General features: G+C 39.5%; 2 protein-coding genes across 2 annotated transcripts; both read right to left on the reverse strand.

Annotated features, from left to right (window-relative positions):
* Nucleotides 1–10455: 10455 nt before the first annotated feature.
* On the reverse strand, nucleotides 10456–26451 carry MS4A13 (membrane spanning 4-domains A13; the record flags this gene model as incomplete). The annotated part of the gene is made up of 6 exons (XM_080816423.1): nucleotides 10456–10515; nucleotides 14888–14983; nucleotides 19401–19520; nucleotides 20530–20586; nucleotides 23908–24048; nucleotides 26398–26451. 6 exons carry the CDS (start codon nucleotides 26449–26451, stop codon nucleotides 10456–10458), a joined length of 528 nt encoding a protein of 175 aa, XP_080672549.1.
* Nucleotides 26452–30711: 4260 nt separating this feature from the next.
* Nucleotides 30712–47173, reverse strand: LOC308350669 (membrane-spanning 4-domains subfamily A member 12-like; the record flags this gene model as incomplete). Its single annotated transcript, XM_080816180.1, has 7 exons — nucleotides 30712–30866; nucleotides 31493–31550; nucleotides 36580–36690; nucleotides 40954–41070; nucleotides 42622–42678; nucleotides 43284–43421; nucleotides 46940–47173. The coding sequence occupies 7 exons, from the start codon at nucleotides 47171–47173 to the stop codon at nucleotides 30712–30714; spliced, it is 870 nt and encodes a 289-aa protein (XP_080672306.1).
* Between the last annotated feature and the right edge of the window lie 19378 nt (nucleotides 47174–66551).

Consider the following 66551-nt stretch of genomic DNA (forward strand, 5'->3'; position numbering starts at 1 on the left):
TCTGTTCGAGCCCCTGTGTTCAGTGCCTTGGGATACACCCATAGAAGTGGAATTGCTGGAATGTATGGTAAAGTTATGTTTATAATTCCACTGCTTTCCAGAGACTACACATTTTATAGTCCCACCAGCAAGGCACAAGGGTTGCAAATTTCTACATACTCATCACATTTGTATTTTATTTATTTATTTAATAATAGCCATCCTAGTGAGTGTGAAGTGATTATCTCATTGTGGTTTGGCTTTGCATTTTCCTAATGATTAAGGATTAATTGTACCTCTTTGGAGAAAGGTTTATTCAAATCCTTTCCAATTTTTGAATGTTTTGTTGTTGAGCTGGAGTTTTTATACATTCTGGATATTAATCATTTGTCATATATATGACTAGCAAATATTTTCGCCCATTCTGTAGGTTGTTTTTTCACCTTTTTGATAGTGTTTTTTGATGCATGAAAGCTTTTAATTTTGATGAAGTTCAACTTATCTACTCTTTCTTCTGTTGCCCACGCTTTTAGTGTCATTCTCATGAAATTGTTGAAAAATCCAATGTCATGAAACTTTTCCCCAATGTTTTTTTCCTAAGAATTTTTTAGTTTTAGCTCTTAGCTTAGGTCTTTGGTCTATCTTGAGTTGATTTTTGTGTATGTATATAAGGTAAGGGTCCAATTTCATTCTTTTGCATATGAATATCCAGCTCTCCCAGCACCATTTGTTTGTTTGTTTGTTTTTGTATGATGAAAAAAAATTAGATTTAGCCAGCTGGACTCAGTTTAGATGATCCCAATTTTGCTGGCAACATCAAAGCATCATAGTCAGGGGCCAGCCGAACATAGTTCTTCTCCCCATCAGGCCTGATCAAGGTGTTGACCTTGGCCATATCAATGTCGTAGAGCTTCTTCACAGCCTGTTTGATCTGGTGCTTGTTGGCCTTGACATCCACAATGAACACAAGCGTGTTGTCTTCTGTTTTCTACATGGCTGACTCAGTCGTCAGGGGGAACTAGATGATGGTGTAATGATTGAGCATGTTTCAAGTGCTCTTTCCAGGGTATTGGGGCTGCCTTCGGAGATGCAGAGTCTTGGGTCGGGGGATCGTAGTGATGTGCGGATCTTTTTTTTTGTGACTGTGGATGGCTTTCAGCACTGCTTTCTTGGCTGTCAAAGCCTTTCCTTTGGCTTCGGCTCTGGGAGGGGTAGGGGCTTCCTTCTCAGCTTCTGGCACCATCTTCGTAAAAGGGATCCCAGCACCATTTTGTTGAAAAAATTGTCCTTTCCCCTTTGGATGGTCTTGGCACCTTTTTCAAAAATAAATTGGCCAAATATGTGAAGATTTATTTCTGGTCATCCTATTCTATTCCATCAATCTGTCCATCTTTGTGCAAGTACCACACTGTTTGAATCCCTAAGCTGAAATGGCACAAAGAAGTAATTACCATTCACTTATGTGGAACAAATTCTGAATGTTCTCAGACCTCAAAAATAATGTGTTAGGCTTTTCTGATACCTTAGCATACATCTTGCTAATGGATGCACAAGATAAATTGAGATAAAACACAGATGCTCAAAGACACAATTCAAAGTTATGGCAGCTTGATGCTGAGATGCTGAGTATAGTTCTCTAGGGAAGGAGCTTGGCAGAGCTGTGTTTGCTACTCAGGATGCACAATGCCTCTATAATGGCTCACTGTAAAACAAACACTAAACATATTATTTTCACTTTTTGTCCTTGTTAAAGCAAAAATCTTCTTTGGATTTCTTTCAGTTAGGGAAAACAGGCATTAATGTAGATCTTTTTTCTTCTTTCTTTTTGTAGGTCTTTTGTAAAAGTGAGGTGACACAACATAGACTTTTGAAAAGGGGGGGAATACATGTATAATTTTGTAATATAATTTAAAATCAGGAAGTGTGATGCCTCCACTTTGTTATTTTTTCCTCAAGATTGTTTTAGCTATTTGTGGTCTTTTGTGGTTCCCTACAAATTTTAGGATTTTTCTTTTTCTATTTCTTAGAAAAATGCCATTGGAATTTTGGTGGCTTGTATAGAATCTGTAGATCCCTTTAGGTGGTACAGATATTTAAACATTATTAATTCTTCCTTCCAGGAACATGGGGTATCTTTTCATTTATTTGTGCCTTCTTCAATTTATTTCATCCAAGTGCTCAAGTATTCAATGAACAAATCTTTCACCACCTTGGTTAAATTTCTTCCTAAGTCTTTTATTGTTTTTGATGCTATTGTAAATGGGATTCTTTTATTTCTCTTTTGGTTAGTTCATTGTTAATGTGTAAAAATGCAATGATTTTTATGTTGCTTTTGTATCCTTTGACTTTACTGAATTCATTTATTAGAAATTTTGTGGAAACTTAAGGGTTTTCTAGTTATAATACCATGTAATATGCAAACAGAGATGATTTTACTTCTTTTCTAATTTGGATGACTTTTATTTCCTTTTCTTGCCTAATTGCTCAGGCCAGGACTTGCAGTACTATGTTGAATGGAGATGGCAAGAGTGAGCATCCTTCTATTGTTTTTGATCTTTGAGGAAAAGATTTCAGCTTTTCAACATTGAGTGTGATGTTAACTGTTGGTTTGTCATACACAGCCTTTATCATGTTTGGGTACATTCTTTCTATTCCTAATTTTTGAGAGTTTTTTTTTTTTCATAAAAGATATTAAATTTGGTCAAATGCTTTTACCTCAGCTATTGAAGTGATTATATGATTTTTATCCTTCTTTATGTTAATGTGTTATCTCACATTTATTTATTCAGGTATGGTGAACCATCCTTGTATCCCAGGGATTATCCCACTTGTGCATGATGTATGATCCTTTTAATGTACTCCTGAATTCAGCTTGCTAATATTTTATTGAGGATTTTTGCATCTATGTTAATAGGCATATTCCCTGTAATTCCTTTCTTTGTAACGCACTTGTCTGGCTTCGGTATCAGGGTAATGCCAGCCTTGTAAAATAAGATTGAAAGTGTTCCTTCTCTTCAATTTTTTTGAAGAGGTTGAGAAAAATTGGTGTTAATTATTTAAATGTTTGGTAGAATTCAGTAAAACCATCTTGTCCTGGGCTTTTGTTGTTTGGGAGTTTACTAATTCAATAGCCTTGCTTGTTATTGGTCTGTTCAAATTTTCTATTACTTCATGATTTAGTCTTAGTAAGTTGTAGTTTCTAGGAATTTATCCATTTCTTCGAAGTTATCTAATTTGTTGGCATGATTGTACATAGTAGTCTCTTATGATCATATTTGTTTGGTATCATTTGTAATGTCTCTTCTTTCTTTTATAATTTTATTATCTTTTTTCCTTAGTCTAGCTAAGGGTTTGTCAATTTTATCTTTTCAAAAATCCAACTCTTGATTCTATTGATCTTCTCTATTGTCTTTCTAGTTTTCATTTCATTTATTTCCTGATTATATCTTTCCTTCTACTGACTTTGAGCTTAGCTTATTCTTCCTTTCTTAGTTTCTTGAAGTATAAAGTTAGGTTGTTTATTTGAGATTGTTCTTGTTTCTTAATGTAGGCATTGTTTCATAATGTAGGCTATAAATGTCCCTTTTAGAACTGCTTTTATTGCATCAAATAAGTTCTGATATGTTGTGTTTCCATTTCTATTGTCTCAAGATATTTTTAATTAAAAAAAATTAAATAATTTTTTAAAAAGATTTTATTTATTTATTTGACACAGAGAGAGAGATCACAAGTAGGCAGAGAGGCAGGCAGAGAGAGAGGGGGAAGCAGGCTCCCTGCTGAGCAGAAAGCCCATGCAGGGCTCGATCCCAGGACCCTGAGATCATGACCTGAGCCAAAGGCAGAGGCTTAATCCACTGAGCCACCCAGGTGCCCCCCCAAATTAAATAACTTTTAGATTTATTCTTTGACCCATTGGTTGTTCAGAAGTGTGTTATTTAATATTCAGATTTTGGTGAATCTGTCAGTTTTTCTCATATTGTTGATTTGTAGTTTCATACCACTGTCACTGGGAAAGTTGGAAAAGACTTGATATAGTTTGACTTTGGTTAAATTTGTGAAGACTTCTTTTTGTAACCTAATATATGGTCTATTTTGGAAAATGTTCCATGTGCCCTAGAGAAAAATAAACATTCTGTCGCTGTTGAATGGAATGTTCTGTATATGCCTGTTAGATTCATTTGTTCCAAAGTACAGTTCAAGTCTATTATTTTCTTACTGACTTTCTGTCGGGATGATCTGTTATCACTATTAGTATTATTGCATTGTTGTATATCCTTGCCTTTAGATCTGTTAATAATTATTTAATATATTTAGGAGCTTCAAACTCACCTTTCAGAGGAACACACATATGGGGATAAGAAGCATTTGTGACCATTTGTATAAGCTACCGGTTATCAATTCTCTGTACCCTCTCGTTTCTCTTGGCTTACATGCAGGGTCAACTTTCTCCTAACCTTCTTGAGAGTATCAATAGTATAAATTAATTTATACTCTTGCCTCTACTTTTTCATATATTATGTCATTTTTACCTCCTAAAATTTAGCCCAAGATATAAATACCAACAATTTATTATTTGCCATTTCCATTACTTATTTGACCTATTTGAATCCCAACTTGGAACCCACCTCTCCTTTGGCTTTCATGATACCACAATTCTCTAATTTTCTTTAATTTCTATGACCACTGCCTAGACTTTGTTATATCTTCTTTCTTGTAATCAATCTTAAAATTAGGTTTCTCCATGGTTCTTCCCTCAGTACTCTTTACTCTCCACTCAGTACTTTCACTCTGGCTGGTTTCATACATTCTCATATTAAAAAAAATAATTAGGTTGAATTAAATGTACAAAAAGTTGTACATATCAATTATACAGGTAGATGAATTATCCAAAGTGAAAATCCATTGAAGTAAATACTACCATCTCTTGACAAGTCCCCCTTCAGCCCTGTGATATCAAAACCCCTTTTTAAACTTTTTATTTTGGAGTAATTATAGATTCATGAAGCTTCACAGAATTATAGATTCACAAATACAGTACAGAGAGGTCCCATGTAGCTTTCACTCAGTATGCCCAGCAGTTTTTATCTTACGTAGTTACAATGCAATATCCAAACTGAAAATGTGATATTAGTACTATGTGTGTATAGAGTTCTAGGTCGATTTTATTATATATGTAGAGTCATGTAATCTCTACCACAATCAAGATACAGACCTACTCCATTACCACAAAGATTCCTCCTGATGCTACCCCTTTATAGTCACAACCATCCCCCATCTCCTCATAGTCTCTAACCCTTGGCAGTCATTAACCTGTTTTGCATCTTTACAAAATTTGGCATTTAAGAATGTTTATATAAATGGAATCATACATTGAAATTGGCTTCCCCCCCCCCCACTAGAATAATGCTCTTGAGATCCATTCGAGTTGTTTTATTTGTTAGCCCTTTATTAAGAGTTTTTGCATTTGTATTCAAGGGGGATATGGGCTGTAGGTTTTTTTGTTTGTTTGTTTGTATTTTTGTACTGCCTTTGTAATGTTTAGCCATCAGAGTGATACTGGCTTCCTAGAATGAGATGTAAAGTGTTTCCTCCACTTCTATTTTCAGGAAGAGATTGTGTAGAATTGGTGCTAATTTTCCTTAAAATATTTGGTAGAATTCTCCAGTGAAGCAATTTCTTTTGTGGCTAGTTTTAAATTATCAATTCAATTTTTAAAGTAGTTATAGGGCTAGTCAAATGATCTATTTGATATACATTAGTGAGTGGTGATTACTTGTACTCTTCAAGGGACTGGTACATTTCATGTAAGTTGTTGAATTTATGCACATAGAGTTGTTTGTAGGATCCCTTTATTGTCCTTTTGATGTCTGCAGGATCGATAGTGAAATCTTGTTTCATATATTGTTAGTAATGTGTTTCTTCTCTTTGACAGTCTTGCTAAAGTTTTATCAATCTTTTCAACAACTAGCTTTTTGTTTTACTTTATCTATTTTTGTTTTCAGTTTGATTTCTTATTTTTTCTTTTTCTTTCTTATTTTTTATTTCTTTCTGCTTGCTTTGGGTACTTTTTCAAGTTTCCTAAGGTTAGGACTTAGTACTGCATAGATATAATAAAATAAAAATAATTTAACATTTATTAATAAATTTAGATTTAATAATTTAATAAAATTAAAAATAGTAAATGTAAATATGCTGGGTGGGTGGTTTATGTTTTATCTAACATACACTCTGATGTTTTTGTCTGCTTGTTCCATCAATTATTAAGAAAAGTTGCTAACATTTGCCCAATATAATGGATGGTCTATTCAATATTTTAGTGCTTTTCTACCTTTGCTTTATATATCTTAATGATATGTCACTATTTACATACAAATCTAGAATTATAGCTTTCTGGTGGATTGACACTTTTAATGAAATTTCCTCACCTCAAGACTTTTTCTTGCTTTAATATTTACCCTAATACTAGTTTGTCTACCTCTGCTCTATTTTTTTTTTCTTTCTTGCTTTCTTTTGGATTTCTCATATTATCTCAGTTTTCTAAGTTATTAGGTTGTTATACACTCTTTTATTATTCTTTTAGTGATTAGAGATTATAGCATGCTCTGTACCTCAACTTATTAAGGGCTGTTATAAATCAGTTCTTTAAGGCAAGGACCCTACAACACTTTAGCTCCATTTATCACCTGTCTTGTGCTGTTTCAGTTCTTTTCTAAATGTTTTAGTATGCCTAGAAGTTATTGTTTATATGGCACATTCATTTATCTTTACTCAGATATTTATCCTGTTTCATTTTTTTTTCCTTCTTCAAGTTTCCATGTGGGATCCTTTCCCTTTTGTCTTCAGAACACTTCCTGAACTTTTCAGTTCAGTGTTAATGGCTTTTGGCATTTATTGTTTTTGTTAACAAATCAGCTGCCATTCTCTTTTAACACTGTTCCTTGAAAGTAAAATGTCTTTTCTCTTCAACTTTTAAGACTGTTCTCTCTGGCTGGTTTCATGCAGTTTCACTATGATGTGTGATGTATTTGCTTAGTTTAGGATTATAACCCTTCTTGAATCTATTATTTATTTTTTTAATCAACTTGGTTAAATTTCCAGGACATAATCTCTTCGAGTATTACTTGTTTTTAATCTCTACTCTCACGAAATTTCAAATATGTGGTATTAGAACTTTTCAAGACCATTTGTATCTTATTCTTTTCCTTCCACATTACATTTTCTGTCATTTTCTTAATGCTCAAGCCTGATTTTTCCTTCCACTTTGTCTTTTAGCTCACTGATTTCCTCATCAGTTATATCTAGTAGCTGTTACTTTCATATATTAGGATCTTATTTTATGTGATTTCTCATTTCCATTTGATTCATCTTTGTGATTTCCATTTCTCTGCTAAAATCTTGTCATTTAAGGTTTTATAATTCTGTTACTTGGATCTATTGTGGGCCTGTGGTTTCTCTTGGATTTCTGTTAATTTTTTTCTTTAAACCCTTGTTTTGATGAAATCCGACATTGTGTATGAAAAACTGTCTTGATGCTCAGGACAATGCTATCTTCCTCTTGAAATTTTTACTTTGGCAGAATATCACATATGGAGAAGCTCACTTTATTACAATCTGTAACCGGGCTGATTTGAGTCCAAGCATCAGTCTGTGAGAGGGAAGGCCCACTTTTTCTCACCTTTACCATTAGGATATAGCCCTTGGAGAGAACACAACAGAAATTTTAGGTGTTTATGAGCTTCTCACACTTCAGTGAGCCTGAGTTCCAATTAATTGTCTTTACAACCCAAAAGAACACAGGAAGCTCTTCTCACCCTTTTTTTTTTTTTTTAAAGACTTTATTTATTTATTTGACAGAGAGATCACAAGTAGGCAGAGAGGCAGGCAGAGAGAGAGGAGGAAGCGGGCTCCCTGCCAAGCAGAGAGCCCGATGTGGGACTTGATCCCAGGACCCCGAGATCATGACCTGAGCCGAAGGCAGAGGCTCAACCCACTGAGCCACCCAGGCGCCCCTCTTCTCACCTTTTAAAATATTTTTTGTTACATTATGTTAGTCACCAGACCATATACATCATTAGTTTTTGAGGTAATGTTCCATGATTCACTGTTTGTGTATAATACCCGGTGCTCCTGTTTGTGATTTAGGAAATGCATCTTGGAGAAAAGCTATGTCGAAAGCCTGGGTCTTCAACTCTGGAATCCTGACTCCTTAAATCCTAGCTCCCTTAAATCCTAGATCTTAGATACCCTCCAACAGATGGTGTTTTAAAATTCTGGCTTGCTTTTGTTGTGTTCTTTCCAAGAACCTAGTTCTTAATTGTTGAAAATGGAAACTCAGGGGTGCCTGGGTGGCTCAGTGGGTTAAAGCCTCTGCCTTCGGCTCAGGTCATGATCCCAGGGTTCTGGGATCGAGCCCCACATCGGGCTCTCTGCTCAGCAGGGAGCCTGCTTCCCCCCTCTCTCTCTCTGCCTGCCTCTCTGCCTACTTGTGATCTCTGTCTGTCAAATAAATAAATAAAATCTTTAAAAAAAAAAAAGAAAAGAAAATGGAAACTCATTTCCACATCTTTACCACCAAAATCAACCAACATATAGCTAATTTTTATTCAACCCCAGGTATTTTATTCAACCCCAGGTAAGTATTTCAACTGCCTAATAGATAGCTCTACTTTAATGTCTCCTAATTACCTCAAATTCAATTTATCCAAAACAGAACTTATCACAGTTCATTCAATCCTCCTGTGTCTTCTACATTTTGTATCACTGTAGGTATCACTCAATCCAGGAACTGGGGAGTTAAGATTATTTTTTTCCTTTTATAGTTATGTCTGCTCAGTCATCACAGCTAAAACTTACCCTCTTTTTCATTGCCTGTCTGACTCATTGCAACAGTGATCCATTACTCTCTCCTACACTCTAGCTGTTTTTATCAAATTTATCCTTTCTAATGCATTTCCACCTAATTAATAATTTTTCCTCAAAGTAAATCCAAGCCTATCATTCCCTACTTAAGAACTCCTCAAGGGCTTCCCATTACCTGCAGGATATGGTTCAGTACAACACAGTCATCAGTTCATCAATATTTGATTATTTGACTTAGCATCTGGCTTCTTACCTCTCCAATTTTCACTTGACCTATTCCTTCCTGTCATTGTGTTTTAATGATATATATTTATTTTAACTACTGGAATATACTATGACCTTTTCCCACATTTTGGGTTTTGCATGAGCTAATTTTATTTGAATTGTTTTCCCACCTTCCAGTCTGCTTTGTAAACTAGAATTAATCCCCCGCTGAGAGGCTGTATCCATCATAAAGCTTTATTCCCTCTCCCTCTTATTTTCTAACAAAAAGATTGTTATCTCTTCTGTGCCACTTCAATTTTCTTCATACTTCTGTTAATATATGTTTCACACTGCATAGTCTTGATTTGTTACCTGTTTGCTTCTTCCCCTAAAACAAAAACTCTTTGTGGTGAGGATGCTCATTAATCTTTGATACTCCTGACTTTAATATAGTTATTGGCACACAGAAGACACTCAATATGTGTTGAACTGATAGACCTAAGCTAACCACTGAAATTCTTAGACCCACGAAATTTTTTGTAATATTAGATAACAACTGATAAAACCAATTGAGAGACAAGGCAGAAAATTAAAAAAAAAAAAAACCCAACAGCAGCATATTTAAAGAATCTGGATGAACTCAGTGGCATGATTAATACTGCTGAGCAAGGCTCTCTCACGCTCTGTTTCCTATTAGACGAGAGGTGGAATCTGAATTCAGAACAGGTTTTTGGGAAATTCTCCTTATTATGGAAAAGCCACTTGTTTGCTTTGAAAGACAACTGAACAGATGATCGAAGCAATGGTAAGAAATAATAAGCAAGGGAAACGAAAGGGAAGCAAGACAGTAGAGACTTTCAGGGCAGAAAGGAACTTTAATGAGAAGAGTAGTCAAAGAAGAACAATAAAAGGATTATGAGTTGGATGACTTTTGATTCATACTTTGTTCAGGTAGAAGCTAGTTCATGTAGAAGAGCTCATTCTGAAATGTACTCTTCACTTGTAGAGGCATAAATTATTTAAAGTTTTCCTGGGAATTACACAGTATTGTGCTCCAAGTCTTTATTGCCTGTCCTCTAGAGACAATCACAAATCTTTTTTTATGGTCTCTTGCAAAAGCTCTATTAGGGAGAGTTGACAGCTTTAGAGTTACACAGAGTTGACAGGTACAGAGTACCTAGAAAATAAATTTCTCCTTGTAATAATATATTTAAGTAGGGAAAAGCTTTCTACTTGGAGCCTATGAAAATATGTGCAGAGAAATTTCTTGAATACCAAGAAGTAAAATCCAACTTGTTTGTATTTTCTTTTGCACAAAATCTGTGGGCTTTGTAGCAGCCTTGTTATGCAGAGATATCATTAGGGCCCACGTCAGGTATGAGCACCAGGAGAAATCTCACATTTCTAAGGTTTTTAAAAAGTGCTCTCAGCTTCCTCTGTAACAGCTGTAAGAGTATCTTCATCATGATGATGACTCTGAAAAAAAAATTAACTTCTTATAAATCTTACCATTCTTCCTAAGATCATACATGTAACAAATACTTAATTTAAAAAAATGGTACTGATGTTTACAGAATAAAATGTTGAAGTGCCATGTGTCCTCTTCATGTCCCAACTGTACTTCAAACCACTCCCTTAATTCCTACTAGACATTTGTAACTTTTTTTAAAAGTGGGCTCCACAGGGAGCCCAGCATGGGGCTTGAACTCACAACCCTGAGATCAACCTGACCTGAAATCAACAGTTGGATGCTTAACCAACTGAGCCACACAGGGACCCCAGACACTTGTGACTTTTTGGTGTACTTCCAAACTATAACAACAACAAAAAATTCTTCTTGAACATGAACAGATGCCAGCACCCCAAAAGTTACCCTGTCATGATATTTCCCAGTTATTACCCATTTCTTCCTTCCAAAAGTAACTTGTTTTTTTGATTTTTAGGTAATTAATCTTTTCTTTTCTTTCCAGTTTTACTAGCTTGCATCCCTCTGTAAACATTGTAGTTGAGCATTAGTTTTGCCTGGTTTCAAACTTCATCTGAATGGAATTTTAAAGTATGCATTCTTTGGGTCTGTCTATACTTAACATTATGTATGTGAGAGTCATCCTTATTGTTAAGTATAGGTATAGTTCATTTTAATTACTATGCAGAATTTAATAGAGTAATAAACTTCAATATACTCACCTTTCACCCATTTGCAGCGTTTCCACTTTGGGACTATTATGAATACTATTGGTATTTTCCTGGAAGTGTATATTAATACATATGCATACACATTTTGTTTGGGTGTATGCTAAAAACTAAAATTGCTTATAAGGTATGCACATCTTGACTTTCCATAAAAATGCCCCAAAAGTTTTTGAAGTTGTAATAATTTAAATTCCAAGTAGGAGAGATTTCTTTTATCCATCAGCATTATCATCAGTTTGAATTGTATTTTGAAACTTAATCATTTGGTTAGGAAATGAATATCTCAGTGTAGTTTTATTTTAATGTTATTGAAATGGTTGGATTTATGCCTAATACCTTGCTTTTAGATTCCTATAGGTCTTGTGTCTTTTATGTTCCTCCTTTGCCCATTATTACTTTCTGGATATTATCTTAATTTGTTATCTTATTATACTTTTTGAGTGTTCTTAGTTTTTAGTTCTTAGTCTAGGAATTAGAATGTGCATCTTAATTTATCACAGACTGCTTCAGGTGCATGCTACTTTAATTCCAGTAAAATATAGAAACTTCGTTCTCATGTAGCTCAATTCCTTCCACCTTCCTTTGTGCTATTACTGTCATATATAGTACACCTAGAGGTTATATACTCAACAATACAGTGCTGTAATTTTTAATTTTATAAACTTATTTCTTAAAATTTCAGAGGAAAAAGGAAACAATATACATCTATAGAACAGGGGTTGGCAAACTCTGGAATATGGACCCAATCCAGTCCACTAACTGTATACTTTATAACTGTGAACTTTGTAAAGTTCAATTGAAACAAAGCCGTGTCTATTCATTTATATATTGTTTGTAGCTGCTTTCATGCTATAAGGTAGAGCTGAGTAGTTGTGACAGATGGAATTAAGGTTGGTAATAACATGACTTTAAAATAAGGAGATAATTTTGGATTACCTGGGTGGGCCCAATGCAATTTATGCAATTGTCTTTTCAATCAGCTAAGAGAAGCACAAAAGGTATATTTATATTTTTTTATAGTCATCTGCAATAATTACCTTTAATGCCGTTCTTTATTTCTTCATGTATTTTTGAGTTCTATCGGATATCACTTCTTTTCAGACTAAAGAACTTCCTTTAGTGTTTCTTGTAAGGCAGTTCTCCTAGCCATGCATTCTCTGTCTCCTCATCTGTGTATGTCTTTATTTGCCCTCCATGTTTGAATGGTTAAAAGATACAGAATTCATGCTTGACTGTTTTCCTCCAACACTTTGACGTGCCATGTCATTGCCTTCAGGTCTTGGTTGTTGTTGATGAGAAGTCATCTGTTAATCTTACTGTGGTTCTATTGTACAAGAAATCATTTTTCTCTTGCTGCTTTTAAGATTTTCCCTCTTTTTTAGTTCAGTTTGGTTCTCTGGTGTCTAGAAGTGAGTACCTTTGTGATTATTCTAATTGGAGGTTATTGAGTTTCTTACATATGCAGAATATTTTTCATCAAGTTTAGGAAAATTCTGGCCATTATTTCTTCAAGTATTTTTCCTGTTCCCTCATTTTCTGGGATTCTCATTATGTGTATGTTCGTGTACTGGATGGTGTCCCAAAGATCTCTGAGGTGCTATTAATTCTTCTTATTTTTATTTCCTGATCTTCAGATTGGATGATCTATATCATTCTATCATGTTTACTAATTTTGTCTTCTGTCAGCACAAATCTGCTACTCAGCCCCTCTGGTGAGTTTTTCATTTCAGTAACTGTATTTCTAAAGTGGATTTCCAATTGGTCCTTTTTAATAATTAGTATCTTTTATTTATATTAATACTTATTAAAAATTAATAGCTTTATTGAGGTATAACTGTTATACAAAGAACTGCATGTATTAAATGGGTGCAATTGAACAAATTTAAACATATATAAACACTATACCATCACCAGAATCAAGGTAATAAACATTCATACTCTTGTTTGAGGAATCATTATTTTTAATGTTAATTAACATGTTAATTTTTTAACACTTTTTTCTTTAGTTCTTTAAAGTCTTTGTGAAGCCCAACATTTGTCATTCTCTTCCCCCCCAAAACTGTAGCTACTCTTTTTTTCAAGTGTATATGTAACCATTTCCTGTTCTTTGCATGTCATTATTTTTGTTGTTGTAGAAAAATGGATATTTTAGATAAGATATTGTAGAGACTCTGCATTCTGATTCTCTTATCTTTCCCCCAGAGTGGTTGTTATAACTGCCTTTTGTGACTTGCCTGTACTAATTTTGTGGAGCCTGTGCCCCTTGCCCCTTCCAGTGTGTGGCCTTTGATATATCTACTTATGTTTTTTATTTTTTTAAATTCATGTTTTTAAGACGTGTTTAATGGGGTTCTCCGCTGGTCAGCATAAGTAGACACCAATGACTAGTCAGAGGTTGTGCTTAAAAACTATGTGAAGGGCTGCACCGTGTCCCCCTAAAGTTCACATGTTAAAGTCCTAACTCCCAGTGCCTCAGAATTTGACTCTGTTTGACTCTATTTGATTTATTTTTTATAAAACAGTAATGAAGTCATAATAAAATCATTAGGGTGAGCTTTAATCTAATCCAAATATCTACTAGTCTTACATGTAAACATCATTGATTATAATTTATACACACATAAATACAGATATATATTTACTTGTTAATTGTCCTTCTCCTCCATTGAAAAGAAAACTTTCTGATGGCAGGGATGTTGTCTTGTTAATGATTGCATCCTTAGTGTCTATTACAATGCCTAGCAAATAGTAGGCCCTCCATAAATATTTGTGAAAGAATGAATGAGTGTAGATATCTAGTTTCTTTTTTCTTTTTCTTGAGAGAGAAGGAGAGAGCACAGCATGCAAGAGTGGGGTGGAGAGCAGCAGAGAAAGAGAGACATAATCTTAAGCAGGCTCCACGCGTAGTGCAGAGCTCTATGCAGGCTTCCATCTCATGATCCTGAGATCATGACCTGACTGGAAATCAAGAGTTGCCTTAACCAATTGAGCTACCCAGGCACCCTGATATCTAGTTTTATTTAAAGCTTGTATAAAATAATCATTCTCATAAACTTTTGTGGTACTGTGGATTATTATAGCGTTTAGGGATGTTATCAAACCTGTCATTACACTTCTAGGAATCAACTACCTACAGAAATACTAGTCTTACATGTAAAGATCATTGTTTATAATAAAAAAAAAACTGGAAAAAAAGCCAAAGATGCAGGAAGAAAAAAAGTCAAAATAAATACTAAGGAAAAGTATGGTGCTACTAAAAGGAATTGTTTTGTTTTATAATGAAAAGATGTTTATGATAGTTGGGAAAAATCATGTGACAAACAACATGAATATGATTACACCATTAGTAAACAAGAAAACTGTGTATAGTGTGTCTGTGTGTGTATTTGTGTCTTTTTGTTTAGATTTGGATGTGTGGGTATGATGAGGACTACAGTAAGAGAGACAATAACTTTTTACTCTATAATTTTACTTTATAGTTTCATGTATTATTTTTGTAATTTTATAAACAATAAAAATAAGAGAAATCTTTAAAGGAAATATTGTGACATATCCCATTTTCATGAGTTTTAACATGTTATATCATCTCCTTATAGAGTGTATGTGCTAGAAATCAGCAATTCTTGACTTGCCAGAGTAGATAAACACTTACCAAATCAATACAGCCAAAGATTGAGTAAGTTAATGCAATAGAAAATTCCAAGGGGTAAGATATCAGTAAAATCCGTGAAACTTCCCTTCCAAGTTTCTGAAACCAGAAAATAGGGAGAAATCTTGCATTACTATCTTTAAAAGTGTAAATATGTTCACAGAACAGCTCCTACTATGAGAGGTAAGGAAAATAGGAAAAATAAGCAAGCTGCTTAGACCATTCGACTTCCCTAGTCATCTCTACTACTTTGCCTTCCACTCCACTTTTCCTACCCTTAATTCCCCCAGCTCATTATCTTCAGCTTCCACTGGTGGTCTTCGTCACTCAGCATTCTTGTCTCAGTTCTTATAACTCTTCATTCTCATTATTCTCTTCATGACAGAGTCTCTATCTGTTGGGGTTGATGTAGAGCATGAAATCACCCCTAATACCTGGCTTACTAAAATGTAACACAGAGGCTGCTGGGAGCAAGGGAAGGTTTTGGAGAGGGGTGTAGGACTTTGGAATGCCGAGGCCTGTGTGACCACTCTGCCACTGGAATGCTGTGGGAGTTGCCTTTCTGGAAGCTTAGCCCAAACAGCCTTCCTGTGATCTAAAAGATGTATGCACTGTCCTCTAGGCTACGTTTAGTAGGACTCGAGAACACGCAGGTTAGCATATCCTATCTTTCCCGTAAACAGATCCTCCTAGTTCCAGTAAAACCCCTTGTCACACATCACATGCTTGAGAAACAGTGACAAAGACTTGTGATTATCCTGAAAGACCAATAAAGCTGGGAGCGAAGAAGCACAAATGATCTTTGTCTCTGAGCGCTGACCCCCTTGCCTCCTCTCTTTCATGGCAAAGTCTGGAGTAATCTTTCAACTGTCTGTACAGGGATTGCTGGCCATCCCCGACATCTATCCAAGCTCTCAGGTCAGTTAAGACTTGACTCTTTGTCTCCAGTGATAAGATGGCTACTAAGAGATTTTATCAAGCCATTCTCATGTATTAAAACAACTGTTACTAATTATAGACTTACTTAAATTTGTATGTGTGGTGATAAAAATCTCACATAGAAATTGCTGTAGCATGATGTGGAAGGATAAGTAAATCCTCAAACAACAACATCTCACTTGAAAATAAAGAGTGACTATGATTTTGCTGGGATAATAGAGCAGATCCCTTCTACTGCAATCAGAAAGATATTTTCAACTACATATCAGGATGAATGATACTGGTTCCAATCCTGAAAACAAATGTAGTTTTTGTGCTGGCTGTAGAAAGACAAGAATGATATTCAGACCTGGAAATAATAACATTACAATCTCTCTCCTTCAATTCTTTCTCTTCCTCCTTCTCTGTTTTTGTTGGGTTTATTTAACATCTTTTAAGCAAGAAACTATTAGGTGGTAGGGAGTATATGGTAAGAATGAAATGACAAAAAATTCCTGCTTTCTCAAAGTTTCTATTCTTTAGTAGAATAGACAGTAGAAAAGACAGAAAGATAATATAAAGTAACATATAATAAGGTCAAATATGTCAGAATGGAGAAAAACTTGCTCAGGAATTTTAGGGGGTGGAAGTTTGTCTTCATAAAAGGCAAGACATTACAAATAAGAGTAAGACCAAGAAAAACAAAGGAGGGAAGCAACATTCTAGGCAGCCTTAAATTCTCATTTACTAGTTTTTTTGTGACTTGTTCTAGAAAAAATGTAATAGCATACATTAAAAGTGTGATAAAATAATTAATGGAGACATAAAGTAGAAAAATAATAAAGCTAAAATACATATCACACGACCTATGGTTTGATAATGTGAGGGAAAAATGCATGGAAGAATGAACATGTTTTAAGAAAATGATAAAGCGAGTTTAACTCAGATAACTCAGTATAACTCAGGTATAGGGAGTGTATGATAGTAACAGGAAGATAAAGAAAGTACCATAGAGGGTTTGAAATATCAAGTTACCTTATCAGAATTATGATTTAATTTTGTTGGCAGAAACACAATAGTAGTAGCATTTTAGCTGGGAAGTACTGGTGACCTCTTTGTTGCCAAGACTGTAAAAAGTCATTTTGTCCACATTCCTTAACTTGTATGTGTTAGTGTTATTCTTAAATTCTGCCCCTGTAAATAGCAAGATATCTTCCAGAGAAGTTCAAACAGGCAAACAACGGAGAGAATGACTGAGTTAAGCCTTTGAGTGCAGCAGAAGTCAGTAAGTGCCCCTTTTCTTGCTTAAGTCGATTTGGGTTGTATTTCCTATCACTTACAACTAAGAGAGCCCTACTTAATAAAAATTAAAGTAAATAATAAACAATAATTGGTATTTGGGAAGATAGTGGAGAGAGAAGGGTGAAGGATTACATGAAGGTTTTCAGCTTTAGAGGCTGAAATAAGGGAGTTTTGCAGCACAGTACTTTTGAGGAGGCAAATATTTTCCATTTTATAGCTGTTGAATTTGAGATGGTGACAACAGAAGCATATCAAAGTGGAAACATCAAGCTGGTGCCATATGCAAACAATGAATTGTGGAACACTACATCAAAAACTAATGATGTACTGTATGGTGACTAAGATAACATAATACAAAATTATAAAAAAAAAAAGAAAATGAAGCAGCAATAAAAACAAATAAAAGAGTAACAGGCCTGGAGTCTGGAAGACAAACAGTTTAATAGGTATGTGTTAGCACTTTCTCTACTGACACATAAAGAAACTAAGGAACAGGGAAGTTAAGAAACTTGTCCACAGGGTCACAGACCATGAGTACTGAAGACGGTGTTTAGATAAAGTCAGTCTGGTTCTGGATTTAGACTATCAACTATTTTGCTATAAGAGGAGTATGTTTCAGAGGCATGCACTTTTTGGGATAGCTGAACCAACCTGGGAACACTGATAACTTGATGAGTTTATGGGTTTAGCCAAGCAGCTTGCTTATATTAGAAAAGCTGACATGTGGCAAATCTTGTAAAAGGTTGGTGCCTTAGTAAATGCAGGAATAGTATTCTGTAATGCCTCTAAGAGAAGACTGTGGGTTAGAGATGTAGGTCTAATATATAAGTTCATTCATGTAATTGATCACTGCCAACAAAACTGAAACTTGTGCATTTGAGAGACTGTGAAATTGATCATTAGTACTGAGTTCAGATAAATACAGTCTACAGTGGTTTGTAATAGTGTTTACAAAAGGTGAGTCCTGGAAATTATGTCATTATTATCTTAAACTGTTGATTATAAGCTTGTGAATAAGAGTGGTCAACTAAATAATTTGGTATAATCCTCCACTTAATAACCTAATTATTTCTCCTTATCTCTGCCACCAGAATTAAAACTGAAGATTCCCAGAATGAATTTCTAGGGAAAATGGAGAATTCCTTACAATGTATAGGGAAAATCTGATGCATACTTATTTAAATCAATCACTATACACAATCCATTTTGGGGTACTATTGTATCTCCTCTCATCCTTTCATTGTTCTCTAGGTTTTTGTTCTTCATGCTTGGATTCCCTCCACTGATGGTCCCTTTACAATACAGTGCAGGTATAGAGAGAGGAAAGTTGAGGTAGGGGAGACAGGAAAATTATGCCTTATCTACAATGAGTCTTCTCATTAGAATTATTTTTGAATTGGAACTTTCAAGTTGTTATTTTTTATTTTGTTGTTCAATAATAAAGAGGAGCTCTACTCTAATATATTCTCATTTAAAAGTCTTTTGCAGCACTAATATTCTGTAATTCTGAATTTAAAGCCAACACAATTGAAATACAGTTATTTCTCTGGTACAAAGTATGTGATTGGATATTTAATTAAATGGAAACAAGACAGATTCACACACATTTAGCATTTGACCACATAAAGCAAAATTCATGTGAGATACAAAAATAAGCTATGTATGGGGATGCCTGGGTGGCTCAGCTGGTTGAACATCCGAATCTTGATTTCAGCTCTCGTCATGATCTTAGGGTCTCGGGATAGAGCCCCACATTGGGCTCCATACTTAGCAGGGAGTCTGCTTGAGGACTCTCTCTCTCCCTCTCCCCCACTTGTGCTCTCTCTCTCTTTCTAAAATAAATAAATAAATCTCAAAAAAAAAATTGGCTGTGTATGAAAAGCTCTGTGTTAAACCAGAAATTACCAGGTGTCTACAATTCCAAATATATGCATCAGTTGCAGAATTATTTTGTTGATTTTGGGAATGATTTTAAGGTCTAGGATATGCTTTTATTTCATTAAGAGAATCATCAGTGACCCTATGCCTAATGCATATACACTTATCACTGAAGCCTTCACATTATGTACTTGCTTTATTTTAATTGGGCATGTCAGGAATTCAAACATTCTATTAATATTTACCAAAAAATTATGTTAGAATTACTTTGGAATTGAAACTTTCAATCAAGAGCTTACTATTTAAAACAAAGAATTTCTTAAAGACTAATAAAAGTCTTATTTTACCTCCAAAGGCTTTAAAACCTTGGAAGAGAATTGTTCGAAATTAAGATGTTCCTAAAGAATTGGTCACTTACTGCTTGTCCATAATTCCTATATGACACGGAATTAAAAGAAGACAACTCAATTGCTGTTAGAATTGATGCAATAACTGCAACAATTATGCAGAAGATGTTCATAATAAAAGCAAATGTAATCTGAAAAGAAGATACATGGTAAGCTTGTTATATTTTGAATAAACACTTTGGTTAAACAGTTTGTATTGCCGAAAAAAAAATCATTTAGTCAGAACGCTGATCTAGTTTCTGGAGCTTTAGAGGTCTGGAATGCTTGCCACTAGGATAAAATATTTTCCTGGTTTACATGAAACCCAACTAATCTGGAGGGAACAGTAGAATATCACATCAATAAGCATCAGTCTTCCATTTGGGCTAAAAAATGTTGTATTTTGCAATCTTCTGAGTCATTTGGAAGAAAGATTGTTAAGATAGGATTTGAACAAAAGGAGATCCACTATAAAATAGAAAAAGAAACAAAAATAAAGATGGAAAATGACTGCTTATAGAAATAAGCCAAAGAAGATTCAGTGATTTTTTAATCCAGGATTTTCCTTCTCTAGGGGAATCCATCAATATCTTTGGATATGTTTTTATCTGTATAATTGTGAGATCAGACTTATTGATTTCTTAACTCTAAGAGTCTAAGATATTTTTCTTTCCAATATTTTACCTATACCATGGATGGATCTTCTGGACAGATCCTCTACTTTAATATAAGATATAATCATGTTCTCAAACCTGATAGCTAGGAAAATGAAGTTTTACAGTAATATTATATCCATATATAAAGGCATTATTAGGTTCTATTAAATTTTGTCTACTAGTTTATACAATATACAATATTTATACAGTTTATACAATATTAAAATATTGTTTATACAATATTAAAGTTTATACAATATTAAAGTTTATACAATATTAAAATAAGGTAGAATACCAAACCAAAAAACCCTATATTAAATTTAGAACATTTACATAATGATACTAATATAGAAAGTTTGTCTACATTAAGTTATGTGTTCCTAGCTTTTCACTTAATTCTTTATTTTACAAATAAGGTAGATTCCTTCATTGTTCAGATACTCACTAAAATCTACTTAGTTTTGTGACAAGTGATTTCTAGGATACCCGAAGCATCTCCACTTACCACGCCTTGAGTTTGATGCCTTACTGCTCTTATTATGGAGACTCCTGTAATGATAAACTGGATATAAAAACACATTTATAAATATTCATTGATAATGCTCATCAACTTAAGATGTATTTTTTTTTTTTTAAGATGTATTTTTAACAACCCCCTCTTCCAGGTCTGTTATTTTTAGGATACTAAGAGTAACAAGATATAAAGAAGTTTCAGTAGAAGGGGTCAGGACAAGTTTCCATCATATAGTCATGAACTGAAAGCTAATAGCTGGGTCAGTAATCACAGAAACATAGGGGACAGTGGGCAGAATTCAGGTTGTGGTATATACCAAGGATGACTCAAAGAGTCCCGAATCAGGAGCCAAGTTTGCTTATATCTGTGCCTGCTTTCTGATCTCATCTGATTATCATTTCAAATGCTATACTTCCTAATAAAATGAAGCCACTGATTGCAATTACTGTATACATATCCAAATGTGAAAAGTGGTTCATGAGTCTATTCCAAATTGTGTTTGTACAAAATATTTCTCTTGAGACTGTGGCCATTATTAAAGTAACAACTGTAACTCATGTTTTGGTCTTTTTTTTTTTTTAAGAGTTTCCATTATTTCAGACCAGGTTACTTTGTTTATTTCCCAGAAGTGTAAAGTTATGCCATATTGTTTGGAGGTGAGCTGCATAATTCCTTTGGAACATTCCTTTTGTCTTATCTGTTTTAGTGAATTTCACAAAGATCTAAATCAAAGGATAATCTGTGGAAAAACAGCATTCATGCTATACCATTTATAGGGAGACCAAATCTTAAAGCTTACTTACTCCTCCAGGATAACTTAAATTTACACACACAGCACTTCATTCTGTAATGAAAGCTGAGATTTCTAAGGAGGTACACAGTGAGAGGAAGAGCTAATATGAGTTGAATTATAAACTAGAATGTTCTGTAGCTAGATTAGCAAACCATGTGCTTCACAAAATGCCTTTCAAAGTTTATGAGAGTTTTCCATTGGATTTAATTTAACTGAAATTTTAGATAATTTATTCTAGGAGCTACACATGTTATTTTTATAACATGTACAATTAAACACTGAGGGCCATGAATCATTTATCTGGATTTTGTCTGAAAATTCACTATTGTTTTCTAAAGCAATGCTTTGACACTTGTGAGCCAATGTACAAAGAAAGAGGATCTCCTAGAGGCCACTGCTTTCTCTGGAGCCCTCTCAAGTGGTGGCCATTTTCTCTTACAGCCCTTATACCACTGTTTCTAACTGTGGGTAAGTGGTCTCCTTGCTCCTTATTACTTCCAATGCTTGCCTCTCCCCCAGCTTTGAATCAAATGTCATCAGATTCTATCACACTACCTAGCCTGGTTGAAGTTGATTTGGTCACTCTAGTCTTGGTGATTTTAATTCCTGCCTCACTCTCTAACACCTCTTAGACCTTGGTTGTGTGTGTGTGTGTGTGTGTGTGTGTGTGTGTGATCGATCCTTCTAACACCTTGGTCTTACACTTCTTTGAATTTCTCTTCTCTAATCCTCCGACCCCATCCTATCTCAGTCGCTCACTCCCATATTCATTCTCTTGTGTTTGTTTCTGCCAATAAGTATGACATCTTCCAAATCTCAATTCCAAGTATCCCACTAGGACTACTAGTTTCTATCTTTCTACATCAGGTTCCGTAGTATCCCAACTTTAACAATCCTTTGAACCCATCTGCATCTATGATCAAGCCCCTCACTTCCCCATTATATTCTCTCCTTCACCAGTTTAAATTCCATGGTTAACTATTACACTCACTTATATACACTTTCAACTCCTTTGCACCATTCTTGTTTGATCACAGATGCACGGTTAAACCCAAATTCTGATTAAATGCAGTTCTCCTTCTCACTGAATGCCTGAACCCATGTAGCCAAACGGGACCTGAGAAAGACACACAACCATCTTGACCCATACCTCACTACACACCCCTGTTCCTAAAGCTTAAGTGAGCTCTTTATCTTAGTGGAAGACAGACTACTTTTCTACAATGCATATGCTCTCTTTTTCTAGATGACTATTTTACACCCTCCCTTCAAATAACCAGTTCATTATCCAATTCTCATTCTCAGCCCATGATCTGGCTTCCTAATTCACGGAGATATTTGAAGCCATAGGAAGAGAAGTTCCACAAGCTCCCAATATCCCACCTACCCACCTATCAAAATTTGCCCTTTCTCTTTGCTCCTCTACCTTTCCATTCTGTTACCCACCTTGGCACTATTTACATTAAAGATGGCTAATTCTTTCTTATGAGGGTTATCCTGTACTTTGTTAGATATTTATGCATATCCTTGGCTTCTGCCTACTAGATGCCCACCGCTGCTGTGAAAACCAAAAATGTCTCCAAACATGACCAAATGTCCTTTGAGGGGTAAAACCACCTCTAGTTGAGATCCACTGCTAGACATGAACTGTCCATGAGTCTAAGTATTTGTGTATTAAAAAAACATCATCTCTTGCCTACCCCAGTGCAGGATTCTAATAATCCTTCCCTTTCTCCATTTATTTCATATTGATTTTCGCTCTTCTGGTTCAGTCCCCTCATAAAAGACATGATACTTCCAACTTAATGAAACAAATAAGAAACCTTGTCTTGACCCAAACTTCCTCCCTCTACTACCTCATTTCTCAAGGCCACATTACACCAGAGTCCTTCAAGGACTTTTATTTGCTGTCTCTATAGTTCGTCTCCTTCCATTATTTCTTAAACCAACTCCAGTCAGGTTTTGCCTCACCATTCCACTGAAACTACCTGTCAAGTTTATGGTTGGGTTCCACATTGCTAACTCCAATGGTCAATTCTCAGCCTTATTTGGCAAAGAAACAGAATTTAATATAATTTAATTATTATAATATAATTTAATTTAATATCTTTCCCTATTTGTTTGCTCAGCTTTGAGGATGCCATACTCTTCAACTATTCCTACTACCTTATGGCTCTCTAGAAACCACAGAAGAATACAGGTAATGACAAATTTAGAAAATGTGTGAGTATAGACTCGTTGTGTGAAGAAAGTAAAGACCCTAAATATGAAAATTAACCATGCTAATGGATATTATGGTTAAGATTCTTTGTCTTTCACATATCTAAAGTCAATCCAACCTATGGTTGTCACTGTGTACTCCTTCCTGTATCCACACCTCTTGTAATAGCCCTGGTAAGTTAAAGGTATTAAAGAAACATGTGTTGAAAAAAGGAATTTTGATTTTGAATAAATTACCAACATGAGATTTACTTACATAATTCTTCTGAAATCTGTTTAAAAACTGTTCCCTATCTTCCACTAGTGGCATGAATAGTATTTACTGAATGATTAAATCATAAATATATTCTACTCACAATAACTCCCCATAAAGAACATCCTGCTTTGTAAGTTATAGGTTCATACGTCCCAAAGACTCCTCTAACTTGTCCCATATACAAAATCAATAGGAAATACCACATGAAAACATGAAATATGCCAATCATAATCTGGACAGCCTGTGAGAAGAAAATGATATTAGTAATGAAACCATGTAATTTATAACATAGCTCCAATAAATGTTAACTGTAAGAAATATTCAATACTTTATGAAAGATAAAAGTTAAATAGGAATGCACTTACCATGTATTTTCTGGACTGATTAGCCCCAAAAGAAAGACCTAACCAGGAAGTACTGAGGTTTACCAAATAGGAATCAGCCATTCTTGGAGCATCATACTGTTCAATAATAATTCTAGTCAATTCTCCCATAAAAAAGTTGACAATCTCTTACTACTGCTATCCTTTCTACCTATCAAGCAACGGCATGAGAGGAGAATACTGAAGGTATTTGGGGGAAAATATGGTTACTACTCTATTTGGATGCAGGAAGCCATTTATCCAATATGTTCTTGTATATTAGTAATTATTAAGGTTGAACCACTTTTTGCATCTTTTAAAGGTTTACCTTTGCCTCCAAGGCATACTTGGTATGTATCTTTATCACAAGCATGCTGGGGTGAGGTACAATACAACACAGAGATACAAAGAATATCCAGTGTAGACTTGCTTGTACCAGGTCTTCCTACTGGATAGGGGAAAGGTTGGTGGAGGGGAGAATTATTACTCAAGTTTAATTTTTAAGAAGATGACTATAATCCAAGAAAATATGTGCCAGTAAATTTATTTCTCAATTTATATGTGAACTGGTATTTCATATACTGAATCACATTTTTAATTATGCTTTAAAAATTTCAGAGGATTGGGCACCTAGCTGGCTCAGTCAGTGAAGCATGTGATGCCTGATCTTAGGGTCATGAGTTCAAGCCCCATGTTGGTTGTGGAGCCTACTTAATTAAAACAAATAAAAGTAAAAATTTCGGAGGTAATATTATTTTTAATTGAATATAAACTTTAACAGGAAGCTATTTAATGCTTTAACTTTAATAGTTCCAGCTCCTTATAAGGCAAGTAGTCTAAAAACACATAAATGCAATCAGCTAATATTAAAGATACATTTTAGAGAATTCTCTTTATAGAAAGACCATTGCTACTACTTTTTCAGTAACAATCTCACCCATTTTTATAGATTTAGATTTTAGATTTCCTCTGCATTGAATTTGAAAAAAATGGCATTATCTTCAGAGATTCTTTGGATTTGATTGGCAGAATATCTTTACTAGATAGCAAAATCCTTGAGAGACTGAATTTAGTTATCTCACTGTTGTCACCAACCTCTAAAAGTGGGAACCCAGTAAATATCTCTTGAATAAGCACATCAGAATGAAGGACATTAATTCCACTTGACTTTCCCAACTCTTAAGTGAAGTTGAAAAGTAGTGTCTCCCTTTATAATTGGGGTTGTCCTGTATAATACTACGAAATATCCTAGTAACCATATTAGAAAGCAAGGCTGCTAGTGTGTGCAGAAGAACAAGATGGATTTTCTTATTTAAAAATTGTTCTTAACCTAGAGCCAACAGATGGCATTTCAGGAGGTCATAGACCTCTTCCCCACACACAAAAATATGAGTGCAAAGGATTACAATATGTATATGAAACTGGGGAGAAGATTCAGAGCTTCCTTCCTATGTCAGAACCTCAGCTGAGCAGTCAGGTGGGAGACAATCTACACAGCGGCCAAGTTCAAAGGAAAAGTTCACATCCAGTGGAAAAGTTCTTTCTCTTTCAGATGGGAAAGAGTATGATCTTCATAATTCCTTGGTGTTATTAAGAGATAGCTAAGCTCTCTGTTTATAATTGAAGAGACAAATTAATAATCATTCTATTGCATAGAAATCAATACAGTAATAGAAAGAGATCAACAAGAGATCCCTCTTCCAGTTAAAAAACACTTCTTTTTCTTTTATTCCTTTTTGGGATTTCTCTAGCACCCTATGTATGTTGGTTTAGTCAGTATGCTTATATATAAGCACATATTTGTGTATGAAGAGACATGAGATCAGTCAAAATTTGTAGGAGACAATCAGTATTAAAAACATTTTTTGGGGGTGAGGGGAAGCGGGAGATAAAGGGAGATTTCAGTTATGGAATGAACAAGTCACAGAAATAAAAGGTACAGCAGAGGGAATACAGTCAATGATCTTGTTACAGCATCATATGGTGACAAATGGTAGCTACCTCTGCTTGTGGTGAGCAGAGCATAATGTATAGCGATGTCGAATCACAATGTTGTATACCCGAAACTGATGTAACATTGTGTGTCAACTATATTCAAAAACAATTTCTTAAACCCATTTTTACCCTTTGACTTAACCAAATATGCCCCTTCCCAGATTCAAGAATAATCCTTAGTAAACTGAAGTAGTACATATTCCTGAATTTTGTCAAATTGAAGTCTTACTTACCCCTAGAGCAAGACTATCTGCTGCAGAGAGTTTTGAACATACACATCGAGCCATACTACCAGCATTTCCTCTAGATGATTATGCTTCTAATCTTTGGTGATATTTTTATTAACAAACTTCTACAAAACAATACAAAACACATATACACACATTGCTCAGAAGAAAATACTTAAGTTTGATTCTTTTCCCACTGTTTTACAACCACCTCCCAAACTCTGAAGCAATTGTTTTCTTCTTTCTGTACCTAACTTTGTAAAGGCATCAGCTGGCATCTACCTGTTCTGAATAAAGGCCTCCATAAGTGAAAAGCCTCTCTCTACAACTAAAAAGTATAGCATATTACAGTTATTTTCTCTGAGTAGTAAGCAGTGGCCCTGGATGATAAAATATAAAGAACACTTAAGAAACAATGTTAGAGAATTTTCAGTAAAGCTTTTAACAACTTATTTGCAATTCATAATAAGTTCAATGCAATTCATAATGCCATGTTTGCGTTTCAAAACCAAGTTCTTATACTTAAATTCATCATGGGCTCATGATTTTTTTTTTTCTGTCACATACTTGCTATCTAGTCTTCTTTATATGAAAGAACTTTTTCTACTGTCAGACAACTTACCAAAGTTGCTTCCACAATCCTCAAGATTCTCCTAGAAGTTCTTTTGTTGTTATTGTTTCTTTTTTTCCCCACTAAAGGCTTCTTCTAGGAGTTCTTTCATTATTGTTTCTTCCCCTCTCGCCCTCCCTTTTTCCTGCAGAAAACCTGGCTAATAATTGTATCCTTTGAGGATCTGACATTACGTTGTTCTACATCTTCTAACATGTCATACTTAGGTTAATAACATGAATCATGCCACTTAGGTGGTAATGTAATGGATGATCTTAAACCCTGAATCTTGGTCCTTTTGAGAGGCAGGTTTGAGTAAATGAACTCTCATTCCCTGTACCCTTAAAATCTCATGATTTGATTATTTTAATGAGTCTTTGGTTTCTAAAATTGATTTTCTGAATGTCTCTTAATTCCATAAAGTACAGAGACAGAAAAAAGCTAGGTAAGACTATAAGAGCTGTTGACAGTAGAGAAAACAATATGTTAAGTACAATAACAAGTATAAATAATAAGTTTCATATATTAAACGGCACCTTTGAGAAATACCAAAGAAAGTGTACGGGCCTAAAGGCAACCAAGATTAATCATTCCGTCGTGCCCAAATAAAAGGCACAGAATTACAGAATTTATATATAAAGTAATGAGGAAGTCCTATCTAGTGTCACTTTTGAGAAAGAAAGGAAAATAATAAAAAATAATTAGTCCTTTTCTTTATGTATAAAATTTCCTCACAGTTGATAGTGGAAGCACCATGAGCAGAATATTTAGCATCCTATAGTCTCTCTCCTTCAGGCCCCCACCAAAACCACCCCAGGTGAAGTATTCATTGAAGTACCATGAAAAAACAGATTGTGTATGTGTTTAAAATTCTTTAGCCTAAATGGTAGAAGAAAATAAGAAATTCTACAGTATTATTTCTGGAGTAAATGAAGGTTAGAATTTTTTAGAAAAACATTCTACATTCAGTTACTCTAGAACCCACTGAGGTATCTGATTTTTGTTAAAAAAAAATAAATAAATAAAAAATAAAAATTAATAATTTGTTTCTATTCTCTGGTCCTTTCATCACTAATCAAAAAGCAGCTGCAGAACAAGCCCCTAGCCCTTATTCCCAACCCTATCCTCATTCCTTACACTTGCCCTAAGACACAGAAATTCTCAAACAGTCACAGAGAACTCATGTCTAGAAGCCACATCTCCATCTTTAGCAGGGATGCGACTTCTGTCTTCAGAATAAGGTTCAAACTCTTCAGCAGGGCCCATAAAGCCCTTCATGAGCTGTTCCCTGCCTACTTTCTCGGCCTCATCCCAGGCCCTTCTGCCCTAATAGCTCCAACAGCATCCTTCTTGGGGAAGTCTCCTCTCCTTGCTCCCCTACACTCCATCACAGTGTTGTCTATCTAACTCTGAATGATCAGATCTGGCTCCCAAGGCAGTGTCAGCTCCTGGAACCCAAGGAATTCATTTCCGCATGTCCAGGGCTAGTCCTGGGCTGCGACTGACGGACTCACACTTGGTGCACCAAGTGGACTGGACTGGGCGCACAGCGAGTGGCTGATGCCCAGCGTCTGCACAAGGATGGATGGGGCAGGAGAGGGAAGGTAGGGGGCCCCGAATTCTATTTCCGCGACCCTTTTTGGCTTTTAACACTTAAGAAATACCGTAAGCAAAGCGACATCATTACCCTTCATTGTACTTGTTCAAGGTCCTAAGGATCGAGTTACGCCCTTTTAGGTCCAGGTCCAGGCTCAGGGGGCGGAGTCCCCGCGCTGGATGGTCCCCTCGCCCAGGAGCGCTCCTCCAGCACCCCGTCCAGGTCCTTCTGCCAGTGCCCAGGCCCGGATCAAGAGGCAGATCTCCGGGGTAATGTCCTCAGGGCCAGATCACCAGACGCTGCCTGGCAAGCATCACTGAAGTTTCAAGGAGCCCAGGACCCAGCAGGCCCTCAGGCTCCTCAGGCCACGCGGGCCTCCAACGGCAGCAGCTGGGGCACTGTCTTGGTGCGCCTGCGCACCCACGCCTGCTACGTGACAGGGGTTGGGGGGCGTGTGCGCAGACTCACTAGGGCTTTGTGGACCACGTGGTCAGACTCACGTGAGAACTACGGCTTGGTGTCGGGAGAAATGGCTTCTCCAACTATCCGTTTGTGATGTCTGCCCTTCTGGTGCATTCGCCAGGGTCACTGATGAAAATTCGGTCCCTCACCTTCTCTGTCCTCAGAGGAAAATTGTAGTGCAGATGCCTTTTAGGAGGTGTAAATATTGAAAAACTTAGCTGAGTCCATGACTACCCTCCGCCCTTTTTGTTTGTTTGTTTTTTAAACATAAGGAGCCAAAGAAGGAAATTAATGAAGAGATTAGATGGCAAGACATCAGAAGGACTTTTTCATCCACCTGCTGAGGTGAGTCAGTGTTTCAGGTTAGACTTGGTATCAGTTTTCTATTTGATGTGCAGAGTCCTTAAAACAGTGTGTGTGAACAGATGTGTAAAGAAGCAGCGTCACTAGCCATTAGGGAGTTTGAAATTAAAACCACATTGAGATACCACCTTACACCAGTTAGAATGGCCAAAATTAGCAAGACAGGAAACAATGTGTGTTGGAGAGGATGTGGAGAAAGGGGAACCCTCTTACACTGTTGGTGGGAATGCAAGTTGGTGCAGCCACTTTGGAGAACAGTGTGGAGATTCCTCAAGAAATTAAAAATAGAGCTTCCCTATGACCCTGCAATTGCACTACTGGGTATTTACCCCAAAGATGCAGATGTAGTGAAAAGAAGGGCCATCTGTACCCCAATGTTTATAGCAGCAATGGCCACGGTCGCCAAGCTGTGGAGAGACACAAGATGCCCTTCAACGGACGAATGGATAGGGAAGATGTGGTCCATATACACTATGGAGTATTATGCCTCCATCAGAAAGAATGAATACCCAACTTTTGTAGCAACATGGATGGGACTGGAAGAGATTATGCTGAGTGAAATAAGTCAAGCAGAGTCAATTATCATATGATTTTGCTTATTTGTGGAGCATAAGGAATAACATGGAGGACATGGGGAGATGGAGAGGAGAAGGGAGTTGAGGGAAATTGGAAGGGGAGGTGAACCATAAGAGACTATGGACTCTGAAAAACAACCTGAGGGTTTTGAAGGGGCGTGGGGTGGGAGGTCGGGGAAGCCAGATGCTGGGTATTAAGGAGGGCACCTATTGCATGGAGCACTGGGTGTGGTGCAAAAACAATTAATACTGTTACGCTGAAAAGATATTAAAAAAATAAAAAATAATAATAATAAAAAAAGAAAAAAAAAGAAGTAGCGGTAGCAGCGGGCAGATACAGAAGGGTCCGATGTCGTAGATGAGGTGTTTGAGCAAACATTGATTCAAACTGAGAATGGTTGGGAACAGCTCATGAGTAGGTGCTAGGGGAAAGGTTTCTATCTAGAAGATGTGGAAGCAAAGCAAAGAAATTATAGTTTAGACAGCTGCCTTTCTTGAGCGCTGTGGTTGGTTGTTCTTAAGTTTAATTTTCTTAGGCTGGAGTACATTGATTCTGGCTTTGGTTTCAGTTTGCTCATGTAGGCTCTCAAGGCATTAGAGCCACTCTGGTCTAAAGGCCTCCTTGTGTAACTGCTTTCACACATTGGCTTATCTTATTTAAACTGCACCATTGTTATTACTTGAACTGGAGAAAATACGGACCCTTGGGGAGGTTAGGGATCTTGTTCATAGTCACACAGCTTATAAATGTGCAAGTTGGGGTTCTGACTCCGGTAGTCTAGCTCCAGAATCTGTACGCCTTTGCTTTCTTGGGCCTCCTTCAGGAAGAGCTGTGCTGTATGACTGTCGCAGAATTGTGTAAGGAATACTGTTGGTGAAATGACGAGGTCTGGGCATGGTTCTCAGCACAGTTCTGGCTGTGTGCACTCCATCGTACTACTCTTGGACTTTTGCTTTCTCTTCTGACTTACAGTGTAAGTCCTTGATGCTTCTGAAAATACTTATGCAACAGGATGCTCCGGAGTTGGGGGCTCTGATGCACAGGCCTTCAAGAATTCCTCAAGTTGTTTCATCTTCTCAGCTCGGGCACGATGTTTCTGGTGCCAGGATGCCAGGCTCAGGAGCACGCTCTTCACCCAATTTTGCAATCATTAAGCTTTTAATTGCCAGTACATCCATTTCAAAGACAGTCCTCTCAAATAAATGAATTGCCATCTGTATTATGCAGCTACTAACAAAACAACTAGAGAAAAAAGGGCCACTCCACCTCCAAAGTTTCCCTTTTAGAAAGTTCTCTGTGGTTAACATAGATAACTAATCACTTGAATGACCCCGCTTTTTCCTTCCTGTGCCTTAATTCCTGCTCTTATGTCTTAAATTCACCCATAAAGAGCAAACCCAAGAAACTGTAGGTACACTACCTTCAACCCTAATAAAGGTGGAACCCCAGGTTTGTACTTTCTCTCTGTCCCTCTCCCTTGCTACAGGACTTACTTGTAAGTAGTAAGTCCTGTCCTTCAAAGTTTCCTGATGGTTGTTGCTGAGGTGCAACCTACAATTACAGTAAGAACCACAAGGGTCAGTCCAACCACATCACTTGTTCCATAGGAGGCACATCTGTGGGGGCCACCATGAGTTGTAGGGCTCAGGTGAGGGCCTTAAGGCATTCAGGTCGATAGCATCACTGTCAATAGGCTGAGACCAATAGAACTAGACATTGCAGCTAGCATTCTCTGACTATATGAAGTAATATTTGGCCAAAAACTCTGTACCAGATCACAAGTGTGCTAAGTTTTTAGATGAGTGGCAGGAATTGTGAAAACAAAGTCAGATTGCGAGTCAGGTTTAAACTGGGTAGGCACCATGAGTGGAGAAAGAGATTGGTGGAACCCACTGAGGACAGGTGAGCCAGGTGCTATAACTGAGTAAAGGGATATGTCCATTTTTATTATTTATTATTATTTTTAAAGATTTTACTTATTTGAGAGAGAAATATTCATATTTCTTGAGTGAAGTCTTTGTACTCAAACCCAGCACTTATTACTTGTAAATAATAAGTACCTGCTGGTGGGGAGGGACAAAAGGAGAGGGAGAAGCAAACACCCTTCTGAACCAGGTACCCATAGTCACGGTCATCGTGGGGCAGGGATATTCAGTTTTCGAGTGAAGCCAGGGAACTGAGGAGTGGAGTAGAGGTGGTTTTGGGGAGAAGAGTGAACATTGCAAAAATATAAATTGCCTTGTCCAGAGGAAGGAAGTCTGGAGAGAGGAAGGCTTTGTTTGTTTTACTTGGAAAATGAAGGGAGAATGGCAAAAATTAGCCAGTTTTAAGAAAATGCTGATATCCACGTCCTCTCCATCCTGTGGGAATTAAGACACACTGGCAATGTGGCCACATTTGTCTGGCTTGGCCCCGATCTGCTCAAGTACCCTTCGGTTCTCTGCAAATCCCCACTTCCAGAGTACTTCTGGGAGTCCCTGGAATTTTCACATTGTTCTGTAGCACAGCAGCCACTTTCTGTCTGCATCTTTGTCTTCCCAGTCTATGCAGCTGCCTTTTTCAAGAAGGCTGCTTTGCCCTAGGTGCTGATGCCCCAATGCTTCTCAAGCTCCAAGGTCCTGGGGGTCCAGCAGCCTTGTATTTTCTTCACTCCTCCTCACAGAGCAGGAGCCTCATGATAGTCCATGTGCAAATGAGAACGCCCCTTTCTCCATGGGGATCAAGCCTGGTTTGACCAGGCAGGGAACTAGACTCCCATGTTCTGCTCTTTCAGTCTGAGCTTCAGATACTTGAACTCAAAGCTTCCTGCAGAATCTTTTCCTCTGATTCAGATCACTCCTACAAATAGAGGGCTGGGTACCCTTGGTACCTCCCTCCCAGTCACCCATATTTAGGACGAGTTTGGCCAGCATCTGCTCCATGGGACAAGGGGACAATTGTGACTGATTTTTAAAGGGATTTAACAAATGCAAAATATACTCTGGAAAAAGCTTTCAGAAAAGTGTAGGCCAGGCATGAATCAATGATATGTATGTATCTATGATGTGTTTGTAGATTCTGGAAAGATAACTCTGAACCCATGCATTTCATGATATCTTGACCTAAGTCTTAGAATTTAGAGTTGGCTGATGGTCTGGAGCCCTGGAAATCTAATAATAACCCATGTTTTTCTGAAGAGGGAAGACACTAAATACAGGATGTGCTTGGGTTTTCCTTGTGTGGTTTCAGTTATATTTCTTGAGTGAAGAGTTGGTACTTAAACCCAGCATTTATTACTTTTAAGTGAAAAAAGCATGTGTATACATTAAGATAAAGCCTGCTCTATCCTGTTTTATATTACCCTAATTAAAAAGTATGTAAAACCTTAATTTTAGGTAATAGCTTAGCATAGCGTTTGGTCACGAAGTAGTAATGTATTTTTTTGAGAAAATGAATGAATAAATGAGTAAGTTTTTAGATAAGCCAGAATGAAAATCCATAAAGCCTTCAATAATTTAGGATCAGTATTTTAAGTAATTTAGTATTTAGTATTAGTAATAAGCATGTGACTTCTATGCTGGAATATAGTATTTCTACTCGAGTCACTTTCTTAGGTCTTAGGTCACAGGTGCATTTTTAGAAAGCTTAGAAGATTTAACTTAAAATTAAACTCTGATTTTATTTTTCACAGGAAGTCTAACACTTAGATGACATAAGTATCCAAGGAATAGAATTTTTGTTTTTCTCAAGCACACAGAACAGTGCCCTATGGAGTAGGCACTCAATTAATTTTGATTAGTCAATGAATGAATACTTTCCCCAGTTGCATAAAAACATGATTGCATTGTTTGAAATGAATCCACTACATAAGAATATTATCCTTGGGACGCCTGGGTGGCTCAGTTGGTTGAGAGGCTGCCTTCGGCTCAGGTCATGATCCCAGGGTCTTGGGATCGAGTCCCACATCGGGCTCCTTGCTCGGTGGGGAGCCTGCTTCTCCCTCTGCCTGCCTCTCTGTCTGCCTGTGCTCACTCTCTCTGACAAATGAATGAATAAAATCTTTAAAAAAAAAAAAAGAATATTATCCTTACAGCATGGTTAAAATTGTAGAGGTAGGCAGTTTTGTTTTTTTACAGTGTAAAAAGCCTCAACTTAAAATACAAATCTTGGGTGGTTGAAACCCAAATCTATTAGCATCTTTTAACTCTCTAGCCAAAAGAGGAGTTGGGGGCCAAATCAATTGACGCTCTAGATATTGAGTTAAGGGACTCTCAGGTGAGATTAAAAGTCACAGGGTAACTTACAGGTGGCGAGTGCTGAAAGTAGTGGTATTATATTACTAAACCCCTTTTCTTCCATCAGAGAGTTAGGTAGTTCCTTCCACATTTACCACAGGTTTACTGTAGAGAAACATGTTTGTTTTCTTGTTTTGGAGCTACAAATCTCTGCTTCTATCCCAGACAATAAGAAGAGTGGCAGTAATGGTTAGGAGCACTACCTGAACTTGGGAGCCAGACTGCCTGGGTTCAAATTCATCCTTCAGTATTTGCTGACTGCTCATCCTAATGACAAGATTTAATCTCTCTGCTTCGGTTTTCTCATCTGGAAAGGATGCTGATTATAGTACTTGTTTCACAGGCATCTTGTGAGCACTAAGTGTATTAATGTATATAAGTGTTTAAGGATGTGCTCAGCACATAGAGTGGGCTAAATATTTGCTATTACCACTAGTACTACTACTAAAGTAAAATGAAAAATAGAATGTGTTCGATGGAAATTTATTTTAAAAATCAACTTTGCTAGAAATGCTTCTCTTCCATAAAGCAAGTCTTACTTTTTAAGTCATTTATGTGGATTTATAGTATGCCACTCCTACAGCCATTTTGGGAGTACTATTTAGTTCCTAGACCTTCAGACCATAGAGTATATGTCTTTACTTTCACTTAGCTGCCAAGCTTCATGGTGAAGGACACAGCATTCCTGATCACCCAAACTGCTAAATAGTTGGAACCCAGGCAGAGGAGGAAATTTGGAACTATGTAACATTCACCTGACATAATACATCTGCTTTCCCAGATACAGGAATTCCATTCTTCTCATCTGCCTTTTCCTTGATTTTGATTTATCTACCTACTCTTTCCCCATCTTTTTTGTCTCATTTGACTTTTAAAAATAACACTCAGGCTTCAAAAATGGGTAATACTTTGCTATTTCCAAACTGTTTTCACATAATGTTGTCTTATTTGATCTTTCCAACAGCTCTATGGAGAAAGGCAGATAACAATATTTGACCAATCTACCTGTAATACTTCTTTATTCTCTATTTCCATGGCTTATCCAACACCACCCTTTCTGTTCAATATTCTCATTCTACACATGGCCCCCAGCTTGGGCATGACCTCACTTCTGCTTTGATGGGGATGACACAAGCCATGATAATGGAGCCTCCTACATACTCTGTACCATCTCTGCAAACCCATTGATATTGGCAACAACAACATCTTCCTTTCTTTCTGTCATGCAGACAAACCATCCTTCCTCATGACTTAGGCCATGCCTTCCATATACACTTTTAATTTCTTGATACTTAGACTGCAATCATCCCTTTTCTCTCCTATATTAAGTAGCTTTCTAGTGTATCTGGATTGTTCCCATTGGCTTTTAAACATGCCCATGTTTTTTCCCATTTCAGAAACGAAACAGCCATAATCTGGATAAAACTCCCCCAGTGTACCATCCTTGGCCTGCTCTTGTCCCCTTGTGAATGAGTTTAATGAACATGAAAAATACTCTGTAAATAGCAAAGCTTTGTAGCTATCCAGGAGGCAGGGTTTGATGAAATCAACGTACAAAATACTGTGAGCCATTTTCAGTCTTCCGGTCATCCATCTCCCCAGCGTGGTAGTGGTATATAGGAAGAAACAGTGGCAGGGAAATACATGCAGTTATCATTAATGACAAACTAAGAAAAATCTCAAACACAGTCTTGAAAGATGAGCAATCATCGTGGACTGCAGAGACCAGCTTCTTAAGTTCCTGCAGAGCAGTTTAACTTCATGAGATTGCTTGCTGCTGCTTTTTGTTTTTAGCCAAATTCTTTTATATGATTTTTTAAAATTTATTTTAGGGGGAAGGGGAGCGTGTGTGCACAAGAGTGGGAAGGGTAGAAGGAGAGGGAGAGAGAATCTGAAGTTGACTCCACACTGAGTGCGAAGCCTGACATGAGGCTCCATCCCAGGATCACAACCTAAGTGGAAACCAAGAGTCGGATGCTCAACGGATTGCGCCACCGAGGCGCCTCTCCTTGTTGTGTTAAGTGGCATGAGTGAGGTGGCCATCATTTCTGGGAGGAGCTGAGAAAAGCCGTGGTTCCAAGGAACTGACTGTATACGCGTTGGGAATAACCAGGACAGGCTGGAATGAACAAAACAAGCAGTATTATTACTACAATCCTATTCCGTCCCATGCCCCACCCCGTCCCCACCCCATGACTCAAGGACAAAGTGCGCTCTTGTTAACCTGCAGTGGGACTTGGCTGACACTCGTCTGTATTTCCCCAGCACATACTCAGAGTATTTTACAGAGAAGAGGCCCGGCTCACCCTGTTGGTTTTGGTGATTGCTCGTTTGGCAAAATAGGCTGTAGTACAATTTGTGCAGAATTCCAAGAGAGAGAAGATAATCAGCATGGCTGCAGTTCCTTTCCCAGAAAGCTGAAATCAGGGAAAAACATACCAAAATTTTTACTAATCAAGAAGTCCTCACACAAGCTTCACAAAGTTTTTGACTCATCAAATGTGCCATTCTTCTGCTCAACTTACTCCACGATTGTTTCTCTATTATCATCAAATGCTTATTTCAGGGGAATGTGAATTAAGTTTGAATTTTCTTTAAAATGCCAGAAGAATTTCTTTTTCTCCACCAGACTATTTAGAAACATTATAAAGGAAGTACCCTTTTTTCCTTTGTGATGGCTTTCTTGTTTTTATAAAAATGTTACCTGCTTATTTAAAAAAAATCAAGCTATATAGAAAACAGTCTTCCCTAGGGGTGCCTGGGTGGCTCAGTGGGTTAAAGCCTCTGCCTTTGGCTCAGGTCATGATCCCAGGGTCCTGGGATGGAGCCTGGCATCGGGCTGTCTGCTCAGCGGGGAGCCTGCTTTCCCCCCTCTCTCTGCCTGCCTCTCTGTCTACTTGTGATCTCTGTCTGTCAAATAAATAAAATCTTAAAAAAAAAAAAGAGTCATCCCTGATGTCACTGCCTAGAAATAAGCAAAATTGAAATTTGTTGTCTATTATTCCCGATCTCTATGTAGAGGCTGAAAGACAGATAGAGAAATGGATGCATGGAGTGACGGCAAGAGAGGAAGCAGAACGAGAGAGGGGATGAGAGAAAGCAAGAGATAGAAACATTGTTCTTGAAGAATGGAATGGTTTTGTACTTGCTATTTTGAAGTAAAAGTATTACTTGATCTTTGAAAGAATAGAAATAGGTAAATTAAGTCTGCCAGAGTTAAAAGTTTAGGAATCCATGAAGAAGCTGAAGTAATTTTAAACCAAGTTTCCATTTTAGGCAGTATGAAGTGATTGCTATGAAAAATGAGGCAAGTGGTGCTCTCATTTGACATCTCTCTTTTCTTCCCTCTCTTTACCTTCCAGTTTTTGGTGATTTTGTAGTTTTTCATGTTTTCATGTTTTTTGGTGAAGGGTGCTGGGTGAACATTAAAAGCTTTATATTCACTTCTATAGCTGTCATTTCTCCAGTTGTTCAGTCTTACAGTCTTAGATGAATATTTAAATGGTCTCGTGTTCGCTTATCTCTACATAGTTTCTCCCTGCCTTTCTGACTCTTGATTTAATTTACCTCCTATGTGGTGGAATATTCTTTTTTTTTTTTTTAAGCACCAGTGTGTTATCATTGTTTACTGAGAGTATCTTGTTTGTTTTTTGTTTTTTTTTTTAAAGATTTTATTTATTTATTTGTTAGAGAGAGAGAGAAAGAGCGAGCGTGAGCACAGGCAGACAGAGCAGCAGGCAGACGCAGAGGCAGAGGCAGAGGGAGAAGCAGACTCCCCGCCGAGCAAGGAGCCTGATGCGGGACTCGATCCCAGGACACTAGGATCATGACCTGAGCCGAAGGCAGCCGCTTCACCATCTAAGCCACCCAGGCGTCCTGAGAGTGTCTTGTTTTTGCTTTTGTGCTTGTACAAGAATTTTATTGGATGTGTTATTCTTGAGTCACAGTTTCTGTTCATCAAAACTTTATGACATTGCTTCATTATTTGCCCCCATTGAATGTTGCTGTGGTGGGGACTGATTCATATTGATTTTTTTCCAGCTCATAGGTATTGGATTTTTCTCCCTAAAATCTTAAAGAATCCTTTGTTGTACTTTCTGTCATAACAAGGGTCTATATCTATACCTATGTCATTTATCTCCATTATTTTACCTTTCTCCCAGATAAGTTATTCTCTTTCAATGTACAAGTTCAGTAATTCTCTTATTTTAGGATCTTTTCAGTATTACTGGAATAATACTGAAAATTACTGGAATAATACTGAAAAAGTATACTTTTTTTCTGTACATTTGTTGGATTCTCTAACTCAGCGAAACCACTTATTATGTTGGATGAAACTTGCCTGTCTTCCATGTTTATCATTTTCTCTCTAGTTATTTAATATATTTGTCATTTTCTTCTGTGAAGACTGTGATTACAGTTTTTCTCTCTACCATTTTTACCTGAGTCCATTCTATCTCTTGCTGTGTGTGATTTCTTTACTAGATCTGTAACAGTGGTTTGAAGTACTCAGTTGATTTCTATAATACTGCAGTGTTCTTTTATTTCCTTCTGTCATTTTGTTTTCTTATTAATGATTTTCAATAGTATAAAATGCTCATGGGGAGTCTTCTATAGATAATTGGGTAATATTTCTTCCATTTTTTTAAATCTGTACCACTGACATGCTATGGTATAACATGGTTTGTCCTGCTACTTGATATTTCCTTTTGTTGTCTCTCCGTTAAGTTGAAAAATGTGTACCTATAATTGAATTGAATACCAGTTCCTGAAACCCAAGTGCTATGTCTGGGACATGTGGTAATCACAGACTAGAGTCACTGTTTCATAGGACAGGAATTTGAGCTAAAACTTGAGGGTGTGGCTTTCCAGATAGGTAAGGAATCTAACCATGATAATGAGGAAACTCAGTGTATTCCTGATTTATGTGACTCACATTCCCATCAAACCAGAGCACATCTTGTGAGGAAGATGGAAGGCACATGTGTTTGCATCCATTTTATCATCTGACATGTCTTTCATTCCAATCAGCTGAATTGTATCTTTTTCTCAGAATAAGTAATACGCATCTGAGAGTTTCCGCTGACCCATGGGAAGCTTAAGTCTTCTTTCCTTTTTCCTTCCCTTTATTTGGATAGTTTCCCTACCATTTTTTTTTTTCAATTTTCTTGTTCTTAAAGTGAATAACTATATACAGGCTTTACTTTTGTTTGGATATGGTATAGGCAAGTTTTCCTTGATTGTGTTTCTACTTAATTACATTGATTTTGTCTTTCTTGTTTCCAGTTTCAATTTCAGAGGCAAATACTGTTTTATGTTCATTTTACTGAATGTTAACCATGCAGCTGTAGCAGTGAAAGAGATGGCTTAGCTGTCACTGAGCACAATTCTTGCTATGGATGTAGACTTTGCTTTTTCTTTCTTTTGAGAAATGTCTATACTAAGACCTGCTACAAGGCCAGAGGTATATTCTGTTCCTATGGCTTTCTGCTCATTTCTCCACGTTGTCACGGTGTACTGAAAGATGTTAATTCTGGTGCCCTACTTTTCTTGAGGTCCTGGGGTGCCACACAAGGACTTTTGCCATTCAGGATTTGCTTTATACTTACTTACTTTCTTTCTTCCTTTTTTAAAAAAGATTTTATTTATTAGAGTGTGAGTGAGTGCATGAGCCGAGGGAGGGGAGAGGAAGAGGAACAAGCAGACTCGCAGCTGGGTGGTGAGCTGGATGCGAGCTCAGTCCTAGGATCCTGAGATCATGACCTGAGCCAAAATCAGATGCTTAACTAAGCCACCCAGATGCCCCTGCTTTATACTTTCTTAGAACTGACTGATTTCCACCTAAGTCTTCTTAGCTCCAGATTGGAGAGCCTTAGTGAGACTTGTCCGTATTTTTTGGTGTCCTGCTTTTCTTAGTTTTGTTTCTGGGGAATAAAAGACAGGATTAGGCAATGTACTTTCTTCTACCACGTCGAGACACAGCAGACTCATTTGGTTTTTTACTTGGATGCCAATTTAAAAGGTAGTTTTTGAGTAATTTTTGTTTTTTGGTTTGGTATTATAGAGGATAAATTTTGTGTTCTTGCTTCTTTCCTTCTTACTTACCAAGAAGTTGCCTCATATTCTTGCCTTCTTATAAGTGCTTCTGTACACTTTCTCTGCTCTTGGGGTAATTGTCAAAGTCTATGCTTTGCCTAATGTGATAATGAATGGACAGTTCTGTCTTGAGAACATTCAGAGGCATGTGTTTAATTTTGAAGTTACTTCATTCTTTGAGTTTCTCTAATAAAAGTGAAATGTCCTTGTTGTAGCCAGTTGCCCCTCATCCCATTCTTACTCTAAAATAAAACTATGCAATAACTTGATTATCTTATTTATACAGAGTTTAAAATCTTTGGAAAATTCTATCTGGGTATCTTTAAGTGTCCTTAGGTGTTTCCCCCTAATGTTCACGTGATTAACAGTGAGACCAATAAAGGATGTCCTTTCTGCCCCAGTTCATCTGTAGAGATAGCTCTCCCACTTTTTCTGCAGTCCTAGAGATCACATGATCAGGAATAGGGCTGGAATAGAAAAAGGGATTTTCCACTAGGGCTACTGTACAGTCATGAGAGGTAAAAAAAATGGACCCACTCTGTGAGAGTGGAGAGGAGGCACATGGTAGATCATGGGATACTTACAACTGCCCAGTAGTCCTGGTTGGGTAGGCCATTGATGCTCACATCCACCAGCAGCAGAATTACTCCAATGAAGGCAAAGATAGTACTGACAATGTTCATTCCTAAGCTGCTTTTGATCTAATGGAGATGACAGGAAAAATAAATCATATAGGAGAAAAAAATTAAATAAGTAATAAACAGTTAAATGTAATGGTTCTTAATCTTTGAAACCTTAAAAAAAAATTTTGAAGTTGAAATGACTTTTCTTCCTTTGCCTTTCTGAGTTTTCATGAAAACTACTCTGTATGCAGCCTAAATGTAGTATACTTCTGAAATCTGTAGAAAAATGTAAATAATACAAAGTAGAAGCTCATCTGTTGGGATTGCCTAAAAGCCTCACACACAATAACAATTTTTTTCCCTTTTAAAGTAATAAAACAACAAATAAACCATTAATGAGCATTTTTCTGTGACAGGCACTGTGTTTAAATCATTTAAATACAGTATCTCATGAAGCTCTTAAAACGACCATACGAGGTAATACTACATAGGATCCAGTTTTATAGATGGAAAAGCAAGTATGCAAAAACGTCTTTGCTGATAAGATTAGAAATTGATGAAAACCCTGAAGTCTTTCTAGGGACTAGGTTAAAAAATCCAGATTTAGAATGAGGAGCTCATTAGGCTTTTGTGAGTAGAAGTATAGGGTAGAGTATAAAACTTTCTTGTTTCTACAAGAAGATTTTGACACATATTGTGCTGGGACAACATCAGAAGGATCAGTAAATCATCCAGAGAAAGGATAATCTACTTTTTTTTTTTTTAAATTACAACAGAAGTGGTTAATTGGGATTATGCTGATTTAGTTTAGTTTAGCCTGGTCTTTAGTCTAGTCTCTAGTTTAGTGTTTAGTGTCTAGTTTAGTGTCTGTTCTAGCCTCTAGTCTAGTCTCTGGTATCTAGGAGAACATGAACAGCGTAATTCTGTGTTCCCATTTTTCCATTCTTTCCTCTTGTGCTAGAGTAAATCTAATCTTGAAACCACCTCTGCTCTAGTTGTCACTATTTCTTGGCAAATCATTTTCTTTCTCCTGTTTCAGAAGTAGACCAGGAAATTGTAAAAGTTGGAGAGCTGTGACCAAGAGAATTGAGAGACCTGTCTCAGTGATTATTTTTATAAACTCTTTTGTGTCCCGGTTGGTGCTTTTAGTGATGATTTAACATACTGTAAAACAAAAGTCAAATCTGAGTAAAAATAGGAGATATGTGCAAATAAAAAAACAAAAATACAAACCAAGGCAGAACTGAGAAATGGCAAATGAATAATAGAGTCTTTGATAGTGAAGTGGCAGGTGGGTATTTCCTGGCTCCTATATTCTGCTTTGGGCTTCCCCTAATTCAGTGTGACCCAACTGAGCCAGGTAGCCTTTAGGGTAAAGCTCAACAACCTTATCTATACCACTTCTCACTTTTGTGATTAAAGAGTCAGAAGGTGGGACTCTTCCATTTCCGAGGGGCAAATTTTGTGGACCATGCTGAGGCACACATACCATGGAGGCAATCGATAGAAATAGTTTTGGGAAAAAGTGCTCCCCTTTGCATTTGCTGACTCCACTTTCTCAATTTTCCTCTCCAAATCAATTAAATGAATCTTCAGAAGAGTTGAATAAGTAGAGACATTCTGACTTACCAGACTAGGAGAAAGCTTCTTGGACGCCAGTATAGAGAGAGTACCCGTAGCAATGAACTGTAGAAACACAGACACATTTATGTGTAAAAGATGGGTTCTTCAGTCCTGGGAGCTTTTCTCTTTGTAGGAAAGACTGGTCTATTTATATTCATCTAGTTTACCTCTAAAAAATTCCTCTCATATTTCTCCATTTTTCTGGAGAAATCTTCAGACATTATGTCCATTTGACTTCTACCTTTTTTTCTCCCCTTATTTTGTCACATGTAAGGAGCTCATTCTTTTGTGAGCTTACCTTGTGCTGATGGTCTGTGAACTCATAGCTCAGTCTTTTGTCATTATCACTTGCATAGTTTTAATCATGCTCCCCATCACCTCCTTTTGCCTCTCTCTACCCAATGCATACATTTCCATCTTAAATGTAATCAGGAACTAAAACTTTGGCTTCTTGGTTACTGGATCAGAGTAAACTTGAGGGTATGAGTTTAAGCTGCAAGTTAAAATGGAGAATAGAAACTGTCCCTTATTTATACCAACCAGAGCTGTTATTTCTCAATTTTTCAGCTCATCAGATGTGAGGCTGATCAGAAAATGAGTTGTGCATAGGCTAGGGGTAGCTGTCCTCAATAAACTGAGATGGAGAAGTGTTGTAGCAGCTTACTCACAGAGATGCCACCCCAGAATGGATATCCACTAATAACAGCAAGGGAAGCAAATCCCAAAACTGATCCATAAACGGTGTTCATGAAACCTAAGATAGTTCCGAAACCAATGTGCATCAGTCCAATCATGATCTGGATTGCCTGAAAAAAGAAAACAGACATTTTAAAGTTGTTTCTTCATTTGCAGTCACTAATGAGACATTACTGACACTGCTGCTGCTGCTTATTTATTGTCCCCTCTGTCAAGATCCACGAATGTCCTTTTAGGCATTCATACCTTTATAGCAGGAGGTGAGGCATGAAGATTTTGGTGTACACTGGCACCAGGCCCTCCTTGTGGGCCTCGTTTGAGGTGTTTGGGGTGGTTTGTAAGGGTGGCCAAAGAGAGCTCTTCAGAAGGGGCTACTGATTAAGCATGCATTGGTGTCCCCGAAGAGCCTCTAAAAGACTCTCTGAAAAAATGCTTTAACTGTGACTTTGCTGGCTGTTTCAGACGGACCTGTTCTTTGCTTGGGAGATCCCAGTTATGGGGAAAATATCATGAAGGAAGTCTCAAGGGGTTTACGGGGCATTAACTACATGTTTGAGAGTAATCTCAACACTTCACATTTATTATTTCATGTAATCTTCCCAGCTGCTGGATAGAGACACAGAGATGCCTGTTTCCGTCTTCTCAGGCTGCTACAAGAAAGTATTGCGCTACCGTCTGGGTAGCTTATAAACAATAGAAATGTTTTTGCTGCAGTTTCTGAGGCTGGGAGGTTCTAAGTTCAAAGTACCAGCATGGTTGCCTTCTGGTGAGGGCCCTCCCCCGGTTCCTAACGGTGCCTCCTCACTGTGTTCTCACATAATGGAGAAGGGCTCACGATCTCTCAGGAGCCTCTTTCATACACCCATTCCTGAGAGCTCCACCTTCTATTAGTAAGTACCTCCTCAAGGCCCATGTCTTAATACTATCATTGTTAGGGTTAGGATTTCAACATAGGAGTTTTGAGAGGTCATTCAGAGCATAGCAGTGTCCATACGATTACTGAGGGGCAGCAAATTGATTCCAGAACCCATGCCTTTTAACTATTAAATACGGCTTTCCCTCAGGCTTAGCTCCAGCTCATCCATGAAGTTGTCTTGATTATATTAGTCAATTTAAGCCTTCTTTTCTCTTTCTAAATTTCTTTTTTATCTTATGTAAATTAGATGTCTTATCACTTGATTTTGTAAAAATTTATATTGTTCTTTTTTTTAATTGCAGGCATGCAAATATTTTCTTATTGGCCAAGACATATTCTCAAAGACAGGATATATTTTGTACCTCTTAGGGCACCTTCCTTCATCCTGAAGAAACATATTTGTGACAAATAAGTGCTTCTAGTTTGGGCCAGAAGCTAACTGTAGGTTTACCATTGGTTTCTTCCCAAGCTTACATCTTATCTGTCCACGAGATTGCAAATACAAACATTGCTGTGTTTATTTCTTTAATAACCTGCTATTGAATGCAGTTAAGTTACTAAGCTGAAACAGAGTTGGAAAAAAATCATAGCTTCCTAAATAATGCTAAAAGATTAATATTTTCTTTGAGCAATGAATTTCTTTGAAAATAATAAAAACTATGAATCTTCTTGAAAAACTCTTGTCACACGTTCATACAGACACATAAAATCTTGTTACACATCTGTACATACACACACAGCACTGTTGCATAGGACTTCAGATGTGTCACAGGCTAACGCCAGTCATGGATCTCAGTTGAAGAACTCCTGAATTAGGCATTATAATCGGTGGTTACAAGCTCTTTCTTAGAGCAGCATTTCAGTCATCTGGCCACAGGCTTCTTATTCTCATCCTTGCCTTCATCTTGATGGCAGTTAGATACCAGATTAGTATTGGCTTACTTTTCTCCTAGTATAACGCTGGCTCTACCATTTACTGACCAAACTTGCCTGCAGGCCAGACAGGAATTTGGAGTTTTGGCCACTGAACCACTTTGAGTTCTGAATCAATTAAGGCGGATGCTCCCCATCCTACCACCCAAGGTCCCTGCATTGTTGTGGTGACTGGGAGCTACCAATAGCATAAGTGCACAATCTTTAGGGAGAAGTAGCTTCTGCCAGCTGGAACTTTTAAAAACAAAATGGCATCCATCACTTTCAAGTGCTGTTCTTGAGTACCTCTTTGTTCCCAGGCAGAATGCTCCAGTGTTAGAGTACAAGCCAAGACTTCTGTCTCCCAGGCCTCACAAGGTCTGGACCCCACCCTTCCTCTGCCCTCCTCGAGGCTACAACCTCCCTCCATCATATTGTTCTACTTTACTGGCCTCCTGCCTGTTCTTCAAACACAGCACCCACATTTTCCTCTAACGATCCTCCCAACTTTACCCGGAAGCTCTTGCCCTGGTATCTGCATGGCTTGCTCCTCCCTTCATGTCTTTGCTCAAATGTCATCTTCTAAGGAAAGCCTCCTCTGATCAACTTGAAATTGCTACTCATACCCTTCACTGCCCGGTACTAACCAGCCATTTTACACTTCTTTATTCTGTCCACATCATTTATCACCTTCTAACACATCATGTACTTTAGTTCTGTTTTATGTGTGTCGTCTGAGCCTGCAATTCTGATCTAGATGAGGGCAGTGATCGTGCCTGTTTTGTTCTCTGTAGTATTCCTAACACCTGTGTGGGGTTGGCTTTGTGGGGTCCCAGTTTGTCCCTTTGCTCAGTGGGAGCAGGGGATTTCCTTTCTCTGCCAGGAGGAGAATCAAAGGGCCACCCCCCCCCCCCACACACACACACAGCCTAGATCTGTCTGCTAGAGAGTGCGATGTTTATTTTTACTTTTCTAAAGTGGTGAAACCTGAAGTAGGTAGTAAGATGGCTGGACGAGTTTCTGGTACGTAAGTGGCACTCAGTATAACCTACTGAATGCTCTAGCAGAGAAGTTAGAACTGCACACAGGAAAGACAGTACGGTGGGGTGGAATTGTTAGTGGCATGAATGAGGTATCTGGAAAGCACAGCAAAAACTAACAGTCCTCTCTGTGCAGGTGGAATCTTCATCTACAAGTAGGGCATGTCTTACAATACTTACATAAACAAGATTATGAGTGTTTGAAGTGCCCTTTGTAGAAGTAGCATGGCGGTTAAGTCATAACGTCTGCACAGGCCCTGGGTGAAAGGCACAGCAGATGGAATGGCCATGAATTTTTCCCCACCCAGTTTCCCCAGACTGCCCATTTATAGTTGCTTCTGTTTTTAAGGCAGCTGTCCATGTTCATTTTAATGTGAATTCACCTGTATACACAAATACCAGGCTTGCAACTAATCTGAGATGGGATCGAGGGTGCCCAAAGTGTCCTTTGCAGAAGTGAGATCAAGCTAGAAGTAGCAGTGTTCCCATAATGTCAGTGTTACTGAATCATCCTGCTAGGAAGAGTACTTTGTCACCTGTTAGAGTCTTGCTTGAATCTAAAATAAATTGAACTCAGGGTAAAGTCTATATGCAGATGAATTATTTCTGCCTTAAAGGGACACAGTTTCCAGTAATGTTCAGAACTTTTTAATGATTGGATGTAGGTTATGAGATCATAAATTTTTCTCCACCTATTACTTATAGGTACAATATAACCTTGCAAATGCAAAATTAAAATTCTCATAGTAAGTAGACTTACCCCTAATATCTTTGCTTCTTCTCTAAAGTTTGTGATTGCTGTTCCTATAGCTGGGTTTACCACCTGTGTATTTCCTTGACCTTGATGACTGTTGGTGATGATTCCTGGAGACCCGAGGAAGGGAGGCTGGCCACTCTGAGCTTGGTTTCCCAGGTGTATGAAACCCACAGGTTGTTGAAACCCAGGAGCCATGATGCTGTTTGGCGGGTAAGGATTGAGTACGGTTTCATACATTCGGGGCTGGGTTGTTGCCTGGAATGACATCACTGTGTCCTAAGTACTATAAAAACATAACAAACTGATTAGTTTACCCACAAAGAAAGTTAAAGAAAATCTTGTCAAATGTCAAATACTATGTAAATACTATAGAGCAAGTGAGCAAACAATGCGCAATGATGACCAATGTAAACATGAACCTCTTTAGACTTTGGAATCTGTATACCCTGCAGTTCAAAGGAGGTGAAAGAGGGAAGACAGGAGCGACTTTATTTTCCAGTTCCTATTTGATTTGGTAAAGTATTTATATATATTCTTCCCTGAGTTTATTGCATCTGAAGGACAACAGAGGGAGGGAAGAGATGGTGGTAGGCAGAATAATGCATCTTCCCTCCCCCAGAAATGTCCACATTCTAATTGAGGAAGCAATGAGTGTGTTTGGTTACATGACAAAGGGGATTTAAAGTTGCAAATGATATAAGGTTTGACAGTCAGCTAACCTTAAAACAGGGAGATTTCCTGGGTTATTTGGGTGGGCCTAGTGTAAACACAAGGTCCTTTAAAGTGGAAGACGGATGTAGAAGAGAGTCAAAGAGATGTGGTGATGGAAGCAGGGTCAGAGAGATGCTGTGGTGCTAGCTTTGAAGATGGAGGAAGGGTCTGGGAGCCGAGTACTAGGGTGGCCTCTAGAAGCCAGAGAAAAAACCAGGAAAACAAACTTCTTCCTGGAGCCGCTGGAAAAGAATGCATCTCTACCAACAGTGTGATCTTAGCTTAGTGAAACTGGTGGCCTACAGAACTGTCCGACAATGAATTTGTGTTGTTTTAAGCTGCTAAATTTGTGGTAATTTTTTGCAGCAGTAAATGGAAAACTAATGGCACCAAATATACAAATGGATGGTAAGAAAGGAAGTCCACAGTAAAATGATTTGTAACTACTTTTCCAAATAGGTATTTCATATATGGCCAATTAAATTGTCTTGTTCTTTAGGAAGAATACTCTTGAGATTCCTGATTCATTTTTGTCCTTCGGAAGCATAGAGTATCTCAGGTCCTTTTTGGCCAAGGGGAGTTTTGTTGGAAATCAATTAGGACAACTAGATATGGACATCAATCACTATCCTTGAAAAAAAAATTAGGACACTTAGAAATGTTTGTTTTCGGGAAGGAAAAGGAAAAAGAATGTTTCCTTTTCTGAAACATCCTCCCCGAACAATTTTCTTGTACACCATAAATATTAAGAAGGAGTTCTGAATGCCTTCATCACTGTATGAAGTATGAGTAGTCCACTGGCACGTTGCACCACTGGCATTTTAACAGGGACACTTGTTCAGACTGTGTCCTAGAATCCTGAAATTTCAGAGCCATTCCAGTCATTCTGTCTTTTACCCTTGGTTTATAGAAGAGAAATTGAAGCAATACAAGTTAAATGCTGTGATCAAGGTCACATAGAAAACATGTGGCAGAGCCTAGACTAGAAAATTGAGCTCTTGGCTGTGAAGATCCCCCCCCGCCACCCACACTGCTCACTCTGGACGCTTGCTGAGCTGGTGTTCCAGGCTAGCCTTGGTGAACTGACTCTGTCCTTATAACCACCCAGCAGCAAAACTGCTGTCTTCTCATGCTGTGGGGAAGACTAGAAACCAGTCTCACTTTCTGATGATTCAGTGATTAAGTTAGTAAGGCCTCTTCTCATGAGCATTGAGTGAGCTGTCTAGAGAGCTAACATTTTATTAAACCCTCACTGTGGGCATAGTAGGGGCTGTACAGTGTCATGGTTTAGAGCATGAACTCAGGGTTAGAATCCTGGCTCTGATATCAGCTCTGTATGTTTGGCAAGTTCATTAAACCCTTTTTCTTGTCTCTAAAATGAGGATCCTAAGAGTACCTTCCTTATACGTTTACTTTGCGTATTAAGGAGTTAGTCCATGTAAAGTTCTTAGAATTGTACCTGTTATAACTGTGTGGTTGGCTACATTATTGCTTAGTGGGTGAGGTATATTCTCTCTCTTAGTCTTTAAAACCTCCAGTGAGGCAGGTACTATTATCCTCCCCGTGTTAACAGTGAGAGAATTGCATCAGAACCTGTACCCACAACCCTTAATTCTAAGCTGTTGGGATGCTAGATACAACTGAAAAAGGTTAAAGACTCAGTGGAAAGGTGGGAAACACATTTTGGAAACCTCTGATTACAAAGAGATTACTTTTTCAGAGTGGAAACAAATTTTAATTCACAAAAGGTTATTTTAAACAAACAGTTCCATAGCTGTGATTCTTGGAGTAGCTCCCTATGACTCACTAATAGCATTTGAGAATAGGAGGTTTCATAACCCGTGCATGTGGTGTCTGTGGCCACTTAGTGCTCAACTGCTACCAATCTGCCATCTCCCTAATCCCCAATCCGCTACTTTAATAACCCCAGGGCCTTGATCAATTTTCTTATCTAAATCCGTTAGTCCCTGTGTCTCAGCTATAAAATGAGACTAAGGATGTCATAGTAACTGGTGTGGAGGTAGTTAAGAATGTGGAGTGGTAGGGTAACCCTGTGTTTGCCTTGTCTTTTGATCACAGCTAGACCAACATCCAGCTATTGTGAACAACTAGGAAGATGATCTGAGGATTAAGGAAAAAATCTCCGCAGAGGGAGAACGCAGTAGATGTGAGGTTCAGAGCTGTGAATTGAAGAGGAAAGCCTTGTGGCCCTGATGGGAAGGGAACCCTTTTTGTGGAACAGAGTCAGGAGAGGGAGAAATTGAGTGATAGGGACCGCAGGATAGGGACCTCAGGATAAGCTGCAGTGAGGAGATCCCCTGTGTCGCTGGGGAAAGATCGCTCCCCCTCCTGGAGTACATTTGAAAGAGTGTATTTTGCCTCTCCAAGGACAAAAGGCCAGCCAGGAGCCATTGAGCAGTGGTCAACAGCAGGGTCAGATGTGTGTGTGTAGGGCAGAAAACCTCTTAAATTTTCACCATGAGCCACAATAGGCTTAAACCTCTGTGTGCACGCCCAGTGGCTGCTTTTCTGTGGCAGAGCTGAGCAGAGAGCAGAGACACGGGCAGATCACAGACAAACCAGCTGCTGATTTCCAGTGTCTGCCACAGTAGATTCAAGCCTCTTTCTGACTGCTTTTCTGGGATAGGATGGACTAGGGGACTGAGTTGCACATAGACAGCCGATAATCTGGTTCCAGGTTTTCACTGAGTGTTACAGTAAACTCTGGCCTCCATGCATGCACTGTGCAACTGCTTTTCAGGGACGGGACTGTGCTGGCCATGCTGCGAGGCTCTCCTCTGGGGTTGGAGAGTGGCCTGCACCTTGCCAGGCCCTTTAAAACTTGGGAGTTTTGCATCCCAGCCACCAGCCAGAGATAAAATATAGGAGCTCTGTGGTGCCAGGTGTGCTGATGGCCCAGAAACAGACAGGTTAAGGGCAGGGAACTGATGAAAGCCCAGGCCACAGGAGATTGGACGCTTTTATGAGAAGGTCTCCTGAAAAGTAGTGACTGGTAGTTCCGCTCCCTGGGACAAGAGGGCTGGGTGACACCATATTCTTCTTCCTCCACTATGCCCCACCCCCCAGCACAGTCTGACTTGAGAAAGGAACACAGCATCTCCAGTGGAGGCTGGAGTCCCCTACACTAAACCCCACCTCCTGGCAGGAGCTTCTTTACAAGGGCAGCTCAGTTTGTGAGCCAGCCGAGCAGGCTTCTCCCTCTGCATGTACCAAGTCTACTGATGAAAGAATGCTCCAAAATGTCAGCATCTGGTAAATATGACCAGACTTGCTTTTTTTTTTAAATATTTTTTCTACATTTGTACTGGACCACTTTCTAACACCATACATAGAAATAAACTCAAAATGGGTGAAATACTTAAATATGAGACAGGCATTGATCAGAATCCTAGAGGAGAACACAGGCTGCAACTTCTTTGACCTTGGCCACAGCAACTTCTTACTAAACAGTCTCCAAAGGCAAGGGAAACGAAAGCAGAAACAAAGTATTGGGACCTAATCAGGATAAAAAGCTTTTGCACAGCAAGGGAAACAATCAACAGAACTAGAAGTCAACCTCAGTGGGAGAAGATACTTGCAAATGACTCACCAGATAAAGGGCTAGTATCCAAAATCTGTATAGAATTTACCAAATTCAACACCCCAAAAAACACATAATCCAGTCAAGAAATGGGCAGAAGACATGAACAGACAGTTCTTTAAAAGACATGCAAATGGCTAATAGACACATGAAAAAATGTTCAATATCACTTGGCATCAGAAAAATACAAATCGAAAGCACAATTAGATACTACCTTACACCGGTCAGAATGGCTAAAATGAACAAGTCAGGAAACAACAAATGTTGGTGAGGATAGGGAAGAAAGGGAACCCTCTTACACTGTTGGTGGGAATGCAAACTGGTGCAGCCACTCTGGAAATAGTATGGAGGTTCCTCAAAAAGTAAAAAATAGGTCTACCCTTTGGCCCAACAATCGTACTACTAGGTATTTATCCAAGGGGTACAAACATAGCGATTTGAAGGATCACATGTATACTGATGTTTATAGCAGCAATGTCCACAATAGCTAAAAAATGGAAAGAGCCAAGATGTCTGTCCATCGAGAGATGAATGTATAAAATTGTGATATGTGTATATGATGGAATATTACTCAGCCATCAAAAAGGATGAAATCTTGGCCTTTTGCAATGATGTGGATGGAAATAGAGGGTATCATGCTAAGCAAAATAAATCAGTCAGAGAAAAACAAATACAATATGATTTCATTCATATGTGGAATTTAAGGAACAAAACAGAGGAAGATAGGGGAAGGGGAAAACAAAATAAGACCAAAACTGAAAGGGAGGCAAACGATGAGAGAGTCTAACTATAGGAAACAGGTTTGCTGGAGGGGAGGTGTGTGGGGGATGGGTTAACTAGGTGATGGGCATTAAGGATGGCACTTGAAGTAAGGAGCACTGAGTGTTATATGCAACTGAAAAAATCACTAAATTCTACCCCTGAAACTAATAATAAGTGTATGTTAACTAAATTGAATTTTTAAAAAAAGTAGAAGAAGACTCAAAGTGGCCAGTATGAAGATCAGATAATCCTAATTCCTGTTAAGCTGTTGAAACTGCCCAGCCTATGGTAAGGCCTTCACAAAAGGTAGCTATCTTTCTGTTATCAGAGCCCAAAGGTAGGTTTCAGAAGTAGATATCATTGGCGTATGAAAAGTTTATAATGGAGATTGGACTCAAAAGGTCAATGCCAACACCAAGGACATAGGAAATGAGAGCTTAGGATACAGAAATTAACCAGAAAAAGATTTTTCTTGAGTTTTTTTAAAAGTATTAAAGCAATTAAACAGTTTCTGCATGTATGTGATCTTATTACCTCCTTCCTTTCCTGTTGTTTATTGTCAGTTTTGTTTGTTTCATCGAGAAATTTAATACGAAAGGTGTGGCTTCTCATTTATTTAGCAACATTTTAAAATTTAATATCTGCTATTTACTTTCTGGACTAAGCCCTGTCCTATAAGTTCCATATAGAATCCACATTATCAATAATTTATAACAATCATGCTAGTCTCAGTTGCATTTTTACAGGGTTGGGTTCTGGTTTTATAACAAGAGTTAAAGAGCTGAGCCAGTCTCGATCCTTTGACTTTATACCAAAATGACTTAATGTGTAAACAGCTCTACTGGTTACATAGTTTGGCACAGAGGGAGGGAAAAATGCTTGAGGGAATAACTAAGAAATTATTCCGTTGAAATGAGGGTAATCCTGAAAATGATGGAAGAAAAGGGAAACCAATGAATAGACTGTTTTCATTGATTGCACCTATCATGGAATTTTTTTCTTGACTGTTGGTAAAATACTTACTATCAGTTGTCTTTTCCTCTAAACATTAGAGCAACTGTAATTATTTTTAAACCCAAGAAACACATCAGAAAATAAGTCTGATGAAATCAGAAGGACAGGACTGTCACAAATAAAAATTGGAATAATTTACTTTATTCCAGTTTCTTTATTCCTTCCAAATGAATGTCACTTTTAACAGTATAGGGTGACTATTTTTGAGAAGAGGTTGTAGCATACAGGGAGCATAATACCAAATCATTTCTACTGTGTCACCCAAGTACATACATGAATAAAAATACCGACTTAGTGAAAATTAGTGCTATTCCCCACCTATTTTTGTTTTTTCCCCCCATAACAAAGCACCTTAATTAAAATATGTTACCAAAGCAGTGCTACAGTGTTTTTGGTCCTGTGGTAGCCACATTATCATCAGATTGCTCACACTAGGACATTCCTTCCCCTTCTTGATTAATATTTATAGAATGGCATACATTTGAACTTTCTATGTGTCACCTCTCTTAGCATGAACTTTTGATTTTTTTAAAAGATTTTATTTATTTATTTGATAGCGAGAGAGCACAAGCAGAGGGAGCAGCAGAGGGAACGGGAGAAGCAGGCTCCCCACTGAGCAGGGTGCCTGCTGTGGGGCTAGCTCTCAGGACTCTGGGATCATGACCTGAGCTGAAGGCAGAAGCTTAACCGACTGAGCCACACAGGTGTCCCTGATTTTTAAATTTTTTTTTCTTGAAGTATCTTTTATCTCTGTTATAGCAACTGACATTCTTTTTTTTTTAATTTCTGTCGGTTTTCATTTTTCCCTTGTTTCATCCCTCTCCTGATTTCTTTTCCCTTAATTTATCTACTTGGCCTAATTTAAGAGTCAAGATTTGGCTTCATTCCTCCAACCTAGAGAATGGGATGCTGCAGAGAACCCACACAGACCAGCCCTGCTGTTTATGCCCATTAGTCTGGGTGAAGAGGTAGATAAATAAGTCAGTAGACTTACTCTGTTCCTTTGGCACCTGTCTGTTTTCTCTTTCTCCAAGTTCTGTGACAGTTGGAAATGTTTATCTGGGTATTATAGGTACTTTTTACTTCCTTGTGTCAATCCAACCTGTCTCCTATCTTTATTTAATTCCAAAGTCCTTCTACGCTTGATGCTCTTCCGCCCGATGGATATATAGTCCCAGTTGTAAACTTGGTAATATGCTTGCTCTGCCTTTGGTTTCATCCCCTTTCTCCTGGGAAGCCTTTTCTGACACACCCAAACACTTAGGTATTTTCTCCAGCCCCTTTGTACTTTCTGATACTCGGTGTAACATCATACTGCATTTCAATGCCTTTTAAGTTAGATGAATAAAATTGGAAAATGTAGATAACAAAAAAAAAAGAGAAAGAAAAAAGCATCCATACTCCCACCACCCACACATAATAATATTTTCATTTAGATTTTGTTTTGTTTTTAAATCTTTTTTTTGTTTTTTTTTAATCTTTTCTTTGTAAATATATATTTTACAGAGAGACATTTATGATTTGTGAAATCACCAAAGTAGGATCATCTTGTATCTAAGTTTTATACTTGCTTTTGTAGCTTTATGTTTTATAAACAACTTTTCATGTCAGTAAATACCTAAGTATTACATATCTTAATAGTGGCATGCTAGTCCATTTGGGGGAAATGTCTTATTACATTTCAATAAGTTATCTTCAGGCCTGTCTCAGATTGACTGAACACCTTAAGGGCAGAGATACCGGGGTGGGGGTCAATGTCCCATTCCTAGCCCTAAGTATTATACAGTGTCTCAACCAGGATAAGTTCCAATGAGTATATGTTGAACGAGTTAGTAGAATGAATACAGATTCCTCTTCCATGTTTCCCCCCCTATATGTACTATTAAAGATTTTCTTTCTCTTGTGGTCTTACATTTTTATGTATTTTTCTAAAATGGAAAAACACCTACTGAAGATTTATTGATGCTATGAGCTAGAAAAGTGACAGTTTCAGGAAGTAACATTGCTCAAAGGCTGAAGGTGAGTAAAGGGACAAGAAATCCACGTTGTTTTAGAAAGACTGCGGAGTCATAGTAACTCACAGGCAAGTGTCTCATGTTTACCATGATTCATGGTATCCAGACAGTGGAAGAAGAATGGTAAAAATAAATGGTGGGGTTTTTTTGTTTGTTTGTTTCTGTGGGTTTTTTTTTTTTTAAAGATTTTTTTTTATTTGACAGAGAGACTCAGAAAGAGAGGGAACACAAGCAGAGGGAGTGGGAGAGGGAGAAGCATGCTTCCTGCCAAGCAGGGAGCCCGACGTGAGGCTTGATCCCAGGACCCTGGGATCATGACCTGAGCTGAAGACAGACACTTAACAACTGAGATAAATTGTGGTTTTTTTAAAACCTAGAATGCCCTCCCTTCTCCTGTGGCCTTCCAGCCCCCCCTCCATACAGTAAATCTTACTTCATAAGACTTCTGCAGTGTTCTCTTGTTGCAGAAAAATCTGAAGCGACCAAGGAAACTCAAGCGGCACACGGAAATCTGGGAGTACACAGCTTTATTTTTGCTGGCGGGCTCAGTGGGATCGTTTCCCAAAGGCTGAGCACCCAACAGGGTTAGGAGTGAGTTTTTATGGTTACAGGTGATGGGGGATGGTAACGGGATTTCACTGTCCCTCAGGGCCGATTGGCCCACTTCATGTGGAAGCATGATCTATGTGGAGGCGTCTCAGGAGACTGCTAAATCATCCCAGGGGACTTGTTTTTTTTTTTTTTTTCTTAACCAAACAGGATGGCCATTTGGTCTTTTCTTCCACCTCAGCAGGAGCAATGGAGAGCAGGGGACAGGAAGGGGCTGGGGCCCGAGGGTCTCTATCCTCATGTCCCCCCTTTTGATGATCAGCAGGGGTACCCTAGAGATCATCATTATCTAGATTTAAGGGACTGTATCCTCAGAGGGCGAGGATACAGGCTGTCGTGTGTTGAGAGACAGTATTACTGATGAACTGGATGAAGCTGATGAGGAGACAAGGACCGAGGGTAACTAGGAAGATTAGGGACAATAAAGGGCCTGCTGGGGGGTAATAGCCAGGATGTCCATGATTGTGGGTTGAAACCCTAAGACGTGAGTTCTTCTCGACGACGCTGGATGCATTCCCGGAGCTCGCGAACCTTGGAAGGGATGATCCCGGACTGGTTGACGTAGTAGCAGCAGTCCTCCTGTAGGAAGAGACAGGTTACTCCCTTCTCAGCAGTGAGGAGATATAGGGCTCGCCGATTCTGGAGGGCTATTGCCGGCAGACTGGAGAGTTGTGTCTAGAGGGATGTTAATGAATCTGCAATGCGTTCCGTGTCATCATTGAGTTTCTGTAAAAGCTTGAAGTAAAGGTTAAGGGAAGTCCCAAGGCCCCATGCCCCAGTAGGTATGCTGGCAAAGACTTCGGCTCCCAGGAGGAATGGTAAGACTACTGCCCGTCAGCTTTGGTGGTGAAGAGAGACTCGGGATTGGAACTGGAAATCTAAGTATAGTGAGGCAGAGGGGGACAAAAACACAAGTATGCAACCAGAAGGGGCGTTACTGCGTTACTTTCGTTGCGGCACCTAAAGAGAAGGTTGTTTTCACGGGAGAGGAAGATGCCTGGGGGTGGGGTGCAGTATGGTAGAGGAGCTGTGAAGTTCTGGCAGCCCGGGTCTGGGGCCTCGGTGCAGCCTGGGGGAACAAAGCAGGTTAAATTGTTAGCTGGAAGCAGCGGGACTGAGTTTTGTACAGGGCCAAAATTCATAGGGCTTGTATTATTGGGCAACAGCTAGATAGGAGGGATGGGGATACTGAAGAAAGCCGATCCAGGCAAGGGGAGACAGACCCAGCAGGCGGAACCAGTAGGGGAATAGGTCGAGTTGAGCCATAAGTGGTAGGAGGTGTTTAAGAGCTGACAAGTATAGTTTTGAATGGTTGGCCCCGGGGCAATGGGGTTTATAGAAGAGAATCTGGGCTGTGGAGGGTGTCCGTCCGGGCGGAGAGTGAGAAGTTGTTCCGGAGTCCTTCCTGGGAACATACAAACGCAGTCCCCGGCGTCAAGGCCAGTCCCAGTAGGAGCCTCCACAGTTCTGGGGGGGTAATTGTGAGTGTTTGGTTGGCCTGCGACATGTAAACCGGGGAGACTCAAAGCTTGCCTGATGTCACCCATAGGGCTATGGTCTCACAACCCCATTGGTCACAAAAGTTTTCCCCGCATTTTTCTAATCCCTGGTCTGGGCAAAGGTATGTCTGGTGTCCCTGTTCTTTACATAGCCTCCCTTCAAGCACTTGTTCCTTGTATGGAGCCAGGAGTTGACGTAGGGATATCTGGAAGGTGGGACACTTGCCAGTGGTCTGGTTATGAAGGACTTTGTCCTGGCCTTCCAAAGTCTGGGTTAATTTCCAGTCGTATGTTGTTGGGTTAGTGGGGGTCCCTGGCAGGAGGAGGCAGAGGAAACTTAGTAGCCATAACGTGAGGCTCCAGTTGTGTTGAGAAAGGAAAGGATGTACTTTAGAGTTTAGGGGCCCTTCCTTAGAGTGATCTTCAGAGGGTTTGATGGTGACGGATGTGGGGCTCCAGGTAGCTTGGTCTGGGTTTGCCTTTTTCTCTCGTGAATGGTGGATCCATGGTGTGATGTTGGTAACCTTGAGGGCAGTGGGAGTTATGAGAATTACTGTATGTGGGCCAGTCCAGGTTTGGCGAAAGGGTTCATGTTTCCAGTCTTTTACCCAGACCTCATCTCCAGGGTGGAAGGAATGGACAAGGTGTCCTAGGGATATAGGGGCCCTTTTTAATATGTGGGTGTGTAATTCTTTGATGATTTTTCCCAGGGATAACAGTTGGTCCTGGAGGCACGTGTCTCCTAAGATGTTAAGATTGTCCGGAAAAGAAGACAACATTGGGAGTGGCCTGCCATAGAGTATTTCAAATGGGGAGAATCCATTTTTCTGAGGAGTATAGCAGGAGCGGAGTACTGCTAAGAGAAGTAGATCTGTTCACCCTAAGGAGGTCTCAGCATGTAATTTGGATAGGGTTTCCTTGAGGGTATGGTTCATATGCTCTGCTTTCCCTGAGCTCCGAGGCTGGTAGGCTGTGTGGAGTTTCCAGATGTTGAGGGTTGAAGTTAGGTCTCATAGAACTTCAGAGATAAAGGCTGGGCCAGTCACTATGTATGGTAAGCAGATCCTGCACCAGGGCACGATCTCCTGGAGGAGTACTCTGGTGACCTCTCTGGCCTTCTCTGTATGGATTGGATATGTCTCCACCCACCCTGAGAAGGTGCAGACCAGAACTGGCAGGTATTTTATACCTCAGTAAGGAGTCATCTCTGTGAAGTCCACTTCCAGGTCTTTGAAGGGAGCTGTCCTTGTGTGCTGTACTCCAGGGGGCCGGGAAAGTCCACTTTTAGGGTTGTGTCCAGCACAAATGGCACACCAATCTGTGACCGACTTGCATAAGGTTGCGAGTCTGGCGATGTAGAAACGTTCTGCCAGTAGTTTTTCAAGCCCTGTTTTTCCCAAGTGTGAAGTTGAATGTTGTTCAGTGATGGCATGGGGGTGAGGTTTGCTGGAATGAATAAGTGCCCATCTGGGAGGGTCCACCACCCTTGGGGATGGTGAATGGCTCCCTTGGTTTTGGCCCAGTCATCTTCAGCTGCAGTATAAGTAGGGTTTCGTAAGGAGGGAGTAACAGATGCTTTAATGGCAGTTTGTCTGTCTTGGGCAGCTTCCCTGGCTGCCCGGTCAGCTAAGCAGTTCCCTATAGCTGGCTCGGCATCTCCTTTTTGGTGTCCCCAACGGTGGATGACGGCTAAGCTCCAGGGCACCCATACTGCTTCTAACAACTGGAGGATTTCATTTTTGTTCTTGATGGTTTTTCCATTGGATGTGAGGAGTCCTCTTTCTTTGTAGATTTCCCCTGTATATGTAGAGTGGCAAAGGCATATCTTGAGTCAGTATATATGTTGATCTTTTTGTCCTTAGTAAGAGTGCCCAGATGAGGACCCAGAGTTCAGCTCTCTGAGCTGGCCATCCCACAGGGAGTGCTTTAGCTTCTAGGACTTCTGTAGCCATGGTAATGGCGTAACCCACTTTTCTTAGGCCATTGCTTAGGAAGCTGCTACCATCAGTGTACAGGGTAAGGTCAGCGTTTGTCAGGGACTAGCGTTTGCAGGTCCAGCTGGGTAGTGTAGACTTCAGTTATGATTTCCAGACAATTATGTTCTGGTTCCCCTTCCACCGTTGGGAGGTATGTGGCCAGGTTGAGGGCCTGCACAGTCTGTAGATTTATGTGAGGATTTTCTAGAAGTAGCACTTGATATTGAGTGAGCTTGGCATTTGCTATCATTTCTGACCCTGACTGTTCAGAAGAGTGATCACTGAGTGGGGAAATTTTACTGTGAGCTGTTGTCCTAAAGTGAGCTTGTCAGCCTCCTTGATGAGAAGTGTGGCGGCTGCCAAGGCCTGTAGGCAAGGGGGCCTTATGGAGGCGATAGGGTCTAATTTCTTTGACAGATATGCAGTGGGCTTTTCCCAAGGGCCTATTGGTTGGGTTAGAAGTCCTAAGGCAATTTTGTTCTTTTCATGAACATGCAGGCAGGAGGGTTTCCCGGTATTGGGTAGGCCTAGGGCTGGGGCCCTTCCAAGTAAGTCCTTGAGTTCCTTGAAAGCCTTTTCTTGTCTGTCTTCCCATTGTAGAGGCTGATTATCCGGTCCCATTAGTGAATCATACAGGGGGCTGGCTATGACTGAGAACCCTGGCATCTAGATTCCACAGAATCCTGCAGCTCCCGGGAACTCACACAAAGCTCGTTTAGTGGTGGGCCGGGGAAGGTTAGTTATCACGGCCTTTTGTTCGGTGCTGAGGGCCCGTATTTCTTGAGTTATCATGCATCCTAAGTATTTGACCTCTTGTCTACATAATTGAGCCTTTTTCCAGGATGCTGGATATTCTCTTTTTGATAAGTGATGCAGGAGGTTGACCGTTGCTCGGCGGCAGGTTTCCTTAGTCGGGCTGGCGATGAGAAGGCTGTCAACATACTGGAGAACTGTGCAGCCAGTTCATTCCCTGGGGAAGTCAGCCAAGTCAGAGGGCAGGGCTTCACTAAATATCATTGGTGAGTTTTTATACTCCTGTGGATGTCTGGTCCAGGTGAGTTGCATCTGCCATCCCAAGCTGATACCAGTCCATTCAAAGGCAAAGAGAGGTTGACTTATGGGGGCTAGGCAAATACAGAAAAAGGTATCCTTTAGATCGAGGCAGGTAAACCAGGTAACATCCGGTGGTATCTGGCTTAAGAGGGTATATGGGTTTGGCACCATTGGGTGTAGAGTCTGAGCAACCTGGTTTATGGCACACAAGTCCTAGATGGATTGGTAGTCACCGTCGGGCTTTTTGACTGGGAGCAGTGGAGTGTTCCAGGGAGATCGGCATTTGACTAGAGTGCCTGCTTCTTTTAGTTGCTCTAGGTGGGCCTGTATGCCTATTTGGGCTCTACGTGAGATCGGATACTGCCTTTGCTATTGTGGCTATGTTCCAGCCTTTAGTTCTATAATGACTGGAGCTCGCCAGATGGCAAGTCTGGGAGGGTTATCTTCCGCCCATACATTGGGGACTGCAGTCCGGTGGGCCTCGGGGTTTGTCTCCAGGTGTCCTTGTTCGAACAGTCTCCATTCTTCATCCTGGGGTGTGTTGAGGCAAAGGATGATTTGAGGTCTGGCGGGGTTTAGACTCATGGTGGCCTGTCCAGAAGATTCGAAGGAGATTTGTGCTCCTAATTTTGGAAGCCAGTCTCTTCCTAGTAAAGGGAGTGGGCAGTCTGGAACATATAGAAATTAATGGGACACAATGTGTCCACCTAGCTTACAGGTTCGGGATTGGCAAAAGGGTTGGCTTGTGGCTCGATCCCCTGTGGCACCCATGATGGTTATAGTTCATCCTGTAAGGGGTGCCACTGGTGTAGTTACTACCGAGTGTTCTGCTCCGGTGTCCACCATGAAAGTGATCTTCTGGCCCCCCACATTTACATCAACCATGGGCTCCCGGGGGCCTAACATTAATGAGCCCGGTCCCCATCAGGCTGAGTCTTTGTTGGCTAGTCCAATAAAGTCTGGCTCCCAGTCTGCCTAGGTTTCAGGTCAGGTGGAGGATTTGCATGCTCTTGGCCTTTGATTTGGGCATTTGTTCTTCAAGTGCCCCATTTTGTCGCAGTATGTGCATTGGTCCTTTTTAAGGGTTCTGCATTGTTGAGGCTGTCCTCTTAACTGTTCTGACGGTCCTCGCAGTTGAGAGTTTTGTTGAAGGGCTGTGGCCAGCAGGGCGACTTCCTGTTTCATCTTCTTTGCAGCCTCATGTTTTGCTACAGTCTCTCAGTTTCGATAGACCTTATTGGCTATTTCTAATAGCTGGGTGGTGTTCATCCCGGCAAAACCCTCAAGTGTTTGGAGCTTGTGACAGATATCAGGGGCTGACTGTGCCACGAAGGCAGCATTTTCCATCGTTGGTTCACAGTTGCTTCTGGATCAAATGGACTGTATATGCAGAAAGCCTCGCAAAGCTGCTTGTAGTAATTACCCCGAGTTTCTTCCCCGTCCTGAGTCACATCGGCTCTCTTTGACTTGTTAGTAAGTTTCTTGGTACCTTGTTGGAGACCTTGCAGGATGGCTTCTTGGTAGTGCTTGATAGCATTATGGCCTTTTTCCATGTTGAAGTCCCAGTTGGGCCAGTTGTCTGGTGCAGACTCCTCAGCCCATCCCATGGTATTCATAACGCCTGCTGGAGCCACCTCCTGGAGCCACTTATGCACCTCCTGAAGGATTCTTCTTGTCTCCTCAGTGTTGAACAAGGTGCAAAGGAGCTGTTAACAATCTTCCCACGTTGGCTGGTGGGTTTGGAAGATGGATTCCATGAGGCCAATCATTGCCTGTGGTTTCTCTGAATATGCGGGAGTATGATGTTTCCAGTTTAGGAGGTTGGTAGTGGTGAAAGGCTGATAATAGATGATGGGCCCACCCGGTTGGGGGGTGCCATCTGCACCAATCGTATTGGGACCTCGTGTCTCATGGAGGGGCATTTGGTAAGCCGGGATCTCCCATGTTTGGAGACGGCGTGTGGTGTTTCAGGGTTCAGGTTCTGGGGAGGAGTCCCCATCATGAGTAGTTGGGGGTGGTGCAGAGGCTGGTAGTGAGACCATTGAGGCAGTGCGGACATTGCGGCCGTTGGCGGAATCAGAGGTGTCAGAGAGGCTGCAGCTGGCACTGGAACAGGGGGAGGCAGGGATAGAGCCGGAGGGGGTGGAGAGACTGAGGGTGGTGGGGTGCCAGGTCCCACTTCAGGAGCAGTCGGGGGTGCCGGAGGAACATACAGTAGTGGGAGCTCTTCCTCTGGGTCCCCCTGATGTATGGCTTTATTCCAAGTACTTCAGTTTGGTTGAGCAACGAGGATCTTGCACTGTCCCTTACTATAAATGCAGAACTGTACCCAAGGGGGAGGGTTCTAGCTATTTCTAACCAGGAGTAAATATATGGAAACTGACCAGGGTGCCCTGGGTTTCCCATGAGCACGTGATAAACATGTCAGATGGTGGGCAAATCTAAGGTTCCTTCTGAGGGCCATCCAACATCAAAACTAGGCCATTCTAGCTCGCAGAGAGTCCTGAATTTTCCTGGGGTCACATGAACCCCATAGTTACTGCTAAAGCCCTTTTTAAGGTTTTTAAGCATGCAGTCTAAGATAGTGGGTTTACTGGGTTTCCCTCCCATTGTAAACGATGTTGAAGACAAAGGGAGGGAATTCTTTCAGGTGCTGTCCAGCTCACATCCCTCATGGGAACTTAGGAGCATCTTAGCTAAGGTCTGTCTGTATAAGCCTGGGACCAGGCTACGTCATAGAGTAGATGACCGTTATGCAATATCATGCTCCATGACATTCAGGGTGCAGCCCACTCAGACTCCGTAGCCGAAGCGGTGGAGCCATACAGACAGAGTCACGCAGTCAGGCACTCTTCAGATTCGATCTGGTTGCACAACCCCCTCTGGGTAACCCTGACTAATGGGAGGTGATCAGGCTCCCCTTCCATCCTCAATGGACAGGTCTGACTTGGGCCGTGGCCCTGGGGCTTACCTGGTCCGACGGGTGGATCCTGCCAGTTGTCCCCGGTCTCTTATTGTTGGTCCAGCAGGGCAGAGGCGAGCCGTGGCTGTCCAGGAGAACCCAGCTTTGGGTCCACCGAAATCAGCGGGGCACACCTAAACCCTAGAGTAGTACTCTCTTGCCTTCCGTGGCCCGTCTCCGGTCCCACACCAGTGGCACAATGGGCCAGTACAGTTAGGTTTCCTGGTCAGGGAACCAAATGCTGCAGAAAATCTGAAGCGACTGAAGAAACTCAAGCGGCACACAGAAATCTGGGAGAACTCAGCTTTATTATCACCAGTGGGCTCAGCGGGATGGTTCCCAAAGGGTGAGCACCCGACAGGGCTAGGGGTGAGTTTTTATGGTTATGGGTGATGGTGGATGGTAATGGGACGTTTTCAAGGTCTCTCAGGGCTAATTGGCCCCCTTTATGTGGAAGTATGATCTATGTGGAGGCGTCTCAGGAGAGTGCTAAATCATCCCAGGGGCCTTGTCTTTTTCTTTTCTTAACCAAACAGGATGGTCACTTGGTCTTTTCTTCCGCCTCAGCAGGAGCAATGGAGAGTAGGGGACAGGAAGGGGCTGGGGCCTGGGGATGTCTATCCTCCTTGAGAACTCAACTGTATACCCAGAGACCTGTTACTACAATTTAAGTACAGTGAAAACACTTCTCTAGTTAGCTTTTCTAAAACTAAGTCATTACTTTAGAAAATTTCAAGTCTGGGGAAATTGTGAAGCTGGATTCCTAAGAAAGGAATTGACAGTCCAGTTTTAGACAAGATCCAGAGAGGCGTGGTCTGAGGTTGATTTTGTGCGGGTATGAGGCTCCCCCGTGGTTCCACGGGTGGGGTGGAGTAACAGGACCACTGAGCAGCGACACAGCCCTCCAGCTCAGTGCTTCACAAACTAGCTCTGAAGAAAGACCATTAAAATTTCTTTCTTTCAATCCATTAAGAACTAACAATTTTGGAAAATATGAAAAAAAAATGATTTACTAGGAAAAAACAGAAAAAGGAACAATTTAAGCCCAGTTCTTTTGTTAGAGTCGGTTGGCATAAAATTATAATAAATATAGTCTAAACATAGGAAAATAGAAAACAGTCACAAATTTGAAAGCATTGATTCATAGACAATTAATATTACATTGTACCTAACTTTTTGTCTTTTCAAAATTGTAGCCAAAAGTTGGATGCTCAACCCACTATGCCATTCAGGTGCCTCTGGTGGGATATAGATAGGATCAGAAGGTGACTGGTCATGGCTTTTTGCAGATATGTTAATATCAAAATCATCCACCATTTCCTTGCTAGCTGTTGTTAAATTAGATTACCTGCCATCACTGTTTGTAATCTCTATGTTTTTCTGACTTTCTGCTGTTTGCTTTTGCCCTTTCATCTTTTCATTGTAAAACATCTTGCAGCCCTCTTGGCATAGAAATACTCAAAGATTATTCCCTTGCAGGGAGCTCTGTCTGTCTGAGTCTCAGGTCCTTAGGAGCCAACCAGGATGAGGGCAGTCAGTCAGAGGCAGAGTGTGCTCTTGAATGGAGGCATGGGGCTTCCAGGGTTGCGGCTTATTACAAGGCTTAGAAACTGGGTTTGGGTGGTTTCTGAGCCTGAGTGTGGCCTCAAGGGACAAGTGCAGTATGAAGTAATTTGACATAATGATGACAGATTTCACCACCAGATGTCCTTCGTGGTTATTATTATTTTTTTCATTTCACTTTTAATTCTTTCTGGAATATCAGGAAATTAGTTAGCTTGGAACCTTGGGAGGTAAGAAAACATGTCTTTGTCATGGGGTTTTGAAGTATAGTTGAAGTTCGGTGGGGTGGAGTCCGGAGCCAAAGACCAAGAAAATTCTTGAGATGTCTTTGGTGCAAAATGGTGGTTTTTTAAAGCACAGGGAAAAGACCGGTGGGCGGAAAGAGTTGCTGTTCCCGGGGTGTGAGGGGTGGTTAATTATATACTATGGGGTTGGGGGACAAATGAAAAAGGGAGGTTTCTAGAAGAACTTTCATATGCTAACAAAGACTCACAGGATACCTGAGGCCTTGTCATTGTCAAGTTAAGGTTGTTTATCCCTCTGGCATTAACATTAAGATAGTTGGGAGCTTCCTGGAGGAACATTATACTATGCCCCTTCAAGTATCTGTCAATGGGCTGGGGATTATAAGGACATTTAATTGTACCTACATTTCCTTCTGGAAGCTAGGTTATTGATAGAAATGCTTTGTTCTTGTAGATTGCTAAGACATTTGTAAATTGAGGGAGACTCTTATCTTGCAGGATTGTGGTCTCTATAAGTTTAACTTTTTGTTTTTCCTTTCCTTAGCTTTAGGAGAGCCAGGAGTACAAGAGGAATGCCACATATATCCCAGCTGGGAGAGGGGGCTGTAGGGATTCAGCTTCTGCTTTGTCCTCAGCTTGTTTTCTGTTCCCTCATCACTTGTGCTTCTCCTCTGACATTGTGTGATCCTACAAAGTGATGAACACTGGGAGTCTTACAGCAGTGCTTGCTCCATATGTCTCCTTGGGTCAAATTTCTTGATCCTAAAGAAAGTATTTGTCTACTTAAAGGCCTTGACTTCTACTAGGTATGGATTAATTGCTTTTGTGATGCTAGTCAACTAGGAAAGTACTGAAGAACAGAGCATGTTTTAAAATTCACTAGGTGTTTACTGAGGGCCAGTTCAGCACCAGATACTGCCTTATGTTCTGAGAGAACAGGACAGACAGTACTTTCACACCCTTAGGGGCTGCGTCTTTTAGGGGCTCCTCTTTCTCCTGTTCTGCATGAAATCTTCAACGGAGCTGGCAGGCCCAAGTTTCCTAGGAGAGGATCTTCTCATCAGAACCTTCTGGTTCATGGCATAAGTAAGGGCAAAGGCTAGAGACATTATCAGATACTTATATCCTGGTCATGTAAGGGTGGAGGATGTTTCTGAAATATTAGTACCTTCCATTTCACCAGTGGACACCAATTTCTAACATGCCACTGACGTAGTTTGTGGATGTTGCTGAGAAAGAATTCCTGAGATCTCTTTAGTGCAAAAAGGTGATTTTATTGAAGCACAGGAATGAAAGCTGGGGCTCTGGCTTGTGAGGAATGGCAGATCAGATACTTGGGAGTTGGAGGAGGTAAGGAAAAAGGGAGGTGTCCAAAAGACTCTCCTATGCTAAAAAAGCCCCTTCTAGTTACTGGAGGCCTGACTATTATCAAGATAAGGTTGTTTTTTCCTCTAGCAAAGCATTAACATTAAGGTAATTGGAAGTTTCCTGGAGGAATGTCATACAGATCCCACCAGGGAGTTGTGCTAGGAGCTTGTAGCTTTGTCAGCTTGTGCTTTGTCCCCAGCTTGCCTTCTGCTCCCTCAACACCAGTGCTATGATTTT

The sequence above is a fragment of the Martes martes genome, assembly GCF_963455335.1.
Source record: "Martes martes genome assembly, chromosome: 10".
Classification (NCBI taxonomy): domain Eukaryota; kingdom Metazoa; phylum Chordata; class Mammalia; order Carnivora; family Mustelidae; genus Martes; species Martes martes.